The 72089-nt window shown below is 36.1% G+C and overlaps 3 protein-coding genes and 1 non-coding gene across 5 annotated transcripts; 2 read left to right on the top strand and 2 right to left on the bottom strand.

Annotated features, from left to right (window-relative positions):
* The first annotated feature begins 5174 nt into the window (after positions 1-5174).
* LOC136221296 (small nucleolar RNA R71) lies at positions 5175-5281 on the top strand. The gene has a single exon (XR_010685070.1). It is a non-coding gene; the product is annotated as a small nucleolar RNA R71 (small nucleolar RNA).
* An 8901-nt stretch (positions 5282-14182) lies between these two features.
* Positions 14183-23934, top strand: LOC136216558 (protein ARABIDILLO 1-like). 2 transcript variants are annotated; one of them, XM_066003101.1, is made up of 13 exons: positions 14183-14423; positions 14552-16285; positions 16504-16662; positions 16749-16829; positions 16946-17077; positions 18185-18312; positions 18813-18900; positions 19716-19810; positions 21417-21480; positions 21714-21889; positions 22258-22479; positions 23404-23488; positions 23589-23934. In XM_066003101.1, the coding sequence occupies exons 2-13, from the start codon at positions 14930-14932 to the stop codon at positions 23763-23765; spliced, it is 2763 nt and encodes a 920-aa protein (XP_065859173.1). In that variant the 5' UTR covers positions 14183-14423; positions 14552-14929; the 3' UTR covers positions 23766-23934. The 2 variants fall into 2 exon arrangements, with proteins under 2 accessions (XP_065859173.1, XP_065859172.1); XM_066003100.1 differs by having other exon boundaries at positions 14183-14470.
* A 6508-nt stretch (positions 23935-30442) lies between these two features.
* LOC136216557 (uncharacterized) lies at positions 30443-39292 on the bottom strand. The gene is made up of 12 exons (XM_066003099.1): positions 39001-39292; positions 36731-36815; positions 35656-35707; positions 35541-35561; positions 35395-35448; positions 34814-34864; positions 34113-34175; positions 33890-33955; positions 33701-33739; positions 32235-32351; positions 32052-32144; positions 30443-30941 (listed from the first exon to the last, which is right to left on the bottom strand). Exons 1-12 carry the CDS (start codon positions 39095-39097, stop codon positions 30666-30668), a joined length of 1014 nt encoding a protein of 337 aa, XP_065859171.1. The 5' UTR covers positions 39098-39292; the 3' UTR covers positions 30443-30665.
* A 16715-nt stretch (positions 39293-56007) lies between these two features.
* LOC136220219 (plasma membrane ATPase 1-like) lies at positions 56008-65835 on the bottom strand. The gene is made up of 21 exons (XM_066008010.1): positions 65589-65835; positions 65368-65479; positions 65164-65283; positions 64959-65057; positions 64727-64864; positions 64508-64642; positions 63646-63825; positions 63245-63448; positions 62680-62799; positions 62345-62464; positions 61992-62114; positions 61387-61491; positions 61153-61297; positions 60333-60497; positions 59666-59904; positions 59217-59249; positions 59042-59123; positions 58640-58800; positions 58305-58517; positions 57936-58118; positions 56008-56585 (listed from the first exon to the last, which is right to left on the bottom strand). Exons 2-21 carry the CDS (start codon positions 65422-65424, stop codon positions 56310-56312), a joined length of 2898 nt encoding a protein of 965 aa, XP_065864082.1. The 5' UTR covers positions 65425-65479; positions 65589-65835; the 3' UTR covers positions 56008-56309.
* Positions 65836-72089: the final 6254 nt, after the last annotated feature.

Here is a 72089-nt window from a genome sequence, read left to right as displayed (position 1 = left end):
GCCGCGGACAGACGAAAAGACGCTTGGGGGAAGCGAACGATTACTTTTTTATTTTTGAATTTACTATACTCTACCCACTTTGATTTTACTGAGAGAGGTGCATAGGTAGAGTATAATAAGTACCCCAAGAACAGTTTGATTTGATGTTCACTTTATTCGCCCAGATTCGAGTCACATTTTGGACCAATTGATTTTTCCCCCCAAGATCATTTCAATCCCCATTTTCTTAACAAGTAAAAATTAAAACTTTACCCTTAGGGAAGGGAAGAAGTTTATATTTTTGCTTGCTCTAAAAAAATATGACATTAAGCAAAGAGATTTTTATTTTACGGACCCTCATATGAACACAGAGTTAATTTACCACGACCAAGCAATCCTACCTAAAATTTGACAAAAATTAAAATTTAAGGTACTAAATGTAAGATTACTCCCCAACGCGTGCTACAATTGGTGTTTGCAGCGGACACCCTGTTCTTGATTTTATTGGCTCGGGGGATCTTGGAAGTGGATCGTGTCAATTTTTCTTTGGTGATCATTCTCGAGATATGGTTTTAACCGCTGTCCGTTGACCTTGAAAGGTTCATGACCATCCTTGACAATCTATATGGCCCCGTGGTAGAACACCTTGTTCACCTTATACGATCCCGACCATCTGGACTTCAGCTTCCCAGGGAACAGTCTGAGCCTTAAATTGTAAAAAAGGACCCTCTGTCCTTCTTGAAAGACTTTCTCCTGAATTTTCCTGTCGTGCCATTTCTTGGTCTTCTCCTTATAATTGACTGTGTTTTCATATGAAAACAACCTGAATTCCTCCATATCACATAGTTGCAACCTTCTATGTTCGCCCACAGCCTGTTTCTCAAAATTCAGGAAAGTTAACGCCCAAAAGGCTCTATGATCCATCTCTACTGGAAGATGACAAGATTTTCCATACAACAATCTAAATGGGGACATTCCAATGGGTGTCTTATATGCAGTTCTATATGCCCATAAAGCATCGGCAAGCTTGTTTTCCCAGTCTTTCCTAGAATTGCCCACAGTTTTTTCCAAAATTCTTTTGATTTCACGATTGGAAATCTCCACCTGCCCACTAGTTTGTGGGTGGTAAGGTGTGGCAATTCTATGAGAGACTCCAAGCTTGCCCATCAACTTTTCAAATTGAGCGTTGTAGAAATGGGTTCCTTGATCACTAATGATCGCTCGTGGGACACCAAATCGGGCAAATAGCCTTTTTAGGAATTTTACAACCACACGGGCGTCATTGGTGGGACTAGCAATTGCTTCAACCCACTTGCTCACATAGTCTACTGCAACTAATATGTATTTATGCCCAAAAGACGTAGGGAATGGTCCCATGAAGTCTATGCCCCATATATCAAATATCTCACATACAACAATGTTATTGAGGGGCATGTCATTCCTAACTGAAATATTACCTGTTATTTGGCACTCATTACAAGTACTTACGAACATATTGGCATATTTGAAAATGGTTGGCCAGAAAAAACCTGATTGGAGCACTTTTGCTGCTGTTCTGCTTGCGCTATGATGCCCACCAGCTTCTCGATCGTGACAATGGCTCAAAACAGCCTGTCCTTCCTCTTGGGTGATGCATCTACGTATGATCTGATCTGCGCACAACCTGAAAAGATATGGTTCCTCCCAAAAATAATATTTGATTTCCGCATAGAACTTCTTCCTTTGGTTAGTGGATAGGTTATGAGGTTTAATTAAACTAGCAAGGAAATTTGCAATGTCAGCAAACCATGGAGTAAGCTGTAGAGAATACAAACGCTCATCTGGAAAAATCTCTACGATTTCTGGTTGTTCCTGGCTGTTCTTATGAGAGATTATGGACAAATGATCAGCAGCTACGTTTTATGTCCCCTTCTTGTCGATCTCGAGGTCAAATTCTTGGAGCAAGAGTAACCACCGTATCAGCCTCGGCTTTGCATCTTTCTTTGTGAACAGGTAGCGTAAGGCAGCATGGTCTGTGTAGACAACTACTTTTGACAAAACCAAGTATGGATGGAATTTGTCAAAAGCATACACCACTGCAAGAAGCTCCTTTTCTGTCATGGTGTAGTTCTGCTGAGCCTCGTTTAACGTTTTGCTTGCATAATAGATAGGCCGGAACTTCTTCTCAATCCTCTGCCCAAGAACAGCTCCTACACAAGTATCGCTAGCATCACACATCATCTCAAATGGCTATTCCCAGTTTGGTCCTGCTAGTATGGGCGAGTTGATCAGCTTGCCTTTCAATAGTTCGAATGCTTTTACACAGCTTGTGTCAAAGGAGAAGTCTACATCTTTATGTAGCAATGCTGACAATGGTAACTCGATCTTTGAGAAATCCTTTATAAATCTCCGGTAGAACCCCGCGTGTCCAAAGAAACTTTTCACATCTTTGACGTTAGTAGGAACAACTAGTTTCTCTATCACTTCCACCTTGGCTTTGTCCACTTCCATCCCTTTTTCAGAGATTTGATGCCGGAGAACAATGCCGCCAGTAACCATGAAATGGCACTTCTCCCAATTTAGGACTAAATTGGTCTCCCTACATCGCATGAGCATAGCCTCCAGGTAGTTCAGACAGCTTCCAAATGAATTTCCATAGACGGAGAAATCATCCATGAAGATTTCCATAGTCCGCTCCACCATATCGTGAAATATTGACATTATGCATCTCTGAAACGTAGCTGGGGCATTGCATAATCCAAACGGCATGTGTCTGTAAGCATAAGTCCCGTAGGGGCAGGTAAAGGTTGTTTTCTCTTGATCTTCACAATGGATGGCAATCTGATTGTACCCTGAATATCCGTCAAGGAAACAGTAAAATGCATACCCCGCCAATCATTCTAGCATCTGATCAATGAAGGGCAAAGGGAAGTGGTCCTTCTTAGTTGCCTCGTTGAGCTTTCGGTAGTCCACACATACTCGCCATCCTATTATGGTCTGTGTGGGAACCAATTCATTTTTTCCATTGAGAACAACTATGGTACCTCCTTTCTTTGGCACTACATGAACAGGGCTGGTCCAGACACTGTCAGAGATGGGATAAATAATTCCTGCATCCAACAGCTTGATCACTTCTTTCCTCACAACCTCTTTCATGTGGGGGTTCAGTCTGCGCTGTGGTTGGATAGACGGCTTGTGGTCTTTTTCCATCAGAATTCTATGAACACACACTGCTGGACTAATTCCCTTGATATCATCAATTTTCCACGCAATAGCATCCTTGTTTCTTCGCAATACCTCCATGAGTTGAGCTTTCTGATCAGGGGTTAGTTTTGAAGATATAATCACCGGGCTTCCGCTTGGTGGTTCAAGAAAAGCATACTCTAGGTGTGATGGCAAAGGTTTTAGTTCAGGTTTAGACAATGGCACAGTGGGTATTTCAGGTGGTTCTTGATGAGTAGGAACAGTGGGATCTAGAGGAAGTGTTGAAACGTTGGTTTCAATGGAACAACATGTTCCTTCATATAAATTCACTTCTTCTCCCAAGAGTGCCTCCAGAGTGTCCTGTCCCTGTTCCTGCGAAGTAGAAAGACTTTGGAAATCATATAAGAAATAACATGTGTCATCACTAGTGTTAGCTCGTCTCATAGCCTCATTCATCTTGAAAATGATTTCCTCCCCATTAATTCGCAAAAATAATTGTCATTCTCCTACATCAATCAATGTTTTACCCGTTGCTAAGAACGATCTACCTAAGATAATAGGAACATGCAAGTCCTCGTCTATGTCCATTATGATGAAATCAACAGGTAATATGAATTTTCCTACTTTGACTAACACATCTTCCACGACTCCTCTAGGGTAACATACAGACCTATCAGCCAACTGAATGGACATTCTAGTTGGTTGTGGTTCTCCTAGCCCTAGCTTAGCATACACAGAATATGGTATTAGGTTTATACTTGCTCCTAGGTCACACAATGCATTTTCAATATTTAACTTGCCAATTGAGCATGGAATCCTTTAGCTTTTTCGGAAGTTGCTGCTTGTTCTGGAGTATTGAAGAGCAATCCTTGTTCAGTTGGATCATCGAGACATTTTCCAATTTCTTCTTATTGGACAAGATATCTTTTAAGAATTTTGCATATGTGGGCATCTGGGCAAGTGCTTCCACGAAGGGGATGTTGATATGCAACTTCCTCAAGGTGTCTAGCACTTTTGAATTTTGCTCTTTAAGCTTCTTGTTTATCAGCCTCGCCGGATAAGGTACAGGTGGCACATAGGAAGGAGGTGGTTTGTACCTCTTCCCTTGTTCCTCCTGGTCTCGATCAGCGGTCAATTCCACCCCGGCTGGCTCTTCTTGGCTAGGAACAGCTTGTTCCTTCTTTTCTTCAGCATTTTGAGAGGTACCTGCACACTTAGCACTTTTATCAGTCGACAAAGGAGGGTGAGTTTCCTTACCAGATCGCAGGGTGATGGCCATGACATCTCCTTTAGGGTTTGGTTCGGTATTACTCGGCACTATCCCTTTTTCTTTTGATGATGAAGCAGCCAGTTGATGAACTTGTGTCTCTAAATTTTTGATTGAAGCCTGTGTCTGCTTCATAAATTGCATCATCATGGTCTTTATGTCATGTTCAACATCCTCCTTGGGTGGAACAGGCTGTTTGTAGTGCTGTTGAGGCTGCCTCTGGTAATGTCCTCCTTGCTGCTGCTAGTATCTAGGTTGCTCCTGCTGGTTTGGCTGTCCAGTCCATCCGAAGTTCGGATGATTTCTTGTGGCTGGGTTGTATGTATTGGAGTATGGGTTTGGTGGGTTCCTTTGATTATATCCAGCATAATCACATTGTTCCTGCTCACCTTTCCCTTGCTTGACTCCAGGACAGTTGATGTTGAAGTGAGGCCCTCCATAAAAATCACAGACATCATTAAATGGTGGTTCACTATGAATAGATGAGACATTGATCTTACTAAACTTCCTGGCAAGTTGTTCCACTTGGGTTGTTAGCTTTGAAACCATGTCACCATCTGCTGTCCTTTTTCCTTCACTCCTGGCTAAATGCCAATTATAACTTGTGCTTACCACTTTTTCAATCAGGTCGTACAAGGCTTGCGGTTCAAGATCCTCTGGGTTACCATTCGCAATGGATTCAATCTGGATTTTATAAGTGTTGGTGACTCCATTGTAAAAATTATGTACTTGCATCCACATGGGGATGCCATGATTTGGTACCCTCCTTAACAGCTCTTTGTACCTTTCCCATGCCTCGGCCAAGGATTCGTCCTCTTCTTGCACGAAATGGGACACCTCATTTCTGAGTTTGATGACCTGTCTAGGTGGAAAGTATTTCATTAGAAAAGCACTGGCCATTTCTTCCCAAGTGGTAATGGTTCCTGGCTGTAGGTTCTTTAGCCAGTTCTTTGCTTTATCTTTAAGAGAAAAAGGAAACAGCTTCAGCCTTATCACGTCATCGGAGACTCCTCGGTTTGATCGGAAAGTGTTGCACAGTGTAATGAAACTCCTGGATATGCCCGTTTGGATCTTCCGGCTGGTATCCATTGAATTGCACTGCTGCTTGCAACATTTGTATCATAGATGCTTTCACTTCAAACATGTTGTTCCCTTTGTTAGGCAACACAATACACGGTGGATTATTGTTCTCTCCTTCTTCTTCAGGAGGTGGTTGAACTGGTTGTTCTGGTGGTACTCTTCCATCCATCCTTCTTTCTCTTTATCGCTCTCTTTGTCTTGCTCGTCGAGCTTCCGCTTGATTTCATCTACATGTTCTTTCTAACTCAATATCGATAGGAAAAACTGGTGGTCCAGCTCTGCGCATAGATAGTAAGAGAACTACTTCTGGCTGCACTACTTAGCAAACAGATTAAAAACACCTTGTTTCACAGAAATTTTCAGATAAATTTTGTTGCTTTCAATCCCCGGCAACGGCGCCAAAAACTTGTTGTCCTCTGAACAGACTCTAGCAAGTGCACTAGAAACAAGTAATAAAGTGATAAATAGAGTATCGTCTCCACAGGGATTGATGACCAAATTTTACTAGAAAAACCTTGTTGAACAAGGTGTTCGTGGTGTGTGAATTCTTGATCTTGAGATATATTGTGAAATGGTGACAAAGTCAATGATTTAACTTATAAAGACGAGTATTTGATAATGATAAAAGGTAGAACAGGCTAGGCACAGCGGAACATGTTACTTTCAGTCTCTAAACATCATATTTATTCATGAATAAAGTAAAGTGAAGTCAAGGTTTCTATTTTAATGCTCACTTAAGTCAACTCTCGTGTGTTCTTAAGATTCTAAGACTTACTACAACCGTAAGCGTCCCTAAGGTTGGTTCTTTCTTGCATTACGGTCGAAACAACATTTCAATAACGAAAACCCTTGATACAACCTCCTAACATTCCTACTTCGGGGTTGGACATTTGATAAAGAGTTCCGTGAAGATGCAAGCAGTTCCCTATCATGCATCTAACACTAACATACATGCATAAGCAATAGAGTGAAAGCTTTATCAAACACATCATAATGTATCAACATTCATTCATAAATAAGACAATAAAAGACGTACATAACAGGCCCTAACTGGCCGAACTGGTTCAAAATGACTACTCACTCATACTACCGAGTGAGCAGTCTGCATTGTATCTACAAGACTCCATCAATGGAGTCATCTTCTTCTTAGAGAGCTTTTCTCTCTACCAAAAACTTCTATCTTTCGTTCCCAAAAAGGTATCTTGACCTTTCCCCCCACTACGTCTATAAATAGGAGGGAAAGCAAACGGTACCGAAAGTATTTGATAAAATATTACAAAACCAAATAAATTGTTCATTGATCCTAGATTACTAGAAGTGGTTAAGATATTTTTGACCCTTGAACACTAAAGGGTCGAACACTCTTGTCATCTTGTTACTTTTAGCCGCTCTTTTCCTGCCTTTCCTTCCTGCCGCTCCTACCACTCGTCAAGTCGCTATCCGTCATCAAACACGCAGCGTTTGACCGCTGGATCATAGGTTGCTCATCTCCTTATGGTTTGTGCAAAACAGGCTGCTTACAGTCTGTTTGACTTAATCTTTTCCAATCTGCATAAAAACACGTATAAGACCTTCTTTTACGTAACATTACTCCTAAAACACCCTTAATTCATTACAAATAGCATGTTTAATTGTAGTCATTTTCATGCCTAACAATATCTGATGATTATTACAGGTTTGATCAGGAAAAGATAGATTAAGGAACAATAAAACCCTAATGCATCGAATAATAGAGTAAATATGGCTTACCATTTATGTGTTTCAATCTCAGAAACAGAGATTTACATGTAGAAAGCTTCCATGGAGATAACCAAAAGAGAGGGATGGGAGAGCTAAAGCCTATCATCGAGCTCAAGCAAGAAACCTAATTTACTCTGTAGGTTTTGGTTTATATATGAGCTGAAATATTAGTCAAATATTTGAGCGCCTTAAATTTGAGTTACGTTTTGGATGGCCGTGTAACTTAGTTCATTTGCAGCTTTTTTGTTTTCAGACAACCATAGCAGTCATATATAACAAGTGTCATCTGATGATTAGGTACCTTTTCAATTAAAATTGCACTTTTTAGGGATGAAAGACATGTGTCATCGTAACATTACATGTGATTTGAGGTTGTTTGCACTTAAGCTTTCAGATGATATAAATTTATTATAGTGTCACGCAAAACATTCAGACGACATGAAAACAAATGTCTGTCATATATCTTATGTCATGTGAAAGGGAAAATGACATAGTGGCATAATTAATTCTGATTTTTTTATACAATTTAGGGATCTAATTCCTTAATGTAATTTTTGTCATAATCAAAACTTAACCAAAGTTGGGTTTCAATAGGAGGAACATGAGTAAGGGCCTTAATCTAAAGAACATGCTGCTTTGAGGTGGCGAAAGGCGATGGAGAAGTCATCTCAACCCCCGTTAAGTAAAGATATAGGACTTTAAAGGGCATAGAAAGAAGTTGATCCAACATGCGCCTTAATTTCGACTGTGCCTTTTTCATTTGGAAGGCCAACCCCCATCGAAGGAACACCCTTATGAACCAGAATGATCACAATTATTGGGGGATCATTTTGAGATTGAACCTTATAGTTGGAATCCCTTCAGTCATAGTAAGATATCATTTGAATGGAGCCATAAACTTTCATACTTTGGGCAAAGTGGGGGAAGTTTCAAGGTATGATCCTTCGAAGGTGGACAAAGGAACAACTGACGCCCCATCAGCCGATGTCCTAGTGCATTTGAAGCCTCAAGGACTCCAACATTCGGTGTATCAGCTAAGGCAACATCTTATCTTTATCTCGCTAGTATATGAGCATAGACACTCATATTAGAAGCCATTCCTGCACCCGAAAAATGAAAAAAGGAGCAGAGTAAAATTTTTTTATCACCTTCAAGGATTTCTTCATAACGGTCTTCTCCAAGCAAATGGAAGACTACATCTTCTTCTTTCACAAAACAAAGATGTTATTCATTGATCATCTCTATCATATCAGCATAGTCAAAAGCTTCGAAAAGCCAAAATATATTTGAAAGACCTCTCCTCCTCTAGGGTTAAGGCTCGTGGTTTTTGTCAGGTCTCTTTCTTAGCTGGATCTAGATTCTTGAAAGTTTTAAAAGGGAAACCTTCCGGATATGAGCTGCCAGGAGGACCTTTCTTTGGTTCTAGCCAAAACCCTTTTTTCTTAAAATCTTTAATATTGTCTACCTTGCTGGATAGGAAGGTGGGTCTCCGATGCCCCAAGGTCCGACCTCTTATAGTTTAGTAGCAGACATCTTCCCCTTTCTCTTTGTAGGTTTCCAGAATTGATGGACAACTTCCCTATTTAGTACCTAATTTAAATTTATGTAGAACTTGTTCAAAGCAAACAATTCTAGCCAAATGTTAGGTGACATCTAGCGTGGGCACATATGAAATTCCTCTAAAACAACAATAATGGGGCCAAGGAGGGGGAATCTTATACCGTAAAGAAATAATTGAACATAAACACCAATAAAGTTATTCTCGCCATCATTATATCCATCATCAATGCATTGTATGAGACCAGGTAGGTGCATCTCTATTTGGCCAAGTTCTGGATATTTGATGGACAAATATACCAGTTGGGACGTTATCAAGACAGAACCTTGCGCACAAGCTTTAAGGTTATGCTTTTCTCTGTCATCACTTTCTTGCCCTTGTCAGATCTCTTTTGGGGTCTATTTTCTGGGAGACATGATTTTAGAATGCTTGAAAGAAGAGGGATCAATGATGACGAGTGTGTTTGGGTTGGGAGAGTTTTTTTGCCTTGAAACTTTCATAAAACAAAAGAAAAACCAAGAGAAAAGTAAACTTATAAATTTCTGGAGAATTGGAAGAAATGCAGGAGTCAGGAAGAAATGTAGGGGTCGGAAAAAGGAAAGGTTCTTGCTTGATTCTCCTTTTATAAGTTTTACTGAAGGACGGATGGAAAGCCGTCAGTAATAGACCCTTGGTGACATCATTCATTAGAACTCAGAACTCTTTTTTGCCTATTTTATTTAGGTTAAACACCTATGGGAACGTGTCGCACATCTTATATAGTTAAGAAACAGTGGAAATGATGCATATAAGAAAGACTGTATGCCTACTAGGTATGGCATCCTGATGCAAGGCAATACCATGTCTCACCTCCTTAGAAGGTAAAAAAGATCAAGTACGCATAAATGAATTTTGAGCCCTTTCAAAAGGGATGTCCGATGGATTAAAAATCTATGGAATGTCGAACCATTCCCCAAGAATTGGAACAAGGCTCCACAAGACATACGACAACTAAATCCCTGAAGAGGTTAAATAACCAAAGGGGAGGATATCTGATATCATACAAATACTATCAAGATATATGTGTCCTCATCTTAAGCTAACATGGATGTGTGAAACAAGAAAGACCCTTTGATCTGACTGTATTGGAATAAAACACCTCTAAGACGCATGGACCAATAAGATGTACTCTGAATCCTCTCCAAACCAGCACCCATGATTCTCGCATGGGATTAAGGAATCTCAATTTGGGTATAATAGTAACTACTTAAAATATGTTCACCACTCAGGAGCTGAAACCTGTCCTCAAATGGAGTTAGGCCAAACATCTTCATTGATTACCGGATTTTCCCTTGACACCCTATAAATAGAATGCAACTTTATAGTCAAGGTACATACACACATATTGGAATTATTAGTCAAATTTTTAGTGCTCTTATCCTAAACTCTGCTAAATTAGGCATCAAAGTGGGTTTTTGGTCAATGACCTCACTTTGATTTTTTTATGTCTTACTTCAGGCATATAAAGAGTTTTCAATGTCATTAGGGCACTACCACACAAATATACTAGTATCCAATTGGTGCAGTGAGGGTGGATTGAACAAAATCACAACTATGACTCAGCAAAATAACACAAAAGATCCATCATCCTCATGCCTAATCCATGAGTTCAAGACACCCTTAAACACTAATGTCAATCCACTAAGCCTCTTCTAAATCACTTTAGACCATAATAAGCATATCGAGGAATGCATAGGTTCACTGGACCCTTCAAATAGGGAATTCATGGACTGTATAACTAAATAACTCCTCTATAACAAGAGCATTATGCAAGAGGCCACTAACATGAATGTAGCAGCAATGGCAGAGTTTCAAGAAAAGTTGGACGCTTTTGAGGAAGCCATTAGGTTGGAAAAAAAGAAAGACTGTATCATATGCTCTACCAGGCAACACACTGTTTGTAGCTTCCCTCGTAGGAAGAATATTTCACTAGAATCTTTGTGAGAAAATATAAATAAGAGATTAAGAGAGAAATAACGAACTCCTCACAAACGCCGAAACATTCACTCACGATCGCTCTTTTCCTCCTACAATGAGAGCAGTTGAAATGATTCATACGGGGAAGATCACTCCCCCACGACTGCCATAGGAAGATGTGGCTAGATCTAACTCCCCGTCATACCAAACAAAGCCTAGAAAATAATTTGAGTCCTTCGCAGACCATCGTAAATCACACAAACGTTCAGATGTGTAGAAGTCTCCAACACAAAAGTGTAAGGCTTAGAGATGCCCAAATAAATCAGTCTCCACATAGGGTACGAGTAAGGCACTGAAAAGCTCTACAATATATGGATCTCGAGAAAAACACTAGCGAGATAGAATGAAGGCTATACCAATATCTCTTAGAGACTGATGGACAACTCACCAGTGCACATCCTCCCGCTAATGAAGATGACCAGAGCCTTGTGCAAAAGGAATCAACGACGAAGATCTTTTGAAGGAAGCTGGAGATTGATATGACAGATGTAAGTATAGGTGCCTATATGGTAGAGGTGACATATAATAGCTCCCTATTGTGTACCTCCATCTTGCTTGAGCCTATGTCGAGAGGTTTTAAATACCCCTCCTTAGAGAAATATAATGGGGTCGAGGATCCAACAACTCATGTGAAGAACTTTAGAAGGGCTCTTGGAACTACTACGCCCACCAACACCATTATGTGCCGCCTCCTCCTAACTACCGTAAAAGAGGTAGCCTCCTATTGGTACGAGCATCTACCTGTCAGATCAACCACAAGTTTCAACCAGATGACAGACAAGTTTTCTTAACACTTTATTACTTCAAGACTCGAAAGGAAAACAATCTAAGATCTCAACTACTTGGTACATAAACTCAAAAAAGCATGTGAGCCTGGGTAGAACGGTTCCAAAAGACCATTATACAAATCAGGCACCTCAGTCTTGAGGCTGTACCCCTGGCCCGGATAACAACCAGAAACACCACCACAAGGGAGACAGCGACATAGATCATAAAAGGTAGAAGGAACAACCAGAGTGTAGCTTCACACCTCTCAATGCCACGAGGAAGGAGGTGTTATATTGTTAGAAAAGAGCAAGCAACATATTAATTGAATACCTCCTAAAGTTGAAATGATTAGGCGCTGTAGCAATAGAGCATATTGTGACTTCCACAAGAGCGATGGTCATAACATGGAAGATCGCATGCAATTGGAAATCGAGCTGGATAAAATGGTATAAAGGGGAATATTAGAGTACTTCTTTAGGAAGTCATGAAAGGCACTTGCTACTAAACGAACGAAGTCACCAATTGTAGAATGTGCACCTCAGGGTGTTATCAATGTGATTAACGGAGGACCACAAGGAGATCGCTCATCAAAGAGGAAAATGCATATTAAGATATGTAGAGGCTTCAAGAGTCTAACTCTGAGTTTTCGTTCGCTGTTTGGAAAACATGCCTAAGCAAGCTCACGAGGATGCTTTGATCATTGAGATAGTCACTGAAAGCTTTATTGTCTTAAGGATGTTCATGACATGGGTAGCTATGTAAATATCATCACTAAAAATGCCTACAAAGCTCTAAAAATCGATTTGGATAGATTAGTTCTGACCTTATTTCCTGTTTTGGAATTAGTGGCCACACGATCCCTTTATTAAGTAGCATCTCAGGATGGAAAGAAAAAAGAATGTAATGTAATTGCATATTTTTGTTAGTTAGACAAAAATAAAAAATCTAAAAAGTAAAGAAAAATCAATTTTAAGAGGTTAAGATTAATTAATTTTTTTATTAGAGAAATTAGTTAATTAATTTTATTAAATTAAAAATCAACATAATGTAACTTCACACCTCTCCATGCCACTAGGAAGGAGATGCTATACTAGATAGAAAAGAGCAAGCAACACATCAAGTACCTCCAAAATTGAAACAACCAGACGTCGTAGAACAGAGCATAACACCAAAGATGCATGAAATTGGCAATTGAGCTGGATAAAATGGAAGAAAGGGGAATATTAGACTGCATCCTTAAGAAGCCATCAAAGGCACCTGCTACCGAATGAAAGAAGTCACCGGTTGCGGAACACGCTTCTCGGGGTGTTATGAATGTGATTAATGGAGGACCACAAAGAGATCGTTCAACAAAGAGGAAAAGGGCCTAATGAAGACAAGCAGAGGCTTTAAAAGTCTAACTTTGAGTTTTCGTTCGATTGTTTCGAAAAACATGTCCAAACAAGTTCATGAGGATGCTTTGATTATTGAGATAGTTACCGAGAACTTTATTGTCTAAGGGTGTTCATGGCATGAATATCTCTGTAAATATCATCATTAGAAATGCCTACAAAGCTCTAAAAATCGAATCGGATAGGCTGGTTCCGACCTTATCTTCTTGTTGGAATCAGTGGTCGCACGGTCCTTTATTAAGTAGTATCCCAGGATGGAAAGAAAAAAGGATGTAATGTAATTCCATATTTTTGTTAGTTAGACAAAAACAAAAAATCTAGAAAGTAAAGAAAAATCAATTTTAAGAGATTAAGATTAATTAATTTTGTTTATATAGAGAAATTAGTTAATTAATTTTATTAAATTGAAAATTAACATAATGTAACTTCACGTCTCTCCATGCCACGAGGAAGGATGTGCTATACTAGGTAGAGCAAGCGACACATTGAATACCCCCAAAATTAATTGAAACGACCAGGCGTCGTAGAATAGAGCATATTGTGGCTTCCACAAGAGCGAGTGTCATAACACCAAAGACGCAGGAAATTGGCAATCGAGCTAGATAAAATGGAAGAAAGGGGAACATTAGACTGCTTCCTTAAGAAGCCATCAAAGGCACCTGCTACTGAATCAAAGAAGTCACCGGTTGCAGAACGCGCTCCTCGGGGCGTCATGAATGTGATTAATGGAGGACTACAAAGAGATCATTCAACAAAGAGGAAAATGGTCTACGAAGACAATCATAAGATTTAAGAGTCTAACTTTGAGTTCTCGTTCGATTGTTTTGAAAAATAGGTCCAAATGAGGAAACTTTGATCATTGAGATAGTTACAAAGAACTTTATCGTCCTAAGGGTATTCATGACATGGATAGCTCTGCAAATATCATCACTAGAAATACCTACAAAGCTCTAAAAATCGAGTCGGATAGGCTGGTTCTGACTTTATTTCCTAGTTGGAATCAATGGCCGCACGATCCCGCATCTCGGGATGGAAAGAAAAAAAAGAATGTAATGTAATTGCATATTTTTGTTAGTTAGACAAAAACAAAAAATCTAGAAAGTAAAGAAAAATCAATTTTAAGAGATTAAGATTAATTAATTTTGTTTATATAGACAAATTAGTTAATTAATTTTTATTAAATTGAAAATTAGAAATTCTATTGTGCCATGGAGGTGATGGCCGCTGATACTTCCTTATGAGCTGTAGTTTCATACCGTCTTTCTCTTTGAACCCCTCACAGCCTCAATGCAGTAATTCTAACCCCAAAGTTCCTTTCTTTCTCCTTTTCGCAATTACACAGAGAGACACATCTCTTCCCTTCGTCTCTTACATTTGTTGCCCAAACAATAATCAAAAAGAAAGGAAGAAAGAAATTGGAGGAAAGATTAATGTTTTGAGGGTTTGTTTCTCATTACCTGTATTAGCCACGCCTGAATTGTTTCCGAGGTTTTATGAGTTTTCTATTCTATCATTGTTGGTGTTTTCTTATAATCTATTGAAGCTTCATTGACGCTTCTTCTTTTGCAGTTCCTTGGAAGGCAACTGATTTAATCCGGAAGCTTTAAGATTTGAGGGTTTACGCGGAAGCTCAGAAAGCTCGAGTTACCAGGTTTGAGAAGGCTTGATTGCTTTCTCTGCAATGCATTTGTAACTTAACTGCTTGTTCGACTATATAGAGATTAAAAATCCTTGTTGCCGTGTGATTTATATGCGCAATTGTATCACTGGTTGATGGATTGGGGTTTTTGAGGTGAAACAGCATTGATTTCAGGTTTTTAGGTATCAAGGTCAAGGTAGGTGTTGATGGGTATTGCTTTTCCTTTCTTCTCTGTTGATAGGATTTAGGTGTTTGAGGTCTGTCTGTAGGTATAATAAGTACCTGGTTCTTTCTGATTTGATTGAGAGATGAGTCGTAGGGTGCGGCGTAAAGTGGCGAAGAAGGGTGTAGATAAGGTGGTTTTGCCTTGCTTTCCTGAAATTGAAGATGAGGTTTCGTGTTCTGATAGCAATGAGGCTGTAGATTGGACTACTTTGCCTGATGACACTGTAATTCAGCTACTTTCGTGTCTGAATTATCGTGACCGGGCAAGTATGTCGTCCACATGTAAGACATGGAGGGCTCTAGGTGTTTCTCCATGCTTGTGGAATTCGTTGGATCTACGTGCCCATAAATGTGATGCTGGTATGGCAGCTTCACTTGCTTCTAGATGTGTACATCTTAAGAAACTTAGGTTTCGTGGGGCAGAGTCAGCTGATGCGGTAATACATCTTCAAGCGAGGAATTTGCGTGAAATAAGTGGTGATTATTGTAGGAAAATAACAGATGCAACGTTTTCTGTGATCGTGGCTCGACACGAGTTGCTTGAAAGCCTTCAACTTGGGCCTGACTTTTGTGAGAGAATAAGTAGTGATGCTATCAGAGCAATAGCTTTTTGCTGTTCTAATCTGAAGAAACTTCGGCTATCTGGAATTAGGGATGTTTCTGCTGATGCCATCAATGCCTTGGCCAAGCACTGTTCAAATTTGATTGATATTGGGTTTTTGGACTGCCTAAACGTCGATGAGGTTGCATTGGGAAATGTAGTATCTGTTCGCTTCCTATCCGTTGCAGGGACTTCGAATATGAAATGGGGTGTGATTTCACATCTTTGGCACAAGCTACCTAAACTGATTGGCTTGGATGTTTCACGAACCGATATAGGTCCAACTGCTGTTGCTAGGTTGTTATCATCATCTCCTAGCTTGAAGGTTTTGTGCGCATTGAATTGTTCAGTTCTCGAAGAAGATGCCACCTTCAGTGCAAATAGATACAAAGGCAAATTAGTTATTGCCCTTTTCACCGACATTTTCAAAGGACTAAGTTCTTTATTTGCCGATACTACAATCTCAAGGACAACGAAAAATGTGTTTTCGGATTGGAGGAATTCAAAGACTAATGACAAAAACCAAGATGATATAATGATTTGGCTTGAGTGGATCCTATCTCATACACTTTTGCGTACTGCGGAGATCAATCCACAAGGTTTGGACGACTTCTGGCTAAAGCAAGGTGCTTCAGTTTTACTCAGTTTAATGCAGAGTTCACAAGAGGATGTTCAAGAGAGGGCAGCTACAGGTCTTGCAACTTTTGTGGTCATCGATGATGAAAATGCTAGCATCGATTGTGGACGAGCCGAGGCTGTTATGCGAGATGGTGGTGTACGCCTCCTTCTAGACCTCGCCAAATCCTGGAGGGAAGGCCTTCAGTCAGAGGCTGCTAAGGTGCTTTCATATTCTGATGTATATTGACAGTAATTGTAGCTGTATGTCGTATCATGTTAAATGTATTTCCGATTCATCGAGTACCCTATAAGCTCACATGTTTTATGACTGTGTTGTATATACTCTACCATCAGATTTTCAGTCTAATATCGGAACTTAATATTCAGCTGACTTTGCCGATATCACTTGAATATATATTTATTTGTTAAATTGTGTAGGCTATAGCAAATTTGTCTGTGAATGCGAATGTTGCAAAAGCTGTTGCAGAAGAAGGAGGAATTAGTATTCTTGCGGGGTTGGCGAGGTCAATGAACAGGCTGGTGGCCGAAGAGGCTGCTGGAGGACTTTGGAATCTTTCAGTTGGGGAAGAGCACAAGGTCAGATACCTCGTGTTTTATTGCTTCTATCATTACAAATGATCTATTCTATGTTCTGATAGTGTCTGCGCAATTCTTTTTGATAGGGTGCAATTGCTGAGGCTGGTGGAGTAAAAGCTTTAGTTGATCTTATATTCAAATGGTCCTCTGGTGGTGATGGAGTTCTGGTCGAGTCTCTAATAACCTCTGCGACATTTTAAGCGCATTAAATACTTCATTTGTGTGCACTTGTGCATTATGTTATCCTCATTCTTTGGTTGGTTTTGATTTGTGTGTTTTTCAGGAACGTGCCGCTGGTGCTTTGGCAAATTTGGCAGCTGATGACAAGTGTAGCATGGAGGTCGCCCTAGCAGGCGGTGTTCATGCTTTAGTAATGCTTGCTCGTAACTGCAAGTTTGAAGGAGTGCAAGAGCAGGTGTGTTATTTTCCATTTTCTGCTCATCTTTTTTGAGCAAATAAGAAAGGTACATAGTGAGATATGTAAGAAAAACAGTTACAAAATAAACCGTTATCTCCACGAGATTAGGGATTGCATCTTGTTTGGCTATTGTCTCATTGAATAAGTCATAAGAAAACGACATAATTACAAAGATTTTGAGCCATAATAGACTAAGGTTCAAGTTATGCTGGGGTGGCAATTTCTGACACGAAGACACAATTTCTGACACGACACAATTGACATGACAATCATTTTTCTAGCATTTATATCATATATAACCATGTGGAACATATATATGAGATAACACGATTTTGACACGAAACATGAAATTGCCAGCTATCCTATATTAAGCTTTGGTTTTGGATAGCGGTGAGTGGTGACAGCAGTATGAATTGCACGTCTTTCATAAGCTGTAATTGAATTTAATGATACAATTCCAATCTCCAAAATTCACAGTGTCCTGCAATTCTTACTTTCATACATAATTTGTTTCCTTTTGTACTTTGTTCTAACTATAATTTATGTTGTACTGACTGAAATCATTGTGCTCAACGCATATGGGCGGCTCTAATTATATTTGACAGATCGAATGTTCTCTACGAGTATGTGAGTCAAGCTGATCATGAGTTACTTGAAGTTGACTCAGTAGAGATACTCGAGTTCGACTTGATAAGCTTGAACTCTAGTATTTTGAATAGCATGTAACAAGTCGAACCAAGTATGAGTATCTAAGTACTCGAGTTGAGTAGCTTCTTAGCTTAATTTATGATAAAAATATCAATTCAAGGGTGAAGTCTAGCTAATTCAAGTTTTAATTTGACAGTATGTTGCACGGAAACTCTTCTTCATTAGCGTTTCTGCGTTTCGTGTCCGTTTCCCGTTTCTTTTCCGTTCCCATTACCGTTTCCTAGCTAATTTTTGTTTCCGTGCAACGTAGGATAGTAACATATAACCTTTTTTTTGTTTTGTTTTTTAATTTCAAATCTACTGTCATTGTGTGTCTCCCTCTGTGACGAGGCGTGTGTTTTGTGTTTGTGGAATGTGTGATATAGCATATTAATTTGTCAACTATGATTCTGCCAGGCTGCTCGTGCCTTAGCTAATTTGGCTGCTCATGGAGATAGCAATACCAACAATGCTGCTGTTGGACAAGAGGCCGGTGCTCTTGAAGCACTTGTTCAACTTACACGTTCGCTACATGAAGGTGTTAGGTAATTCTTGAGAGTTTCTTACTCCCTCCATCGTAAAAAGGTAGCGCACTTTCAACTTTCACAGTTGAAGAAAGTGTGGTTGTTATAGTTTTAAGATAGACTTTTACACATGATTTCCCTAATTGTTATCGTTATCTATCTTATTATCATGAAGACGTTGTATTAAATCATTATTGCACCTCTGGATGATATTAATGTTGCGTAATTTAGATTTACAGAAAAAAACAATGGAATTGCCTAAATTTGAATTTAGCAACAATAATGTTTCAAATTTTTATTGTTGCTAATTTTAGGCAAATTCATTGTGGATTACTACACGTATCTCATATTTGTTCGTTGATCATAGTAGACATTAAATACGGGTACATTTGGAAGATTGCCTATCTAGCTGCTTTGATTACATTACACATTAGAGATTATCTTTATCCCTGAGAACAAAACATCATACTATTTGTTAGAGAATTTCCTAAGTGATTTTATTTTAATGACTCGTTAAACAGGCAGGAAGCCGCTGGTGCTTTGTGGAACTTATCATTTGATGACAGGAATCGAGAAGCAATTGCAGCCGCTGGTGGCGTTGAGGCCTTGGTATGATGTTGTACTTGCTAAATGATGAATCTTCTTAGCTGTAACCTGTTGCAATAAGAAATGCTTTATAGGATGTGCTAGTGGCAGGTTAGTTGACCAAAAGAGTTTGTGATGTTGTTACGCGAAAACTTTGATTTTAAAGCATTTCACGTTTCCATACCCGTTACGGAAACTGAGCTCTCAGAAACTTATACGAAACATCTTGGGTCATGTTTCCGCAATTTAAAAAAATTGGAAACTCGTTTCCTAGGATGTAATGTGCTGCTTAAGCCAACATTCTCTATATGCGACTTCGTGTGTGATTTCTTAGGAATATGGGAGATGGCCGTGTTAATTATCACCGATTTCACTCTTTGCATTTCCTCAAGGGTAGGATTTTGTATCTAATTGATATTATAGTTTGAGTTTTAACTGAAGTCTGCTTCTTATCTCGTTTAGCTAATTGTTTTTCGTTTAGCTGAATCAATTTGCTTACTAAGAATCAGAATTCGTAAATGTGAATGGTATTTTCTTCAGCTTTGTTAATCAGATATGCTTATTGTTATTCGGTTGATGTCTTAAATCTTATTCGTGACGTTATATATATGAAATCTTGGTCAACCTAGGGCTTCTGAGAAATGTTTTATTCCTTGTCAGAATTTTGAGCTATAGTTACTAGTGGAACTACAATATTCTGAGAAGTAGGAATCTGTTTCTTAGCTTTTCAAATTTTCACCCCGAGGAGTTCATATGATTGCAATTACTTGATTGTAGTATGCTGTATATAGTTGGAAGTGTTGCTGCATATTGAAGGTTTTATCTCGTTGGCTATTCAGGTTGCTCTTGCACAATCGTGTTCGAATGCCTCCCCAGGTCTTCAAGAGAGGGCAGCTGGAGCTCTCTGGGGATTGTCGGTATCAGAAGCCAATAGGTATCGAATTAATTTATTTTGTTAATTTGCTTTTCCTTTGTTTTATGTATTCGAAGTCCTTAGAAAGTTCTGATCTATTAGAAAATGATGCTTTAAGTTTAGCTGTCTCCAGACTCATCGGATACTCGTCCGATATATTTTACCCCTTACCGTAGAGGTACCCATCATCGGATACTCGTCTGATATCTTTTACCCCTTAGGGTAGAGGTACCCATCTATTTTCAGAAAAAAGTTATGTTGCGCAGTAACTTTGATTTAAAAGCATTTCACGCTTCGGAAACCGAAACTCCCAGAAACTTGTACAAAATGTTTCGGGTCATGTTTCTGTAATTTGAACAAATTGGAAGCTCATTTCTTAATCTGGTATCTCGTTTCCTAGGATGTAGTGTGTTTTCAGAAGTGCATCAATGCAAATCACATGTTCATTAAATTCTTAATATTTTCTAGATCATCATCTACAAGCTTTCAAAACGAAAAAAACCTCTTTTTTTTAATCTCTATTATGTGATTTCTATGTATTTTTTATGTATATATGTAAAAAAATTCAAGGCTAAACACATAACTAAGCCCCTGAACCTTCATGGTTTTAAGGATTGAGCCCCTGATCATTTATTTTTCCAGATTAAGCCCTTGAACTTTAGTTTTCACACACATTGAGCCCCTCACCAACCTTTCTGCTAAATAAACTGTTAGTGAAGGGCTAAATGCATGTGCAAATTAAAGATTAGGGGCTTAATCAATAAAATTATAAAGACCAGGGGCTTAATCAATAAAAGTTAAAGATCATGGGGCTTAATATGATTTTTTCATATAATAATAAAAAATGAGCATGAATTGAATATACTAAATTTATTATAAGTTAGCTAATATAATAGGCTTGTATATGACTTTAGTTAGTATAACTTATTTTATCGATTTTTTTAATTAGTCCTTTTTATATATTAGTTTGGAATTCAATTATTAATTCAAATAGTCATTTTCTTGAATCTTTTATTTTTCATGTCAATTTCTTTAGTCTTTGGACTTACATGTATTCAAAATTTAGAAAAAATAAAACTTAAAATTTTATTTATTTATCATCTTGAAAAAGTAATAATAAGATAATTAATTAAATAAATAAATGTCAAAACACATGATTAAGCCTTGAATTTTTAAGGTTTTAAGGATTAAGCCTTGAATTTTTAAGGTTTTAAGGATTAAGCCTCTGATATTTAATTTTTACACAAATTGAGCCTCCACTAACGGCTTAGCTAACGGAACCGTTAGTGAGAGGCTCAATGTGTGTGAAAATTAAAGTCAAGGGGCTTAATTTGGAAAAATAAATGATCAGGGCCCAATCCTTAAAACCATCGAAGTTCAGGGGCTTCATTATTGGTTTTAGTATACATTTTTATAGTTTGACAAATTTGTAGATATATCTATATATTTTATCATTTACACGTTTCTCCCACGTTACAGTTTCCTATAAATTTTAGAAATATCGTTTTGCGGTTTCCTTAGCAATTGTATGTTCTAGTTGCTCTTGGCTCTATGGTGTATGCAATTTCTTTTCGACAAAGATGTTATTTTAGTGCTAACGTTTGATATTTCTTTTGGTATTTATTAGTATTGCCATTGGACGAGAAGGAGGTGTTCCGCCTCTGATTGCTCTGGCACGATCCGACGCTGAGGTTTGTACTTCGATCTCTTTGTAGTGGTTGATAAAATGCTGAACCACTAATGAGTCCGTATTGTCTCCCTTATCTGATATTCTAGTTATGACCTGATAGCTCATTTTTGTCTCTTTTTCTTTTTCGAGGCAACTTCGATATTCATTATACATGTTTTTGCGCCTCTTTCAATTCGTTAATACATGGATAGTTTCTATAAAAATAAAATTAAAACGTTTGTTCTATGCTTCTAGGATGTCCATGAAACTGCTGCAGGAGCTCTTTGGAATCTTGCTTTTAACCCGGGTAATGCCCTTCGGATAGTAGAGGAAGGAGGAGTTCCTGCACTTGTGCATCTATGTTCTTCTTCCGCATCAAAGATGGCACGCTTCATGGCTGCACTGGCATTGGCATATATGTTCGATGGAAGGTACAGATAAAACAATGCTTTGAATCCTCTTGAGATTCCGTAGATTCGTTTGAAAGTACTTTTGTCTTTACCATTTGGATGACTCGAGAACGAATAAGTATTTGACCATAATTTACGGTGACATGGTTAAAAAAGAGTCAATGATGTAGTCAAACTTGTCTAAGTCATCCTTTCTTTAATTTTTTAAACAGATTTTCTTTGATTTGGACTTAAACTTTACAATAAGGTAAAGTTTAAGGACTTTTATGTCACGAAGTGAAGTTTAGGGACCTTATGTTAGTAGTGCTATAGTTCAGGGACCATGGATGTATTTTACCCTCAACCGAAAGCTGATTTATCGAAAATGACACATGTACTGCTCCGTGCAGAATGGATGAATTTGCATTGATAGGAACTTCAACCGAAAGCACCTCAAAGAGTGTGAGTTTAGACGGGGCTAGAAGGATGGCTTTGAAGAACATTGAAGTTTTTGTGCTTACATTTTCTGATCAGCAAACATTTACTGTTGCTGCTGCTTCATCAGCTCCAGCGGCATTGACACAAGTAACGGAGAGGGCTCGTATTCAAGAAGCCGGACATCTGAGATGCAGGTTTTGTTTCCCTTCCTTCCTCATATGAGATTGCACGAAACTTCCATTTGTGTTAGCATCATTCATGAAAATCTAAGTTGCACGGAGACCTTGGTTTCGAAGAGTTTCCATGTTTCAACGAAACTTTACGTTTCGGGTCACACTTCTATAATTTAAGAGAACTGGAAACTCGTTTGTTACTATTTAGAAACCTGTTTCTTAAAATAACAATATGCTTTTAGGAGACGACACATTATCAAATCTTCTAATCTGTTTATGATCACTTGTTAGTCACATTTATCGAATCCGTAATTTTTTATAGATCATTTCCTTCAAATGTTTAAAATGAAAAAACTTTTCTTCTTTCCTATTATATAAATTTACATTTAATTTTCTTATTTTATATGTGCAAAATATTGAGGGCGAGCCTTGGCGCAACGGTAAACGTTGTTGTCATGTGACCGAGAGGTCACGGGTTTGAGTCTTAGGAGCGGTCTCTTGCCAAAAAAAATTGGCAGGGGAAGGCTTGCCCCCAATACACCCTTGTGGTGGGACCCCTCCCCGGACCCTCGCTTAGCACATTTCCGTTTCTTATATCTTTTACAACTATGGTTTCCTGGTGTCGGTTTCCATTCGGTATCAGTTTGCGTTCCCATTTCGGTGCAACACAGATGAAAATCAATAAAATTTGTTGTTGAATGTCTATCAATATGAAATGCTGATTTTCTGACTGAATTCTTGTTGCACTCTCTTTGTTTTGTGTGCAATTCTCGATTTATCTCGAACAACAGTTGATTTTCTCGTGAATTATTTCGATACGACTTGACTATCACTCTATTTTCATGAATTACTTATTTTTATGCAACTTGAATACCTATTATTTTGTTGATATTCTTCGTGACTCGATTTTTCTTTCCTTTAACTGCTCCTTTTGCACGGATATAGTGGAGCTGAAATCGGACGATTCGTTGCAATGTTACGAAACACGTCTTCTATACTCAAGGCTTGTGCTGCATTTGCTCTTCTTCAGGTAGTAGAAGTGAAGTTCTATCACGAACTTCTTCAATTTCATCGTTATTTATGTTTTATCGTTCATCGAGATTAATTGGGTGAAATTTAAATTTATGCAGTTTACGATTCCTGGTGGCCGACACGCAATGCACCACGCAAGTCTGATGCAAAATGCTGGAGCTGCACGAGTTGTCCGAGCTGCAGCAGCAGCAGCAACTGCACCACTGGAAGCCAAAATATTTGCGAGAATCGTACTGCGTAATCTCGAACACCACAAGATAGAAGCTGCAATATAAAGGGAGTTGTGAATCCTAGCCTTAGATTTTACTCTGTTAGTGAAGGAAAGAAGGAAAGAAAGAAGTGTTTTGCTCTGTAATCTTCTCCATATACAATGAAAGCTCAAGCAATGTAAACTTCTTTTATCTTCTCAATTCTCACGTCTCGCTTACTGGCTAATTAGATACAGTTTTTCCGGTTTTGAGAGTGATTTTTTTCCTTACTTTTTGTAACAATTCGTTTGGAGCTGATCGGTTCTAGTCCCGGACAAATATGTTGAAAGTACTTTTGGTGGGGGATTGATCAAGGAACAAGTAAATAATTATTTATAAGTTGTCTTCTCTTTCTCTGTATTTGCTGATAAGTCTTCCATGAATGTTCATCTTGCAAAGTTTCTGCAGATAAAGGGATCAACAAACAGAAATGAACTTTGTACATCAATTTGGTAGCAAGTTCTAAATGGTAAATAAAATAAAATAAAAATGTGCCGGTATGTGATTGGTAGTTTTGTGTGGACCAAAACTAGAATGACGGTGGAAAAAAAAATCGTGTTGGACACGTGGAGCAATGAAATGAGCATGTTTAGTTCAAGAGTAACCTTCACGGCTTGTATTTAGCATATGCTAAATTCATATGGTCCAATCAAATGATACGTTTCGTTATTCATCCCTACGAATGTCTCGAACATTTAATATGGTTAAGACACTACGATTTTTCCAAAATATTCTCAGAATCTTATAAATAAGGAGAAACTTCACTCGGTCAAGGTATTTCTCAATCCTAGAAAGGAGAAAGTCCCTCGATAGTGTTACCAAACAACTCATCTACAACGTGAAATCGGTCCAAGAGATCCTGAACGAGCTAAAAAGGGAGCATGATGCTGGGATGGAGCACGTTCAAGCCCAACGATCGGGCAACAGAGGCACCAATCAACCTTTTAAGCCACTAGAGATATGCAGCGTGCTCGACCAAACACCATATCATATGCGGCTGCCCTAAACGTAAGGAGGCTTTACATGCATCTAAGCTTACGGATCCAAACAGGGTCTAGTTGTCAAGATTAAAGCGGTAAAAGCGGATAGTGGTGTAAAATTTAAGTATCCTTGGAGCTTATGTTCAAAATGCACAATAACTATAAGAGATGACATTAAAGTGATGATTGACTTGCAAAATAAATTGATGTCTTCATATATAAATGCTTTCAAAAGCAGATGTTTCAGACATCTTATGGATTTGGATAATGTTGCCTTCTCTGGTGCCTTTATCCATACGTTGATAACTAGGAAGATTGAGCACGTTGTATCCCTTGCTAAAGAAATGTGGTTTTCTATTGGAGGAGTTCAATTGAGATTTAGTGATTGGGAGTACGGACTAATATCTCGATTGCGATTTGGTGGTTTAGTGGAGCTTATGAAGAGGATAAATCAGCTAAAGAAAAGGGAAATATTGAAGAAGTACTTCAAAGGGGTAGAACCTATAACTCACAAGGACCTATTTCGAGTGATCGCAGAAACTGATTGGAGCAAAGAGGATGACGATGAAGTTGTTAGAATATCGATGTTGTGTTTCATACATCGTTGTTTAATCACCATAGAGAAATCACGGTTGGTGAATACAAATTGGATAATGCTTGCTGATTATCCAATAGTGTTTGATGTGTTTCCGTGGGGAGAGGTGGTTTGGTCTGAGATGCACAAGACGATGATGGGAGTTATCTCCAAACGAAAGGATGCATTTCTGTCTAAAGAAAAGAGGGCTTCTCAACTAATTGGGTTTGCACACATAATCCAGGTATGAATTGTAAATATTGTTTTTAGGAATTATAAAAATATAGTTTAGATACTTGTTTGTATCCTTTGTATATGTTTGGCTATTTGAGCTTTGGAAGGCGTCGAAGACATTCTACATGAAGAAACCAAATTATCTTCTTCCCCACGTGCTTAGATGGAAGAATGGTAAAATCTTAACATTTGAACAAGTAATTGATATTGTCAAGGTGAGCATCTCTAAATTATCATAATCGATTGTATATCATATCATATAGTTTATCATTTTATCATCTATCCATTTGTAGGATTCCACTCCTCTACGACCTGAAATTGTTGTTGAAGATGGTGAGAAGAATACGACTTGGTATAAGTTTCTTATTGATCACATCGGGGGTCGTGAGGTTGATTATGACAATTTATTTGAGGCGTTTATGGATGATAAGGATGAGGATAAGGCTAAGGATCAAGATGATGGTGATTATGAGAGAAATGATCAAGATGATGGGAAAGATGACGATGCTAAGGGCGGGGATAATATCCCCAATGATACTCCTCGACGATCTTGACCATCTTTGGCATCTCCAAATGCAATTTCTGAGATCTGTAGGTTATTTCTCGAACACCAAGAGTGGTGGAAAAAGCAATTAGAGGTGATGGATACAAAAATGTCTAATTGGACACCAAAGTGTCGGAGTTGGTGAAAGATGTGCGTACCTTATAGGATTCTGATATAGGTTCTCACCTAGAGAAATTAGAGGATTCTGATATAGGGCATCATGTTGATGTATTAGAGGATAAGATGCGCACCTTACAAGGTTCAAGATGGGGCGATATTGAAGTAATAATGATAGTGTTATTGATGCTTCTATTTATTATTTTTATAATTGTAATTGTAATATGTTGTGTAATCTTGTTGACAACGAGATGACGAAAACGTAAATCGAGATGAACACCCGTTACTCCTATCAGATAGTCCTCGTATGACTATCATCGATGAATTTTAAAATCTTTATTTAAAATCAGCAAAATTTTAATATTTTATTTAACATTTAAATCATTATCTACTAATTTTAGAATGAATACGTATATATTAAAAATTATTTTTCCATAAAAAAAGTCATTAATGATCACTGATCATAAATAAGTTAACTGATATTACTTCTAACAAATTATTTTTTTCCTGATTTGTCTTGGTACATGTGTTTTTGAACATTCGAAAGCTTATTCTCTAATTATGACATGATAGAATTTTTTTTAGTTAATCAATGTAAATTCATTATATAACTTATATAAGGGAATGAAGGGATTTATATGATTAACTAAATTAAATTAAATTTAATGAACTGATTAATATTTTTTTATTTTAATAGACTACATCGATATCCACTTGGCTTGTCTTGTTCATAGGCTGGACTTGATCATAAACTTAGATCAAACTTTTTTTTTAAACGTGAGTTAGACTTGATCATAAGTACGCTCAAAACAAAGTTCGGGCTTGATATATTAGGAGCCTTCTAAAGTTGGTTTAAAAAGTTACATAAACCCCTAAATTTATAGAGTGTCATGTTAGCTTTCTGAACTTGCTTAAATTAATCTATTGGTCCTTTAATATATTTAAAATAAAGGTAATTAATTTATTAGTCCATATATTTTGATAAAACACACTGGTTAGTCCCTATATTTTAAAAAATACACGGTAAAGTCCTTAACATTTTTCTCGGTGAACTGTTTAGTCCCTGCCGCTAGACTCTCATGAAGATTCTGTTAGTCAATTTGGATTTGCGTTCTTCTTTTACTTTATTTTCCTTTCCTTTAAACTTTAATGCATCTGAAATCAATTTTGAGTGTTCTTCTTCTTGATTTTCTTCTTAATCGTTCAAATTCGTAAGCATTGAGTCTGTTCTTTTTCTTGTTCTCCATACAAATAGCTTCTTCTTCTAAATTGGATTTCCTCTTCTGAAGTTTGAAGGTAAATAGTAAAGGGTAATTTAGTCATTTTCGAAGTCATAAACGGTAAAAAATCTAACAAACAGACGGAATGACTAAACAGTTCACTGAGAAAAAGGTTAGAGACCTTACCATGTGTTTTTAAAAATACACGGACTAAACAGTGTGTTTTGTCAAAATATAGGAACTAATAAATTAATTACCCTTAAAATAATTTATTGACTTCCTGAACTTGTTTAAAGTGATATAAATTTCAGTTCATCCAAGTCTAATCATATTCTACCACGTGTGGATTTAGAGAACTAATCATATCGTTTTAAATAAATTTAAAAGGTTAACAAAATATTTTATAAGTTCATGAGACCAATCAACTTTTCTGAACCAAGTTCAAGAGGCCAATCAACTTTAAGTTCAACGAGACTTCTAATATATTAAGCCTAAAGTTTGAGAACACGTGGGTTGGGATTGAGAATAAAATTTGATATGGGTTGGACCAAATGAGCTAGCTCATAGGCCCAGTTAGTTCAGACCCAATCAATAACTAATTAAAAAATTATAACTAAGTCATATCATCAAATTTAATTCTTAATATGTCATTATTTTCTATATATTATGATTTTACATTATAATTTAAAAGTTCTAGACTCAAATTCATAAATCATAAACCCTAGAAAATATATTATAGACTTCTAATTTATAAATTATAATCCTTAAAATATATTAAAAGTACCGATTTTATTAATTTGACATAATCCAAAATTATGACTTAACATAGTTGTAAATAGTTTTTCAAAAATGAATTTGTGTGTAATTTTCCCATTAAAAAAAGAGTAACATGGTCTTTCCTCAATATCATTAAATTATTATTATTTTTCAATTAATGCATATTTACACCCTTGAACTTGACACGTTTGGCCTATTGGCACCTTGAACTTTTAAAATAACCTATCACACACTTATAGCTGGCTTTAAAAACCTATTGCACACCTATAGTTGGCTTTAAAAATCTATTACACACCTATAGTTGGCTCATTCGGACCTCCTACACACAAAATCATTGATCTTTTGTCTTTAACGAACGAGGTGGTATGTGTATTATAGAAAAAAAGAAAAGCGCGGGAGTTCGTTCGGTATGCCACCTCATCCGTCAAATAGACCTGGCAATTGTCGTGTTTCGTGTCAAAATCGTGTTATCTCATATTTATGTTCCATATGGTTTTATATGTTATAAATGTTAGAAAAATGACTTTCGTGTCAATCGTGTCGTGTCAGTCGGGTTGGCTCTGTTTTCGTGTTTTCGTGTCAGAAATTGCCACCTCTACCGTCAAAGATGAAAAATCAACGATTTTGTATGTAAAAGGTCCGAATGAGCCAACTATAGGTGTGCGATAGGTTTTTAAAGGCAACTATAAGTGTGTCATAGGTTATTTTAAAAGTTCAGGGTGCCATTAGACAAAACTTACCAAGTTTAGGTGTGTATATATGCATTAAGCCTATTTTTTAATTAAAAATATTTATCAAATTAGGGGGTTCTTTAGCTAATCGCTAGAAAACTTTCGTGGTGTTTGTTAGAAGAGATATAGGAGGTGAGATAGGGATAAAAAACACGAGATAAGTTATCCCGTATTTGTTTGGGTGATAGAAGAGTGAGACGGATGAGGGATAAACTTCTTATCCCTCAAATCCTATACCCAGGAAGGGGGTGGTATAAAGAGGTGGGATAAGCTCCCGCGATTTTAATAGGATGAAAAAGTCCAGGGTCGTCTTAAACATTTTTTGGGCCCTGTGTTAAATGAAAAAAATTGGGCATATTCATTAAAAAAAGTTATATTTTCATATAATATTAATGTTTTTATAAAAATGAAATACCAAAATACTTTTAACTTGTTTTTTAATATAATAAAAATAATTAAATTAGATATTGTATAATAATAATAATAATAATTATAATAATAATAATAATAATAATAATAATAATAAATTGGGCCTTTTAATACTTTTAGAACGTTAATTTTCTGGATAAATTAACATTCACTTAGTTTTTCACATAATAATTAATAACAATAATTTATTTAGATTTGTATAATAAAAAAAATTGGACCCCTTTAAATTTGGGCTCTGTGCGGGAGAGCTCCTTGTACACCCTTCTCCTACTCCCTTGGAAAAATTCATCTTATCCCTCAAATTAATGTTATGTAGTTTAAATAGGGTTAAAATAGTAAAATATATTATTTTATCCATGTCCTTATCCCACGTACCAAACATTGAATAATAATTCTCGACTATCATATTTTTATCCTTATCCCAATCATTTATCCATATCCCTATCCCAATAAAATGTCAAACGCCCCGTTTATGGTTAGAATAAGGAGTGATTAGAAAAGCTAAGGTTAACCATTCAATAGATCATGTCACATAGAAAACATATCATCATTATTGGAATACTTAATAAATTCCATTTTATTAGACTATATTAAACTCTACCATCATTCAATCATATGAAAAATACCATCAAATCACATTTATTTATTTATTTCATTCTTTAACACTATATATTTTCTATCGACATAATTAATTTGACTGCACAATTATTTTTTATAATAAAACAATATATAATCTAACAAAACAATCCATTTATATATTTATACCGATAATTTAATAATTAATAAAAATAATTGAATTCTTAAATATTAAAATATTTAATACTATTTTTCTCTTTCAATTTCTCCAAAACGTCCCCAGATTTGTTTGATTTCCGAAATTCAGTTGGGTTTTGTAGTTAACAAAATTCGAAAACTTTGGAGAATTTGATAACTATGAGAAATTTAAAATTTATTGGCATTTTAGAAAATAAAATGAATATTCATCATTTTATTTTAAATATTATTTGAAGTTCGATTTTGAGAAGAGGAAGAATTGTATTTTTTTTTCTCCATAATTGTTAAGAATATAAATTTAAAAATGAATGAACGATATTTTCTAAAAGTTTAGTTTTTATAGATAAATAACAGTTAATTAGTAGATAATCTATAAGTCTCGCCATAAACTCTTATAGAGATCTTTAGTTTGTACCGATAACTCAAACTTACTTACAATTGGACATTCCCAAACGGGATACACGTGGCGGGGGTTCATTTTCTTTTAAGAATTAATAAGAAGAATGAACTCATTTGTCCCAACATTCTTGGGGAAATATGTGAGTACTTAGAGAATTTGCAGCAAATTTTGATCCTCCATGAACCCAAGAAATTCAGAAAACAAGTTAGTAATTGATGAGAGCCATCTATGAGATTTAGAATCTGTTATTCTCTGTAGATGTAGATATGATTGTTCTTCTTCATCTTCCAAATAAGGCACAATGTATTTCTTCATATCATCTCGAGAAATCTGAAGATGATTCCCACTAACATTGAAGAACTTCACTTTTCCTGCTTCATCTAGTGTTTTCAGTCCAATCCAGTCTTCACTGTAGAGTTTGGTCTGCTCATAAATACAAATGAAATAGTGTTAGAAGCTGCATCAAATGAAACATATGAGAAATGCTTAGGATGATTACGGTTCGGTACAATTAGGAGATTTGAAAAATGGAATAATTCTGTTTGGTTCTGAAAAAAAAGTCAATAGTTCAATCTGGTTATGTATCTTCTTCTTTTTTCGGATATTTAGTCTGGTTCCGGAATCTCCAACATATTTACTTAGTGCCCGTTTGTTTCCACTTTTCGGAACTGCTTTTTGCCTTTCCGAAACAATTGTTTTTGCAGAAAAAACAACTAATATCTATTACCTATTAGCAAACAGCAACAGCAAAGAGTAAACCGCTGAAACAAACGGCCCCTTAGTAATATTATGAATTTGAAAATATCCATTCTTGTACCTAATTAAGTCAACGGTATCCTAAAGAAAAAGTCAACAGTTCAATCCGATTTTGGACGGGTATTCGGTCCGGTTCAAGAATTCCAACATGCTCAGCCCTAGATGTACCATGTTAAATATATAAAAGACTTAATACATCAGGGATGGACGGATGCAAGATTCATTGACAAGGGTGCTTGAAGCGTTCTCTAGTGATCTATGAGTGTCTAATTAATATTTTTTTGGTGTTTTTATATAAAAAATTAAAAGCTACAGACACGGTTTCTATGTGCGTCATTTTCCGCCGAGAAGTGGGTGCTCAAGCCCCCATTGCGCCCCTTGGATCTGTTCTTTGTCCTAACAATGTGATTGGCCTTTGAATTTTGGAGATATCTCATTAAACCCCATAACTTGTTTAAAGTGATATAATTTATCCTCTAAGTCTAACATGGCGAAGCAAAGTCGAGATTTGGACAAATTGAAGCGCCGATCACTTTAATTAAATTTAGGAGGCCAATAGATCATTTAAGTAAATTTACGAAGTTATTAAGCCTCTTTAAGCAAGTTTAAAGGGTCAATAGATCACTTCAAGCAAGTTTAGAATTTTTGACACGATAATACGAGTTAACATAATACGATTATGACAAGGTAAAACCAATTTTCACCCCTAAAATAGCACAAAATTCAGATTTAGATTCAGCAACTACCTTGGCTCTGTTATGAGAAATAGGAAATTACCTCTTGAACAGGAAGAACAGTAGTAAAAGCCCCATCTGGATAATAACCAAACCAGGAGGTTTCTCTAGGCACCAAAACTGAATCCTGCTCAAACTGATAAACATGCCTAAGCTTGTCAAAAACAAATAGTAACTGAAAATTATTTGGATTAGATTGAAAAAGAAAAAGTACAAGTGGACTGACCATGATTAAAACCAGATTTTGTAAGCTTGTAAAGCGTTGTTTGTAAGTAGAATTCTGGCTAATCTCATTGTTAAGCACAGGAAGAAACCTGCATCCTTTTAGATAAGCAGACATGTCCTAGAGAGTAAAGAAGAAGAAGAAGAAATTAAGTGAAAGAGGATTAAATGAAATAGAATATAATGTTGAACACAATGTTAACCTATGTTGCACGGAAACGGAAACGGATACGGAAAAGAAAACAGAAATGAATACCGGAAAACGTGTAAATATTAAAAATATAGGGGATATTTATAAATGTTAAAAATATAATAATATGAAAAAAATAAGAACTAAGAACAAGTTAAAGAAACTAGAAGCTCAATCGAGATTCAAGAGATATGTATTATAGGAGAAAGAAATATAGATAAATTCTTTAAATTGAAGGATACAATAGAAAAATTATCAGTCAAATAAAGAGTTTTAATTTTCCTAATCTTAGACTGAATAGAAACTGTAGAATAGAAAGTTTGAATTTCCAGAATTTTAATGGAAATAGACAGAGGAAACCGTTTAAAAGCTGGGAGACATGTTTCATATTTTGGGTAATTACGGAAACGTTTCGTATCCGTTTCCGAGAGTTTCCGCTTCCCACATCTGCCAGCATGTCATGAAGAGTTTCTGTGCATCATAGATGACTCGAATCCTGGTAACCCCATTATTGATATGGTATCAGAATCTCTTCGACAATCGAAAGCCCATTGTACTTCACAGCGGAGTGACAAGATGGTCATAGATGGGGTAGAGATTGTTTCAAAGAACTTTTTTTGAAAGGTAAAAAAAAGTCTTTGGCCTTATAAAAGGTTCGTCAATATAGCATTCGGACAGAGTTACAAATAACTTAGCGAGCTAGAAGGTTAGCCTCCGCCAAAGGGTGTAGTGAAAGGGAAGATCGACTACAAGGTACGAGTGGAATAAAAGAAGAAGGTAAGGAAGAAAAAAAATCTTTTTCAAGTCAAGCTCTTAATAGGGCAGTATCCGTACCTCTTTTCTGCTAGTGATCAAGGGTTCAATTCCTAGCAACCTCCCAATACAAGGAGTAGGGAGTTCCAATCCTAATAACAACGGATAATAGAAAAGTACAAGAGCCAAATTTGATGCCATCGTTTTCGAGAAAATGCAGATTTGATCTTAAAGTACGAAATGGTATAAATTTTTAACCATAATGTTTCTAATCAAGATCAATTTTACCGTTATAAAAAATTTGAAAATGTTGATGTTACATGGTACCTTTCAAATATCAATCATGTCTAAAATATTTATTATATTACTAATATAGTTACAAAAAACTTGCTAAAATGCGCTAAATACTTGTCAAACCATTAAATAGGGGTAAATTTAATTTTGCTTGAAAACGTTAAAGGTTAATTTATATTATTTCATATGTTAAATCAGATCTGTGCTTCCGCGGAAACAAGAAAAAGACTCACAGTTGGGATTTTGATATAACCACCGGGAGCCAAATGTTCCTGCAAAATTAATCACATAAAACAAAACTCAACAAGTAAAATTATAGAATAATCAAGGATTGCCTCAAAAGGAGCGTATATAAATAGCCGTAAAGCTCCTTAATTAAACAATGTGAGATATTTAACACGAACTCCCCAAGGGATTCATACCTGAACGTAGCTGCTGTAGATCTCTAATTTTAATAAAACATCTACAAGAATGCACACCAGGCCAGACTGCAAAATTAGCCAAACTAGAAAGCATTATAAACATGACCATACGAACCCAATAACATCTCGAGCATAGATCATATGACACGATTATGACACCATTCCTCGAACTGTCTGGTTTATATGAAACTAAACTAGGGAGAACAAAGGGTCTAGTACTTACTCCACAAAGTGGAACTGAAGCAATACCAGCATGCATACCACCCAGTGAGATAAAATTCTTAACCTGTCAAGGAAATAACAAAAATGGAAGGAATTAGTGATGATGAAGTATATCAAAACTGTAAGAGATAGTAGTAAAAAGCTATTCTTAGATCTTATTTATCGGGTTAAATGCACTGTTGGTTACTGAAATTTGTATGGTTGTCTCAAAATGGTCACTCAACTTCAATTTGTTTCAATAAAACCATTCAACTTTGAATTTTGTCTCAATAAAGTCAGTCCGACGACTTCAAAAGCAAAAATACACCGAAAAGCCACATGTCGTTTCGGTTAGCGGTGAAAGTTGACTAGTGTTGACGTGGAAGCACGTCATATTTCAGATGTTTTTTTACTCTTGAAGTCGCTGGACTGACTTTATTGAGACAAAATTCAAAGTTGAATGATTTTATTGAGACAAATTGAAGTTCAGTGACCATTTTGAGATAACCATCTTCTAGACTTGGTATTAGAGTCTCTTAAATCAAGTGGTCGAGGGTTCAAATCTCAGTTCGTAAATGGAATTTTAACACACATAGTAAGAAGATGAACATACATGCTTCAAACCTGCGTGTTAAGGTATATCAGATATAATAATAAAACCTATTCATGAAACTTATCTATCAGCAAGAACAGCAGGAAAAAGAAATTAGATATAGTACTTACAGCAGGTCCTCCTTCACAAAACTCAATAAGTCCTCGACCAACCATGTTTCCCTGAAAGTTGCATAAAGTAATATAATTAATTTGCCGAGTCCTATGTGGCGCAGCAAGAAGTGGTTTGGACGAGTTGAAGGGCACATCACTTTAAGCAAATTCAGAAGGTTAATAGGTCATGTTCATCAAGTTCAATAGGTCACTTTAAGCAAGTTTAAAGGACCAATAGCTTCTTTTAAACAAGTTCATGGGACCAATAGACCATTTTAAGCAAGTTCAGGGGCAGTAAGTCAATTTAAGCAAGTTCAGGGGTGAGTAGCTCAATTTAAGCAAGTTGAGTTGATTGGTCATTTTCCAAGTTCAGAGAGGGGGCAATCGGCTTTTATGATCAACTTGAAAATTTTATGACGCTATGTTGCATGAAACTCTGCTTCACTAGCGTTTTCACGTTTAGCGTCCGTTTCTGTTTCTGTTTCCGTTTTCATTACCATTTCCTAGCTATTTTTTTTTAGAAATAATTCGTACCGTGCATATAGGTATTACGCCTATAATAATGGATGACCAAAATAGAATTACAAAGTAAAAATAACCTGAGAAAGCCCAACTATGTTGTAGCCATCAGCAAGTTCACTCATATTCTTGACCTGTCAATTGAAATGGAAATTTTTGTTTGCAGATTAAACATGTAGTAGTGCAACTGCAATCTTAAAACAATTTCCACAATTGCTTTTAGCACCTGCTCACAAGCTATTTCTGTCTGCAACCACAAGTGTAAAAGAGAGAAACACACTGTTAAATAGTGATCCATTACTCTATTGATGAAACTTGCTCAAACTCAATTCATACATCACCTGTTCAAAAAGGGGCATGGTCCAAGAATCCCAGGATCCATCTCCAATTTCTCTGCAGAGATAAGTAAGAACAATGACCATTTCTAACAAGTGCAATTTCAATTCTACATTGAAATGCATCTAAACACATTATCAGAATAAAGCTCCAATACTAATAATCATGCTAAATTTTTACAATCTAAACAGAGTTCAAAGTGCCGAAATTTGGGAGGGTGGTGTATGTTTGGATCCGGTGAGTTTTTGTTATTGGGAAGAAACTCTGAGCATTCTGAAGGAGTATACTTAGGCCAGTTTGTTTGCTGGAAAATATTGTGCAAGAAAATATTTTCCTTATTTTTCGGTGTTTGTTTGCTTAGGCCCACGCCCACCACTTCTTCCCATTTTCTGGTGTTGTAGCCAAACACCGAAAAATACTTTATTTGCCAACAGAAAATTTTCCTTTACGCAATATTTTCCGACAAAAAAATGGGGTCTTAGTAGTGGGATAATAGGTTCTTCTGGATTATATACGCTTTTCAATACAAACCCACGCTGCAGCATCACCAAGAATTAATCATTGACTCCGTAAAACCCATATCTAGATAAGAACGTCTAGACAACAACTTGCGCTTATCCTTGAGTGGACGGAAGTGCCACTGATAAACAGACCCTAACCTCTGAAAATCTAGAATGGTCTGGGACGACACGTCAGTACACTACTAATGTGTCATCATATGAGTGGTCTAAAACCAATTGGTCCCGAACCAAACCACTATAGAACTTCTACCCCTACCTAGCTGTAGCCTCAGGCCCTGCACAATGCTGCCTATAAAAGTCATATGAACTGAGTCCTCAGTCCCAGAAATAGGTAAAAAGTCTAGTTGAAAGTTAGCCCATGGTCCTTAGAAAGGGTAGATCACCATATAGAAACATAACATCTACAATTGTGAATTGTTGTAAACAAAGGCGGGTAAATTACATACGTGGTGTACAATCTTTACCCCATTATCAAACCTTATGTGTACACCAAAGTGTGATATGAGGTTAAAGGTTGTACACCACATATGTAATTTACCCGAATAAAGACAATACGTACAGGCAATATCCTGGAGCTCCAGACCAGTTACTCAAGTACTCAGTGAAGTGTGTGATCCCCTTATTGCTGCATTTATCGCCAATACCTGATACAGAAAGACATCTGTTAGGAACGGGATCGGTTGTTGATTATAATAAGATTGATATGCAGAATAGGAAATTAAACATGCAATTAAGAGGTTCATGTGGTTCAGAGCGAGGAGAGCACTTAATTAATTAGTAATCCGCAATTTGGTACACGAGTAAGGAAAACCCATCCTTTATGTAAGGACCCAGTCCGGAGTGGGTGGCGTCAGAGTAGGAACTACCCTAAGGATGGGAACGAGAGCCGAAATGAATTGAATCCCACATCAGAAATTAAGAGAAAGTGACCGGGGGTATAATAGATAGGTGCCTTTCAATAAATATAGATGTCTTCTAAAGTCGTGGCCCAAGTTGTTGGATTTGGATGAAAGCAGATAATATCTGCATAGTATTGAGTCAGACTATTTCCTAACCCTCAAATCCCACGAGACCCGATTACAACCAAAAGATCATACATATGCATATCCCAAGTTTTAGCTGTCAAATGAGATCTGAAATCATGCTATTTTCTGCCACTTTTTAACATGAATTCAGGAAGAAAAAAAGGAGCATTATTTCTAAGCAATTTAGAACTAAATATATGCTTTCCATGGCCTTCTTATGATCCTAAACCGACACTAACTATAATGCACGGAAACTCTTCATGACAAGCGTTTCTCCGTTTCCGGAAGATTTGGGAAACGGAAACTCTCGGAAACTGATACGAAACGTTTCCGGACATGTTTCCGTAATTACCAAAAATATGAAACGCGTCTCTCAGTTTTAAACGGTTTCCCCACCTATTTCGATTAAAATTCTGGAAATTCAAACTTTCTATTTTGCAGTTCTTAATCTAAGATTAGGAAAATTGAAACTTTGTATTTGAGAGATAATTACTTCCTTTTATACTTCAATTTAAAGAACTTATTCATATTTCTTTCTCCTATAATCCTTGTCTCTTGAATCTTTGATTGAGCTTGGACTTTTTTCATCTTGTTCTTCAATCTTGTTTTTATTTAATGTATTATTATATTTTTAATATTTATAAATATGCCCCTATATTTTTAATATTTACACGTTTCCCCCACGTCTCCGTTTCCTATGTTTTTCAGAAATTACGTTTCCCAATATCGTTTCCGTTTCAGTTTCCGTTTCAGTTTCCGCATCCGTGCAACAGGACACTAAGAATCTCAGATATTTTCCGAAAGAATATGTGAAACACTAAATTAGACGTGTAATCACAAGAACTAAAGATTTACGTGATTCGGCTATTTTTCTACATCTACTGAAGAGTGGAGCACATAATTTATTAGTAATCGGCATGTTTGAGAAAATCACATTCTTTACCCAAGTTTTTAATTCTCAAATCCCATAAAACCCGATTACATCCAAAAGTTCAAACATGCATATTCCTAGAACAAAAGCTCTAAAACTCTCAACGCAAGTAAGTATAATTTTTTTCAGACGTAGCGGAAAGTAATAAGAACACATTATAAATAGTTGATACACGCATATCTATCAATAACCCTCAACATTCAAGAGAACTTTGGAAAACGAATGTTAGATCTAGGCTCATTATAATCCTACAAAGTATCCCAAAGCGTAGATTATAATGAGCCTAGATCTAACGGTGAATCACAGTAATCAGAGTACAGGTAATAGGCAAATAGAATCCTAATTAGAAATGGAAAACTAAAAAGGAAAATGCAAATTAATTCGAAAATAACACTAAACCTCTAAATTTGACCGAAAGAGCACGGATTCATGTCAAAGCCATGAGTTTTGATTGTTGGCTTGTTTCTAATGAAAATAGGGTCGGAAAACGCGAAAATACAAAACCCCAAACTTGGCAGAAATTACAAAATCAGCATTGTATCATTTTCGTTGGAGAGTTAGTTTCAATTCATATTCTAATTATAAAAACTAAACTAAATAGATTCTAGACATACCTTAACACTTAACACTAGACAATAAATTGGGTCAAGTTCAGTTCAAGTGAAGATTTATCCCTTTCTGTTTCCTCAGATCAAAACCACAGAAAAATCTAAACTCTTCCACTCTTTTTCTTTTCTCTCTAACCCCTCAAACTTTATGATGCATAAACTCATATCTACATAGTGAATTAGAGACCAGAAACAAAATTGATAAATGCACAATCTCAAATCACAGCGAAAGAACAAAAAAGGACAGAGATAGAAAGAAAATTACCGTGTAAAACAATGAAGGGAACAGAGTAAGAAACTGGAAGAAGACAGAAAGTGAAGAAGAGTAATAGGGTAAAAAAGGAGGTTGAAGAAGAAGCCATTGCTATTGATGAGGTTGAATCTGGGAAATCGGCGGTAAAAAAAAAAAAACTCAGGTCAGGTCAGGGTTGAAGAAGAAGTGATGATTGTTTGGGTTGTCGGAAGTTGAGAGAGCGCTATACAACTACCATTCCATAAACTGACAGCCCCAACGGAATGTTCGGTAAGAAATTGGAACCATCCGGCTGAGAAGATAAAAAGGCTTGATAAAAACAAAATTTACTTGTTCTTAGTTATCATTACAAAGGTTCTTAGTTATCATTACAAAGGTTGACCTTTATCCAATAACTAAAAAGAGGATAAGTTATGTAAAAAAGTAACAATCTGAGCCTAGGTGCCTCCTATGGTTACTTTGTTTTTGACAAAGTACCATTTACTTGGTGTGTGTTTTTACCATTGGATTATGAATTAGAAAATTAATCTAATGATAAAAACACACAAAGTAAGGCTTACTTTGTTAAAAACAAAGTAAGCATAGTCTTTACCTAAGAAACTCGTAGTGAACTTTCTAAAAATAATATAAAAAATTAACTCTTAGTAATTTAAGAGTGGCTAAGATATATAATCTCCAACAATGCTCTTACATTCACTCCTTATTTATTATTTTATTATTAAGATTATTATTTATTATTACATTACGAATAGTATGAGGAGAGAGACTTATCCATAATAAATTATTATTAAAAAACTAGTCGAAAACCCGTGCAATGCACGGAGTATGAAACTTTTATATAATTTAGATAAATAAATAAATTGACATATTTAATTTTAAATAATTTATACCATGCTATGAAAAAAATTTATATTATGTATATTTGAAATTAATATATATTTTTTAACGATAATTCAAATTAAATTAATTTTAAAAATAATTGACTACTTTTTTTTTATAGAATTTTAACTAAAGATGAATGATTTATTTATTTTTACAAAATTCAATGATTTGTACTTTTTAGGAATTTTAATACATTTTCATATTCCAAATATTATGTGAAACAATAATAATAAAATAACAGATTAATTAAGAAATATATTAAAATATAATAAAAAAACCAAAAATTGAATTAAATTATAATTAAAATTAAATATTATATTTATAATACAAAAGAATTACAATATAGGTTAAACAAAAATTAAATTAAACTACAATTAAAATTAAATATTATATCTACGATACAAAAGAATTATAATCTATGTTAAAATGGAAGCAACATCAATATATTATTCTATAGACTATTACAATCAATACTTTTCTAATGTTGCATATGAAGAAACTTTATCAATTCAATATGTTACATATAAAAAAATAAAATTCGTAAGAATTAGTCACAAATTCATCTTGATGATAATTATTTTGGTTGATGGAATTTCATGATCACCAAGTATTCGAATTCAATTATTCATTCTTCTACAATAACCCAATATATCTAATTGAATCAGTTTAAGATGATGATTTCTCCTATTTTCATCTCGTAATATCTCATCAAGACATTCGATCAATTTGTTCTTCATTCTTTCACTATATAGAATATCAGCCATACTCACAGATATCACTTATTTGACTTCATTAATATTTTCTAATAATTATATATTCTTGAATTTTGTAAGTAAGAAAAACAAACAAAAGAATTGAAAAAAAATGAAGGGACGAAAAAGATAATTAGGAGAGAACCATCTTCCTCTCAGGTTTTTGTTTTTTTTTTAAATAAAAGAGAATGTCGAGACCTAAGTGTATAAAGAGGAGAGTGAAAATATTTTTTGCCCATTAATTAAATATTTTATTTTTTCTTAATGAAGTATTAAGTCCATAAATTAATTTTAGTTAAATAGAATTAATCGCAATTGTAACCACTCAGTACAAAAAAAAACGTTTTATAATTAATATGTGAAATTAATTATATTAATTAGAATCATTATGCTCAACATTTGAGAATTTGAAGAGATTCAAATAATAATATTTTCTTAATTAATATTTTTCAATAATTTGTCCTATGATCATATTTCATTTTCATCTATTAAAAACTCTTGAAATACTAACAATTTTGTACGACCCATAATATAATAGTTAAAAATTATATAAGCCAATGTTGCAAAAACAATTATCTCAATATCCATAATTAATGTACATTTTTAGGATTTTGAGCATCAAAATTTATTTTTATTTACCTTGATTTTGAATTCGTATCTAGCATAATCCACATTCTTCAAGAATAAACATCTTATCAAGCGTATTAGACGCTTACAATCTCCTTGTCTAGAAAATTGGGAAAAAATAACTTCTTGATAATAATAATAATAATATAACATAATTTATATTGAAATAAACTTCATTGTAAGTATAATATTCCAATATCTCTTTAATATTTTATTTAATATGTCTCAAACTTCAATGAACATCAAAATAAACTTTATATCTATTTGTACTTTATAACATAATTTAATATAACATAATTTATATTGAAACTTTATATCTATTTGTATCAAAATGCATAAAAATAAAAAATACAATCCATATCAATTAGCTAAACTCAAACTAAAAAAAAAATGAGCGGATTTCAACATGTTTCGAATTAGAAAAATTAATCTTACTTCAATTAAAACTAAAAATTGAGTTCATATAAAGCCGAAAATCTAAATTTTAGTTAAGAATTAGCAATCGAAACGATAACACCTAGGAACATATACTAAAAAAGAATGCAAATTTACAAAATCTTTATTTTAGTCATTTTGAAAAAAATGACAAATAAAAAAGAAAACATGGATAAGGTAGCGAGAGGTATGGAACCTGGGTAACGACAAAAATGGAATTTCATCTCTGAAAAATGAAACTATAACAACTATTGTTTAATAAAAAGAAAATAACAACACAATTGAGAACAAAAATAACAACAACATATGAAAAAAAATCGAATAATTACCTTGAGAAACATAAGAATTTCTTGTAATTTTTGACACTTTTGTGTTTTCCGGTTTTAGTTGTTCATTGATGGGTGCCTTCTAGTAGTGTTCTTTTTAACGACGAAATGTATATTACGATGATTGCGCTATGACTATGGATGTGGTCTTTCTGAGTGATTTGTATCTACTAGACGTCACTACTTAGGGGCAAGTGTACCCCGTCGTATCAAGTAATAATTCGGTTAAGACCGGGTATCGAATCCACGGGATTTATAACTGCAAGTATTAGACGACTCGGTTTTATACGTTATCTAAGCGGTGAATACTTTGAGGTTGGTGTGAGATACAACTACAAACTACTCCTAACTATAGATGAAACAGATTTATGTAATGGAAAACTCCACGGAATGATATGGGTGACGATAAGTAATAAATATAATAGGCAAAAGCTCCGAATATATTCGGTTGACGATTTACTCTTGCAAAGACGACTACGTGTAGTTCGACCGACCCGTGAGGTACTTAGACTACGTGGTTCCTAGTCAAGGCGTGTCTAATGCTGGGGATCAGAAACTAGGGCCCGTAAGTTCTGTGGTGTGTCAATTCTTACGGTTTCCGGTTTGTCACTTCCGGTAAGGCAACACCTATATGAATCCCTAAAGATAGCCCGAATGGCGCCGGAAATCGCGTTCCCCTACACAACAGTCAATTATGAGTATCAAAACAAGCAATAAACATCAACACGTATATAGAAACTGAAATTGCAAATCATAAATTATAACTATGGAGAATAAAAATATAGAATACAACCAAGCCTAGTACATAGGATGAGATCAAGCTAATTAGCAAGTAAAGAGGGAAGAATCGGCCCTCGGAACTAGCTAACCGGACTCAAGGCCGTCTCTTAGGACTTGGAGGTGGAACTCTCGAGCTTGGTGAACGAAGGTGGAACGGAACTTCGAGAAAATGCCGGAATGAACGAACAAGCTCTCAAGGTGGGAGAGTTTTATTACATAAAAACCGAATCTAAAACTATATATCAAAATCTCTATCTACAAAAGTATATATGAAGAAATATATGATACAAGGTATGTTAAGTGATAGATGGTTGAAGGTGTAAGCTCAAAACTGCTTAAATGAGTGCTAGTCACTCTTATTTATAGATCAAGCTAGGGGCAAGATTGTAATTCCATAAGGTGCAAGCATGGAGGAACATCATTTTGTGCAGAAATCCCATAATACGCCCCGCGTATGGTGGTGTACGCCCTGCGTGTATGCCCATTCCGTCAGAAATCTCATGCATGTGGACCAATTCGGATCTTGTTGTCTCAAACACGCCCCGCGCATAGTGATATACGTCGCGCGTGTTTGGGCTCCTGGCGTTTTATTGCTTGAAATACATCATGTACGCCCTGCGTATCCCAAAACACGCCTCGCGTACCGATAGTTGACCTAGGAGACAATGCAGTCTGACTTTTCAGGATTAGGCAATTATTTTTGACATGTGTTATACGCCTCGCGTAAATTGGCGTACGCCTCACGTATGCTGACTAGATTCCACATGGTGCTCGTGGATAGGATAATTATTTCTGACTCCATGTTTCACGCCTCGCGTGAAGGGAAATACGCCTCGCGTATTGAGTGGATTTTCACTCCTTGCTCGTACCTGAAATACAAATCTTAGGGGCCGAGTTAGCTTGACGTTTTATTTCATAAATTCAACCAAAAACAAAGATAATTAACTAACACTACGAATTTTATTCTTACTACGTTATTTTATTAAAACACTCTTTTTTGTAATCAAACTTATTTATTTAGTCTCAAATTAAACCGTAAATCACGCTAAAAGATAGGGGTAAAATACCCCTATCAAACCTCCTCAGACTTTAAAGTTTTACTTGTTCTCAAGTAAAAGAAATCGAAAGACAAGGGATTGAGATTATTAAGAAACAAACCGTTGGTCGGTTTTACCAAGTGCGTGATTTCAAAGTTAAAGTTTTATGCAAAGTTTTCGGTGAATACCCGCGCAAACAATCGAGTTACCAAAACTTATTTGAAACCTCCATGATCAAAATTAATAGGCAATATTAACGGGGGTTGATTATCTTTTGAGAACCCGATAATACCTCACCAAGGGATTTCACTCTTACGCTCAAACTTTGGTAGGTCGGTGTTTTAGCACTCTTCTTTGCACTTACCCGAGATCACTTTGAGTTTGCATTTTCATCCGGGTTTTTCCTCCTATGTTATGGTTTAGACAATATTAAAAATGAACCCAGAGGGGGGTTGTAATGTGGGTGGCTTTTTAGTGGTTAATTTTTGAGAACTCGAGTTCAAATACCATTTTGATGATTGCACCGCATTTTATTTTGGCCTTAGCAAGTTCGTAAAATATAATTCGAAATTGCTCGGATGGAGTTTGAGAATGCCTTGTGCTCTTTATTGTGTTTTTCTTTTTCTTTTTGTTTTGAGAGCGGCACAAAAACGATCTCGAGAACTTTGTGGTGCTTACTTATCAAGGCCTTGGCTTATTTCGGGTGCGAATTAATTTTGTTGGTATTTAAACAAGAGGAAAAAGGGTTAATTGTTAAAAGGGTATTAACAAGAAAAGTTGGTTAGTAAGCTCAAGGGGGTTTCCTAGAGGTTGATGAAAATAAGAAAAATAAATTAAGAAAAGAATTAGACTAAGTAGGTTTGTTTTATCATCTATTGCCATTTTAACCACAATAGGTGTACTTAACCCGGTATTAAGTGCAAACCCTATGAGTCGAGTGAAGTCAAAGCTCTCGAAAAATTTGCGAAAGAATTAGAGTTCTCGTATGAACTCTTTTAGGCTCAAAACTACCTCACGAAATTTCGGGTTTAAATTGTGTACTATCGAGTCTTCGCTAAACTTTCAAACATCCCGTTTTTATTGCCTTTTTAAATTTCATTATGGAGATGACATGTGGGTTAGGATTCGATGCTTTTGTTTAGTACAAACCTAGACTTTGCATAAATTCTATAACTTCAAAATTAAGACTAAAATTTCTTATTAAAACTGATCCTTTGTGTTCCGTCTTTTTATTTTAAGGACAAATAACGGAACTTTTATTTTATTTCCGAGGGATAAGTAGTGTGTCGGGATAGATTTAAGAGTCAATAAATTTGTTTAATTATTTTGGTGTTTATTTGATTTTTATTTTTGTTTTTGTTAGTGCAAAACAAACGTTAAGTGCGGGGTTGCACGACCCTCCGCGTTATTAAAATGATGCATATTCCAAGGGCGTCGCAAAAGAAACAAAAACAAAAATGAGACATGGAATTTAAAAATTAGGCTCTTCAAAGTTTTGGGTCCTACGCGAGGCGTGCCCTAAGGGGCGCCCCGCATAGGCGTTGCGTTTTGAGCTCATTTTGGGTAGAGACCCAAATACGCGGGGCGCACAAAGTGGGACGCCCCGCGTGTTTGAGTTTCTGGGCATTTTATATACGAAAAATGATGATCACGCGGGGCGTAAAGGCGAGTACGCCCTGCGTGAATGTTATTTATGGCAGAGAAACTGTGAAAAATAAACACGAAGCATGAACGGAAACCATAAAAATACATTACATAGATATTAAAACAGAAAGCAAAGTACATTACAAGAAAACAAAACGAACTAAAACAAAACGAACTAAAATAAAACGAATTAAAATAAACATGAAAACACAAAACAAAGGAAAACATAAAAAAGGAAACTATGGTTGAGGCGGAGGGGGATTGCCGTGGAGGTTGAAGTAGGAGACGAAGGAGTTGGTGAGGGCATCAAAGCGAGCATCGAGATGGCCACGATCCTCACGTTGTTGCGCCTCGATGGAGTTGAAGCGGGTGATGAAGGTGGAGTGGTCCATGAGGCGATTAGCCTCAAGGGTGTCAAAGCGGGTGTTGAGGGTGGCGAAGTGGTTGTCGAAGTGGGCTCGATCGGCACGTTGGTGGCCTTCCAAGGCGTCCAACCGAGCATAGATGGAATTGAAGTCATGGTTAGGCGAAGGACTGAAATTGAGGCCCATATCCGAATCCGAATCACCTTCCGCATTGGAGTGGGCCGCCCTCGAAGTTTCACCGGGGCCGGAGGTCGGACGCTTAAGAGACTTAAAGGAGTTCTTGTCCATGGGCCGAGGTAAAAGGCTTGGTAGGCGAGCAAGGGCATCCTCGCCAAGAGCGGAGGTGGCAAAAAGAGTGACGAGATGTCCCAACCCGATCTTGCCACGTTTTCGGGTGGAAATATGGTGGAGTTGGACGGCCACGAGATAAGAAAGGTCATAGGCGCGGTTGTTGGCACAACAATAGAGCGCCAAAAGTTCGTCCTTATTGACCTTGGTGGACTCCGACTTCCCCGAAAAGTAGAAGGAGATGAAGCGGTGGAGAAGTTGGAGGATGGGATCACGGATGAGAGAGGGGCAGAGGTTGGAGACATCGTAATCCTCGGACCCGATGATGGAGGTCCAAAAATCACGAGCGGAAACACCCTCGGGCCAATGGGAGATGCCACCCTCCGCTTGTTTGGTGAAGTGAATGCGGAGCCATTGGGTGTCAATGGTGAAGGGGTGGTTGTGAAGGCGGAAGGTGAAGAGGGCGGCACCGGGGACGTTGTTAGAGGTGAGGGTGGTGTAGAACTCCAAAACCAAGGAGGGGTAAACATGGGGCCGTGCAAGAAAGTGATCGAGCCAAGAGAGGGCACGGAGGCGCTCCACGAAAGCCCCGCCAAGGTCGAAGCGGTCAAGAGTGCTCCGCTCAATGTATGGGAGCTCCATAAAGTGGGCGGCGGAAAGTGTTTGGTAGTTCTCGGTCTCCCCCTCCGTTAGGAGATGAAAAGGAGCCCGGTGTAGGCGGGTAAGTGGTGGTGTTTGTTCCTGTTCGGGTGATGGTAGTGGTTGTTGATTTTGGACGGAACGGGAAGAACGGGCCCTAGTGGACCGTGGGGGACGCATGTCGGTGGTGTGTTTTCGCCTAACCATGGTGTGAGTGAGGGTTTTAGAGAGTGTGGAGGAAGGTTGTGGGAAGGTTGAGTGAGTTGTGAGGGAGAAGAAGAAGGAAATGAGGGGTTTATATAAGGGGAGAGTGGGGAATCCAAGTAAAACTCGGATTCCCAGAGGGGTACGCGGGGCGTGAAGGGGCCACGCCACGCGTATCCCTCCCCCTGAACTTATTTTTCGCAAAAATGGTGCGGTACGCGGGGCGTGAAAGGGGGAACGCCTCGCGTATCGCACCTCCTGCCCCTTTTTTATGGAAAAAAGGGCGAGGACGAGTGGCGTACATGGGGATATGCCCCGCGTAAGAGGGGGAAGTTGAAGAATTTTTTTCGGTTTTTGATCAGTTTTCTGATTTTTAATTTTATGATTTATGATTTTTTTTAATGAGTTTTTATGATTTTTATGTTTAATTATTAATTGTTTTTAATATTTTTATTTTTAAATTGTAATTAAGGAGGTAGTTAATATAAAATTTATTGTGGAGGGAGTTTTGAATTTGAAAACATGGAGGTTGATTGGATGGAAAAGAAGGTGGAGTGTGGAAGTGGAAAAGGTGTATAGGGAAGAGGAGTGATGAGAAGTTTGAGGGAAGGAGAGTTTCCATGGGGAGTTGTAATTCACAACTCCCTGAGGATACGCGAGGCGTGCCCTGGGGCACGTCCCGCGTGTCCTCCTACATGGCGTTTATTCAAGAGGGGTTTACTCACCGATGGGTACGCGGGGCGTGATAGGAGATACGCCTCGCGTAGTGTGTCTTTTATTGAGTAAAATGGGCAGACACACAACTATGCGGGGCGCATGGGGTTGTACGTCCCGCGTAGCTCAAAATTTTTGGATTAATATGGGATTTGTTTTTCCTTGTGAAAAATAGAAATAAAAATAAAAATAAAAAAATAAAAAAAATAAAAATAAAAATAGAAATGAAGATAAAAAAAGTGATAAGAATAAGACCCTGTTCTTTATCACTTAATTTCAGTAACAATCAGTTCAATTCAGTTCAATTCAGTTCAATTCAATTCAGTTCAATTCAGTTCAGTTCAGTTCAGTTTCAGCATTCAGTTTCAGCATCTAGTTTCAGCATTCAGTTTCAGTATTCAGTAATTTATCATTATTTATTATATTATAATAATTATTATTATTTATCTATAATTTATCATTATTTATTATTATTATTATTATTATTTATACTTTATCATTATCTATAAATTAGATAAAAGTCAAGAAATGATAGTTTATTAAAATATATATCATTTAATAAAAAAATTAAAACTAAAGTATGCATCCATATTTAAAAATTAGGAATTGCATCCATATTATGAATTGTTTCTAAAATTTACCAAATTTATCAATGTTATGGATAAAATTGCACCATTTTAGACGTTAGGGGTAAAATTACTCCTGACCCAAAACGTTATTTTTGCACTTTAACCCTTAATTAGAATAAAAAGTTAAGAGTTTATATTCATATGAAAATTTGTATTTAATTTCATAGGCTTTAAATTATATGTAAATTTATGTTTGTATGTAATTTGTATTTTTAATTTAAATTAGACTCATTTTTATTTAATTTCATAGGTTTTTATCGAGCCAAGATTTTATCAACCCGAGCTTTTATTTGATATTCAATTTAGTTTTATCTTTAATAATATATTTATTTATTATTGATATTATTAAATTTATTAGAACCATTATTATTATTATAAGTTTATTAATGTCCAATATTATCATTAAAATTATTTTAAAGTTTAATATCATCATTATTGTTAAGTTTGGTTAAGTTCGGTAGCATTCAGTTAAGTTCAGTAACATTCAGTTAACTTCAGTAACATTTAGTTAAATTCAGTTCAGTTCAGTTCAATTCAGTTCAGTATTCAGTTCAGTTCAGTTCAATTCAGTTCAGTTAAGTTCAATTCAATTCAGTTCAGTTCAGTTCAATTTAGTTTAGTTCAGTTCAGATCAGTTTTTTTCAGCGATAAAAAACAGAGCCTAACTCAAAGAAATGAAATGAATCGGTCGGAAAACGAAATGTGAAAGTAAGAGTTGGGAACGAAAAACTCCCTTATTCGAGCTTGGGTTGCCTCCCAAGAAGCGCTACTTTATAGTCGGTGAGCTCGACTTAGAATTTCCTCCTAGGTGTATGCTTCCATTCGCGTTAGAAATTCAAATTCTTGAATAAACAACCCGCACCTGTAAAACAGATTGTTATCTTCAAAAGGATTTAACAAAAACCAAAAACTATATTTACAGAAATTATTGAAGAGTTTAGTGTGCTCCCTTTTTTACTCCTTTGGTAGTTCAAAAAGAGCGAAATATTCCGAGGTAGAAAGAACCTCAAACCCTTCTAGTTTTGGATTCATTTCCATGGGTCCGCGCTCAACCGGCTTATCGATGTCCGTTTCCTTATAACTGAAACAACCTTTATTATTTGGGGAATCCTTTTGAGAAAACTCAATTAACTCGAGCTTCCCATTTTGACAAACCGAATTGGAATCTCGAATTGATTCGTCCACAGCGGGATCAAGAGGAGACTTCAATCTGGCCAATAGATTTTCCAAATCCCTGAAATTTGTCTCAGTGATAGATAATCTTTCATGAATGTCTTTAAGCATAGGGATTACCACATCGAATTGCGAGGTTGGGTGTTGGTGCGAACATTCGTCCTCCATGTGGTCATCCCACATATGACGAATATGAGGCATCATACCATGGAAAAAATCATTAGTGACAACAAGAAACAAAACAAATTATTCACAAAAAGAAAGTAATATCTACAAATGCTTAGACTAACAATAAAACGTTTTTGTCTAATATCGCAAGATGTTATAAATCCCCGGCAATGGCGCCAAAAACTTGATGGGTGCCTTCTAGTAGTGTTCTTTTTAACGACGAAATGTATATTACGATGATTGCGCTATGACTATGGATGTGGTCTTTCTGAGTGCTTTGTATCTACTAGACGTCACTACTTAGGGGCAAGTGTACCCCGTCGTATCAAGTAATAATCCGGTTAAGACCGGGTATCGAATCCATGGGATTTATAACTGCAAGTATTAGACGACTCAGTTTTATACGTTATCTAAGCGGTGAATACTTTGAGGTTGGTGTGAGATACAACTACAAACTACTCCTAACTATAGATGAAACAAATTTATGTAATGGAAAACTCCACGGAATGATATGGGTGACGATAAGTTATAAATATAATAGGCAAAAGCTCCGAATATATTCGGTTGACGATTTACTCTTGCAAAGACGACTACGTGTAGTTCGACCGACCCGTGAGGTACTTAGACTACGTGGTTCCTAGTCAAGGCGTGTCTAATGTCGGGGATCAGAAACTAGGGCCCGTAAGTTCCGTGGTGTGTCAATTCCTACGGTTTCCGGTTTGTCGTTTCCGGTAAGGCAACACCTATATGAATCCCTAAAGATAGCCCGAATGGCGCCGAAAATCGCGTTCCCCTACACAACAGTCAATTATGAGTATCAAAACAAGCAATAAACATCAACACGTATATAGAAACGGAAATTGCAAATCATAAATTATAACTATGGAGAATAAAAATATAGAATACAACAAAGCCTAGTACATAGGATGAGATCAAGCTAATTAGCAAGTAAAGATGGAAGAATCGGCCCTCGGAACTAGCTAACCGGACTCAAGGCCGTCTCTTAGGACTTGGAGGTGGAACTCTCGAGCTTGGTGAACGAAGGTGGAACGGAACTTCGAGAAAACGCCGTAATGAACGAACAAGCTCTCAAGGTGGGAGAGTTTTATTACATAAAAACCGAATCTAAAACTATATATCAAAATCTCTATCTACAAAAGTATATATGAAGAAATATATGATACAAGGTATGTTAAGTGATAGATGGTTGAAGGTGTAAGCTCAAAACTGCTTAAATGAGTGCTAGTCACTCTTATTTATAGATCAAGCTAGGGGCAAGATTGTAATTCCACAAGGTGCAAGCATGGAGGAACATCATTTTGTGCAGAAATCCCATAATACGCCCCGCGTATGGTGGTGTACGCCCTGCGTGTATACCCATTCCGTCAGAAATCTCCTGCATGTGGACCAATTCGGATCTTGTTGTCTCAAATACGCCCCGCGCATAGTGATATACGCCGCGCGTGTTTGAGCTCCTGGCGTTTTATTGCTTGAAATACATCATGTACGCCCTGCGTATCCCAAAACACGCCTCGCGTACCGATAGTTGACCTAAGAGACAATGCAGTTTGACTTTTCAGGATTAGGCAATTATTTCTGACATGTGTTATACGCCTCGCGTATGCTGACTAGATTCCACATGGTGCTCGTGGATAGGACAATTATTTCTGACTCCATGTTTCACGCCTCGCGTATTGAGTGGATTTTCACTCCTTGCTCGTACCTGAAATACAAATCTTAGGGGCCGAGTTAGCTTGACGTTTTATTTCATAAATTCAACCAAAAACAAAGATAATTAACTAACACTACGAATTTTATTCTTACTACGTTATTTTATTAAAACACTCTTTTTTTTTTGTAATTAAACTTATTTAGTCTCAAATTAAACCGTAAATCACGCTAAAAGATAGGGGTAAAATACCCCTATCATTCATGCATCTTCTATTTCTGTCGGATTTCTTCAATTGAAGCTATCAATTTGGAAAAAAAAGACAAATAAAAAAGAAAACATGGATAAGATAGCGAGAGGTATAGAACCTGGGTAACAACAGAAATGAATCTGAAAGATAAAACTATAACAACTATTGTTTAATAAAAATAAAACAACAACATAATTGAGAACAAAATAACTACAACATATGAAAAAAAATCGAATATTTACCTTCAGAAATATAATACTATATATTGTGACCAATGAATATAATGGTGGAATACTATCTATCATGCTTTATATAGAAGTTTATTTGTGACTTTTGGATTTCCTTTGCTTTGTGTTTTTTCATCTTCCCGTAACTCTTGCTTTCTTTTATTATTTTAATTAATAGGCTAGTAATTATTTAATATATTATAAATATAAATTTGTTATTTTTAATTAATTAAATATTTATTTTTAATTAATTAAATATTTTTAATCTGATTTTTTACTACGTTGACAACTCATCAAAAAGACCTCTAAAACACTTCTTCTCATTTCTCTCTGCTTCCGTAATTATATATAGTATAGATGAAGTTAGGAGGCACTAAGAGATGGAGAGAGACTCTCTATTAATTAGACCTGTCCACGGGCCCGGGTACCCGCCCGGCCCGCCCAGGCCCGTGTCCTTTGGGCCGGGCTTGGACAATGAAATTTACTCTTAGGCCCAGCCCGGCCCAAGCCCGCTAAAGCCCGCCTATTTTTTGGACGGGCTTGGACCATATGAAAATATCACGGGCCGGCCCAGCCCGGCTCGCCTTATTAATATTAATTAAAAAATTTATATATTTATAATTAAATACTTATTTTAAGTATAAATTTGATTTTTTATAATTAAAAATTAATACTATTTTTTTAGGTGGGCCTATATGGGTTGGGCTTGGGATTTGATTTTTAAGCCCGAGCCCAGCCCGGCCCGAGCCCACCTAAATTAATACTGGGCTGGGCTGGGCTTGGGACGAGCACTTTTACACAAAAGCCCGTCAGGCCCGGCGCAGCCCGACCCATGGACATGTATACTATTAATAGAGAGGATAGAGATGCTTTTAGTGATTTGAGGAGCTACTAAGAGACTGTTGGAGCTGATTTTTTATTCTCCCTCCTTAAATTTTAACTTAAAAGCCAATTTAAGAGGTTGTTGGAGATGCTCTTACTCTTTAACACAAAAATTCTTACAATTAAAAGGTTTAATTTTATTGTAAAAAATGCTTAACATTAGTTCATCCATTTTTTTGTTTGCCATTTTATTGTTTTTACTAGAATTACAGAGTAGTAATTAGTTTTAAATTTATGATAAAATTAAATGATTAAAACTAAACTATCCTTATTTTGAAAAATTTCAGGAATTCTAATTACATTAATAATCATATAATGAAAAGATAAGAGTAAAGTTGTGAAAAGAATAATAAAATGTCATCGGAAATCTAAAAGGAGTAATAAGTTGATTGGCATCATTAAAAAAAAAAAAACATATGTTCACATATTTTGCATTAGTTATATTTTTGGCAAAAAGCATCCTGAGGCCTCTGATCTTTCATTATTTGGTGCATTAAGCCTTCGATCTTTTATTTAGACACATTGAGTCCCTGATCTTTCACTATTTGGTGCATTAAGCCCTCGATCTTTCATTTAGACACATTGAGCCCTTGATCTTTCATATATGGGTGTATTAGGTCCTTTCATAAATCAATTAATATATAGATTTATTAAGGGCATGTTTGGTGTGACAACAAATGATGTTCTAAAAAAAACAAATTCTAAAATAAAAAATATATTATACAAATTAATAAAAATAATTTAAATAAAAAATAAAAAATTTATTGAACACAATAAAACCTTGTTTTTCGATAATTATGTTCTAAAAATAAAAATAATGTTAAAATTGAAGCACATTTTGTGGAAATAAGAATGGTAGTTTTATCAATAACAAGTAACTACAAACAACTGTTCATGAAAAGCTCCAAAATGTTGCAGTGTCCAGAGAAAATGCGAAACGCTGCAATTATATAAACCTAACCAAACATGCCCTTAATAAACCTATATATTAATTGATTTATGGAAGGACCTAATACACTCATATATGAAAGATCAAGGGCTCAATGTGTCTAAATGAAAGATCGAGGGCTTAATGCACCAAATGGTGAAAGATCAGTGGCTCAATGTGTCTAAATAAAAGATCGAGGGCTTAATGCACCAAACAATGAAAGATCAGGGGCCTCATGATGCTTTTTGCCTTATATTTTTAATCAATTCACAAAACTCGGCCTGATGCATCTTTTTCGCAATTTCGGAAGGGTTAGGGTCATCGAAAACCCTCTTAGACTTTTATATGAAATTTTAATTTTTTAAGGTAAAGACAACGAAAAAATTCAATTTAAACTGATATCAAGAGAAAATTTCCGGTTGGGCTGGGGATAGGGATGACAACAGGTAGGGTACCCGCAATGTGAATCACAAATTTTTATCCTTTTATTTTTTAGGGTAATTAATTTATTAGTCCCTATATTTTGACAAAACACACTGTTTAGTTCCTATATTTTCAAAAACACACGGTAAAGTCCCTAACGTTTTTCTCAGTGAACTGTTTAGTCCCTAACGTTTTTCTCGGTGAATTGTTTAGTCCTTGCCATTAGACTCTCATGAAGATTCTGTTAGTCAATTTGGATTTGTGTTCTTCTTTTCCTTTATTTTCCTTTCCTTTAAACTCTAATACATCTGAAATCAACTTTGAGTGTTCTTCTTCTTGATTTTCTTCTTAATCGTTCAAATTCGTAAGCATTGGGTCTGTTCTTTTTCTTGTTTTCCATACAAATAGCTTCTTATTCTAAATTGGATTTCCTCTTCTGAAGTTTGAAGGTAAATAGTAAAGGGTAATTTCGTCATTTCCGAAGTCATAAACGGTAAAAAATCTAACAACCAGATGGAAGGACTAAACAGTTCACTGAGAAAAAGGTTAGGGACATTACCATGTGTTTTTGAAAATACAGTGACTAAACAGTGTGTTTTATCAAAATATAGGGACTAATAAATTAATTACCCTATTTTTTAATTACCCGTATCGATCTCATTACCTTAACGGATATAGTTTTTACATTCCATATTCGTTCCATTTAATTCACGGGTACTCGCGGGTACCCTTATCCATTAAAAATCAATAAATAAAACAAAGAAGGTTACAAATCTAATAAAGTATAAATTTAATAAATCATCTGTCTAAAAATTGAACAAATTGAACCTTAATTAATAATAATAAAGTAGTTTAGTGGTATTACTCAATAGTTGAAAAACAAAAAGGTTGGGCGTCTTACATCTAAAAAACAATGATATTTATTAATATATAAAAATATTATGACGGATAAAAACAATGATATTTATTAATATATAAAAATATTATGACGGATAACAGGTACCAAGTACTCTGGGAGGTATTTCCATACTCGTCCCGTTGCCATCCCTAGTTGGAAAGGATCCCGAGCTTTGATCTAATAAGGTCGATTCCTGCAAAACAATGGAGGTATCAGCTACCCGACGTAAGCACTATGATGCCTAAGTCGGCTTCAAGAGAAAGTAGAAAGAATGGAGGCTAGATTTTTTTGGGATAGAATTAATTTCTCCTTAAGAGTGATCCCAAGATTCCTTTGAACTTCACGACTATTTGGGGCATTCGCCAAAGAAAAACTAAAGATCTTTTGACATCCTGTTGAACAGTCTTTTGTTGCTTTGCTACTGAAGTTGTCATCGGACTTTTGGTCTTGCTCTGAGATTCTGAAGGCATACTTCTTTGGGCAACATGTAATCTCTTGGGATGATGGGCCAGACCATCCATGCTTTGTTTCTTTCTCTAAACCGGCTCTCTGTAGGGGAGGTGGCCAATGCCTCCCTTAACATTGCCCGAGTTGCTGCTGGGTCTTCTGCTCAGGCCGACTCTCGACCCCCAGTGGCCAACTGCTTCCCCATTGAAGAGTGTTAAGAAAGTGGGAGATATTCGATTTGTTCTTTCATTGTCATCTTGTCATCTGTCTTTTGCCTGCTCGATTTGTTCTTTTAAGTTGTGTCTTCCAGATTATATTTTATATTCTAAAATATTTTGAGTTTTTGAATTGTACTTAAAACATTATGTTACCTATTATGTAACAAGCTTGTTGCTTCAGTTCGAGGGTGATAAAATGTGTAAGACTGCTATGGATCAAGACCCATATATTACAATTGTGTTTCCTTATTTTGTATAACTTAGATTAAAGTGTATTGTAACAAATTAATAAATATCAATATAAGCTTTTACCCTACATGATATCCCATGTATTTATAATGTAGTACATGATTTATAACCAAAAAAAAAATAATAATAAAAAAATAAACTCAATTAAAAATTACACTTGCACCATTCAATTTGTAAATTACATATATCTTTCAAAAAAAGTATAAAAGAATCTATATAAAGGGATTAGGTTTAAATTTGTCTCTAAAATCATTGGGAAATACTTTTATTGTATAAATAGTATAATTTTGTCCTCATAGTAAAAAGCTTAGCTCAATTTTACCCTTCGAATAAATGTCGAAAAATATTAGCAACAAAATCCACGTAGAAAGGGTTAAAATTGAGCTGTTTTCTACAATGATGAACAAAATTAAACTTTCGTGATAACTTTAGGAGCAAAATTGACCCGTATCCCGGAATGAATATAACTAGACAGTGTAGTGCTGGTTCATGGCATCAATGTCCAACCCTCTTAGCTTGGCGAAAGATTCAACCTTTCCTTTGAGTGTGTGAAGTTCTCTCATTCTTGTGATCTCTGCTCGCCTTTTAGCTTCTTCTGCCATGACACTCATCTCTCTTATATTGTTTCTCTCCGCAAACAGCTTAGTCTCCGAAGATTGAAGGCCGTGTAGTGTCCGTTGCTCTGTTGCCCAGGCGGCTTCACGAGCTTCCCGGCCGAAATCCTTTCTGCTGGTGAATGCAGTCTGCTCAAATGCAGATTAGTTAGTTGGTTATTCAAGCATCATTTTGGCATAAAAATTATCCAAAAGGTCTTCGGATTTTAACATATAGCGTTGATGTGACGTTAATTTGTTACTTTAGTAAACGAATTTTGTAGTTTTTATCGTGATGATAGGGTAAAATGAACTAACAGATATTGAAGTTTGGGTCCTGTTTTATAAAAGTCATTGAAGATTTCAATAAAGTCGTTCAGTCAAATTTGTGTGCAAAAGCACTCGGGAATATTGACTTGACACAGAAGACACTGACTATATGTCAACTAAATTTTATGTTTGTGTGTCACATGACAAATCCTGAGGCACATGTCGGTTGTGATTTTAGTCGGCATAGTTAACTGTCTTCTGTGTCACGTCAATATTCCAGTGAGTTTTTATATATAAACTGGTTGGAATGACTTTATTAAAATTAAATGTGAAGTTCAGTAATTTTATTGAAAGAAAATAAAGTTTAGTAACATTTATGAAATAGATCATATTTCAGTAGCCTCGATGCAAGTAGCGAAATATGTAGTTTTGTCATGATGATAGGGTAAAATGCACAGACAAACATTGAAGTTTGGAATCTGTCTTATAAAGGTCATTGAAGTGATTTTTCTTTTCAAGAAATCAATTGAATTTCACATTTGATTTCAATAAAGTCATTGAGTCAAATTTATGTACAAAAGCTCACAAGAATATATTGACTTGATTCAGAAGACAATTGACTATATGTCAACTAAATGTCATGCACATGGCAGCCATGTGTGTGTCACATGACACGTGTCTGTCATGATGTCTAGTAGAGATATAGTTACTCATCTTCTGTGTCACGACAACCTTCCCGTGAGTTTTTGACTTTATTGAAATTGAATGTAAATTCCAGTGATTTTGTTGAAAGAGAGCAAAGTTTAGTAACCTTTACGAGATATACTCTACTTCAGTAGCTATCAGTGCAAGTACCGAAATTTGTAGTTTTGTGATGATTTGAATAAAATGCACTCACATGCATGGAAGTTTGGGGTTTGTTTTATAACGATTATTGAACTTCATTGCGTTCAATAAATCGTTTCACTTCACATTTGATTTCAATATAATCATTCAATCAAATTTCACACGATAGCGCATAGGAAAATATTGACCTGACACAGAAGACAGTTGACTATATGTCAACTAAACGTCATGCACGTAGAAATTAGTCAACTATCTTCTATATCACGTCAACTTTCCGGCGAGTTTTTGTATGCAAACAGGTCAGAATGATTCTATTGAAATTAAACTTAACAGTAGTTCCAGTTCCAATTTATTTTTTACGCGATGATAATATGATTTACTCACCCTTTGCTCCACCATCATACCCCAGGCTTGTCCACTCAATGCATAGTGAACAGAAAATTTGATAGGATCAAGAGCCAGGTAAGTAACTAAATTGAACAGCCAAATCACACCAGTCCAGCCCCACCCAATGCTTCTGATTCCAGCAAACTTCCAGTTTGCAAGTGCAGAAATCACAGTTGCAACCTGAAATCAATAATGATTCAACGGTTAATAATTTTCGGAATCTCCATGAAGTCCCGGATGGGGATCCTTGCAGGACAGGGAGGGAATTCCCCATCCTGTCCCATCCCAACTTCGGGGATAAAGAACTACCCATTCCCGTCTTATGGGGAATCTCTGCCCCGTTAACAACCCTACTGAATTGATTACCAGTTGAGCAATTATGAAGGCAGCAACAAGCAGAAGGCCTGGACGTTCTTGGAATGACCAGCCCCTGGAACGTGTAACAAATATCAACGCCTGGCTAATGGTGCTAACTTGAAGATACACTGCTGATGCTAATTGTTGGTTAAGTTTATCAGCAGTATCTTTATCTTTCATGTCAAAATGATGCTGGTTGAAGTCCCTGACATGAAAATGTTTCTGCAAAAAAGGGAAGAAAATTAGACCGAATCGGTCTCTAAGTTCAGTCTTTTTAAGTCGCGTTTTTCTTGTAGTGAACAATGTGATATCAAAGAGGTTTGAGGAATCAGAAAGAAGATTACTGGAAAGAAGTTGGTTTCATATGCTGCCCAGAAGAATATGACTGTCATTAGAGCCAGGTAACTACCAAGGACAACACCAGTTGCAAAAATTTCACTCAGCTTCCAACTGTCTGGAAGGGGAGAAGGCTTGACTCTGTCTTTAGATATGGTCATAATAGTACCTGGGACAGATAATTATGGATGAGCATGTGTTCGATTCGGTTACCGAACCGAATTCTTTCTAATTATTAAAATCAAACTGAACAAGTGTGATTACCGAATATAACCAAATTGAAATTTATCGGTTCAATTCATTTAAAAAATTTAGCATGTGAAACAAAGAGGAAAAATGTGCAGATGAACACAAGGCATTTAAAACATTAGAAAGAAACAACAAGAGGAAGGGAAATTAGAAAGGCTAACCGTCATTAAGAATGGCGATGACCAGAACCATGAAAGGTGGAAAGTCAAATTTCCAGAAGACAGTCAGCAACATAAAACCAAGCTGTCACAGAAAATCAACCGTACATGAGAAAGACATCATCGAATGATACATTTTAAACCTTTCATTCATAAATTTTTGGCAACCAAACCTTACCACAATACGGATGGTGATAGACACTGCATATATCTGGCAAAATGAACATTTCACATTAAATTTCTATTCATGCAGTTCAAGCCTTTGTAATATAATGAGAATATTGACATATTTGGGGTAAAAATCCAAATTATTTCCCATTTTGTGTTTCTATTTGGAAATATTTTAGGGGCTGGCATTTTTTTTTTGTCCAAACGTCTGTCAAACAAGCGGAGTGCCTCTGCCAATAATCGCGGATTTACTGTCTTGTCTAATTTTGATTTATGGCATTTGCTATCGTGAAGTATGTTTTCTTCTCCGCCAGTTCCCCAAGTAGTTTGGACAAAACATGTCACAATTCCGAAAATATTTTCAAACAAAACACAAACTGAGAAATAGTTTAGATTTTGACCACAAATATATCCATATCCCAATGTGATGATAATATCTTAAATATTATAGCTGATTACCGTGTAATTTTTCATTCTTTGGAAGATTGCACGACTTGTTAAGACAGCGCTAATGATTACACTTAGCCCAGGTTCTGTTAGAACTATATCAGAGGCACTTCTGGCAGCATCTGTGGAATCTGCTACAGCAATTCCTATGTCCGCTTTCTTCAAGGCCGGGGCATCGTTCACTCCATCACCAGTCATTCCACATATATGTTTCCTGGCTTGTAATCTACTTACAATCTCGTACTTGTGTTCTAAAGATGAAAAAATGGATCAGGATCAGATAGCTAATAGAGATAATGGAGCTTTCTGGGAAAATTGAACTGATGGTCACGATCTATTTTACCAAAATCATTGAATTTCATGATCTTGTGACAAAATCACTCAACTTCACATTTGATTTTAATAAAATCATTCTGACCAATTTATGTTCAAAAACTCACTGGAATGTGGAAGTGGCACAAAAGACAGTTGATTATATGCCACATGTGTGACGTGGTGATTAGTTAGTGTATAGTTAATTGTCTTTTGTGCCGGGTCAACATTCAGGTGAGCTTTCTTATATACAAATTGTCCGGAAATGGCTTTACTAAAACCAAATGTGAAAACATACCCTAAACTTGAGTGACCATCAGTGTTTTTTACCCAAGCTTTCTGTGTGCATAAGAACTAACAAATTTACCAGGGAAAACTCCAGCAAAACCATCAGCTTTCTCAATGAGCTCATCAATTGGAATTGATGCAGATGCCTCATTCTTGCCTTCTCCAATCAGAGATGAAGATGGATACATATTTGTACCCATTCCAAGCCTCCTTCCAGTTTCCTTTCCTATTGCAAGTTGGTCACCTGTAGAGTTTTTCATTTATTGAGATCAAACTGCTAATGCATCATAGAGCATGATACAGTGAGAGTCGAAAAAGTAGCCGAAGAGTTTAGACTTAGAGATGAAACTAAAGTTAAACGGTAATATCTTTCTTGTTAAGAATTTAAAATTTATGGCATTTCTGTACCATTTCTCATAGTTGGACGACCATGGATATAATGAACCCCTGTTTTATGATATGGCAACGTAAATTGTTTTTGTTCCCTATATACAGTCTCCAAACAACTCCGCCTCTGAGGGTCACTTTGGTGGCATTTACAGCCGGTCCCAAGCCCGGACAAAGGAGGAGGGTTGCGGTAGGTTTGTGGCGGCCAGCGTAAAACTTAGCCACATCTTATGACATGAACCAAAATATATGGTTCATGTTAGCCGACCCCGAATCATTTCGAGACTAAGGCTTTGTTGTTGTTGTATACAGTCTCCAAACATTTATTAGAAGCAGCTTTGACATGTTTTTTAAGATTCAATGACAATTCATAGATCTTGTGGAATGAACAGGTTTATATAGTTCTAGAGTTCAGGCATCCATCCGAATCAACAGGCTGCTAGTAAAACCGTTTCATACGCTATGTTAGAGCTGTTAAAACCAGAATAAAACAATGTAACAATGACACAAACCTGTGATCATTTTGACACTAACACCAAGGTCCAGAGCTCTTCTAATTGTTTCAGCGCTATCATGTCGAGGAGGGTCAAATAAAGGAAGAAGCCCAACGAATTCCCAAGGGGCGCCTGGGCTGTCTTTGTCGCAAGCAGGGACTTCCTAAAGAAGATGAACTGCATTGTTTCAGAAAATGCATACAGAAGAACTTGTCCATACTACACAATGAAGAGTATGTGTATGTTAGTCACCTGGCGGGCAATTCCGAGGGATCTAAGTCCACGCTCTGCAAATTTGTCTATTATCGCATGTACTCTATTTGCTATTTCTGTTCTGTTATATGCCAGATTGAGAATCTGAATGGAAAGCATTCAGAAAAGCTCAGCGATTATAGTATAACAAAAAACCGGGGATAAAATACATAAATGACCCCTGACATATAGCACTACTAACATTATGGTCTTTCAACTTTATTTTGTGATATAAAAGTTCTCGAACTTTACATTGTTATAACATTATAATCCAAAGCGAAGAAAAATATTAACAAAATGATGACCAGGACAAAAAAGAGAGTCAATGATGTAGTTAAACTTGTTCAGGTCATCAACAACAACAACAACATCAAAGCCTTAGTCCCGAAATGATTCGGGGTCGGCTAACATGAACCATCATATACATTTCATTAATTTTTTTTTTTTTGCAATTTTTGTTGATTTGAACTTTAATGTTACAGAATGTAAAGTTCAAGGATTTTTATGTCAATAGATAAAGTTTAGGGATCATAATATTAGTAATTATAGTTCAGGAGCCATGATGTATTTTACCCCTTCTGTAATCTTAATGCTTGATGGTTTACCTGTTCTGGTGCACCTTTGCTAACTCTATGCATTTTACCAGCAGCATCTATGTATGTAAGGGCTGTCCTTTTGTCAGTTGGATTAAATGGAAGGAAGTGAACTTCTCTAATTCCAGCTCGAGCCTTTAGGAAGAGTGTAGACTCAAAATTAATGTCACTTAAAGTTAAGGGGAGAAAGAGCAATGAACCAATAAAAAATTGCAAATGTGAATCTTCTGGAAACTGCTTCTATTGGATCTCCAAGCACATTGAAGGTGAATAGAATCTTTCCATGATGTGAATATTTCCAAAGTTCTTAGGAAATTTGAAGACACTAAAAGGTTTTCAAACTTTGAAGACCTTTAATTAATTACCTCCTTAGGGTCTGCCAACATTGCAACAATTGCAGCATCAATAGCATCTTGATTTTCCAACCTTGAGGCTCTTGCAGCCATAAGAACAACCAGATCTTTGTCAACGCCTTTGGCAAAAACCTGCAAAACCGAGGGAATTCTTCCAAGTCTGTAAATTGCATATGGGATTAGATTTTGAGATATATAATAATTTGTTTGGAAATACTGTTTGGAGGTTGGATAATATATAAGGCCGTTTAAATAGTTCCTCTGTTTCTTTTACAATCACCATTCTAATTCATCTCAAACATGAAACTTCTTTAGATGAAAGAACCAATTTTGCAAAGAAAAAGAACCTCAATCATATTTTTGTCCACTGTAAGCTTGTTAAGTGTCAATGTGCCTGTTTTGTCACTGCAAAGAACATCCATTCCAGCCATTTCCTCGATGGCAGTCATTCTCTTCGTAATTGCACCCTGGAACAGACATAGATGGTCTCTTATTGGAATACTTCTTCCTTACATTCAAAATTTCATATTTCAAGGCTATCTTTCTTAGGGTTAATTGCACCCATAATCCTCCAACAATGAGAAATGGAACAAAAATTGCTTTAAATCATTAAATTCTTAGTGAGAAAGCTATTGTCCTCTAACTTTGATTTAACCCATGGCCCTTTTGTCTCGAAACAAGCAGATACATGGAGATGTCACGTGGAAGACAGGTCATCAAACCTTTCATCCCTGTGGCATTGTATCTGCTAGTTTCCAGAAGAAAAAAGGACAATAGATGAAACCAAGTTAAACGATAGTAGCTTTCTCGTTAAAGATATACGATTTGCAGTATTTTTGTTTGGAGTACTATCGATGTAATTATCTCATCTTTCTTTTGAAGAATCATTCATACTATTGAGGGTCCACAAACCTGCTGAGATAAGCGATGTGCACCAATTGCCATTGTAACAGAGAGAACTGTTGGCATTGCAATTGGGATTCCACCAATCAAAAGGACAAGTAAGTTATCAATGGTAGTTCGGTATCCCCTCTCTTGAATACTTATGGCAATGATTTCAATAACCATTCCAATTGCAATTGAGCATATGCAGAAGTTTCCAATTGCTGTGAGAACCTGAAACCATCAAACAAACTCAATAATTAACACTGAAATGACATCATCACCATTCTCATTTCTCTCATAGGAGAAGTGTAACGGTCTGGTTTTGAGGGGCAGCTCTAGAGTGGAAGGCCCGAGTAAGGAGCATTGAAATTGGGCCAAAAAGGACACTATCACCAGAAGGAAAAAGCACAAAGATCACTCAAACGAACCTGTTGAAAATGCCCAACATGTGTAGTGTTTTCAACAAGATGAGCTGCCTTCCCAAAAAATGTATGAACACCAGTTGCAATGACAACTGCTTCAATTTCACCTTGCTTGCACGTTGAACCTGAGTATACTCCATCCCCGGGATTCTTGGTCACTGGAAGAGATTCTCCAGTGAGAGCAGACTGCAAGTGACAAACATCCGAAAATCCGTAAGGGTATGTTGTTTTTCAGAGGCAGGTGCAGAAACATATTGAAGTATAAAATCACATTGAAAAAAGTCGACTTTCATCAAAGTTTTTCGTCTTCAAACAAATCAACTAGAAATTAAAACCGTGTTGTGTACACGACCCGCAACATAGCACAAACTCAATATGAATTTAGTTTTTTGAATTGACTTGACAACTCGAAAAGTACACTATTTAAATTATTATTATATTTTTACATGTCAAGATAATAAAATTACAATTATGACTTGTGAACGCATTCAAACCTTCATCCTTAGTAAAGATACTAAAATAACACGTGGTGGCATGTGAAACATATTACACATACCAAACATGATATTAACAGTTTAAGAGTATTAAATAGAATTTGGGTCAAACTTTTAGATAGTTAGAATTAATTTGTTATTTCAAAAATTATGTAAATATATATTTCTATATTTTAATGTTTGTAAAGTTACATGTGACTCGCAAAAAAAAAAAACAGGGATAAGATAAGAAACCGATTAATTTGACAGATTATGATGCAGAACTTTTTGGGTTCTGTTAGGGTTAACTCCTGGAACACTAACTCCATAATTCATAAGGCACAAAAACTATCCATTTACAAGAATTGTCACCCCTAGCAATAATAGATTATTACCTGATCAATCTTTAATGGATCGCCTTCCATAAGACGTGCATCAGCAGGAATAATATCACCAAGTTTGATGCTAATAATGTCACCAGGCACCAACACGCAAGCATCTTCCTCGCTCCACTTTCCATCACGTAGCACCTAACAATAACAGCAGAGGAAATTCAAGAGCAAGTAGCCAATGAGGAACAATTCAAAGAGGTGCAGAAAGTATCTTCAACAAACCTTGGCTTTCGGAGCCAATCGAGCCATAAGAGCAGCAGCTGCATTCCCAGCATTGTTTTCTTCTACAAAACTAATGGTGGAGTTGATTACCAGTAAAACTACTATACCAACAAAATCATGATAATCTGGAGGCTTTCCCTGCACATATAATTAAGTTCACAGCGGAATTTCATCAAACACTAGTTGAGTAATTCCAAAATTTTGTCAAATCATTTCATTTTCATCCACATACCCCTCCATGTGCTAGAGCAATAGCCATAATAGCTGCTGCTTCCATGACCCATGACAGAGGATTCCACATAAAGCCTAGAAACTTCAATACTTTGCTTTCCTGAAGAACCAAGCATTCATGAACCATTGAAGCATAAGTATATGAAAAAAATCAATAACACAAGAAAGTAGACAATGAATTAGAATTTAAAAACCATTTGTTTAACCTTTTTCTCTTCAAGTTTGTTGTACCCAAACAGATCCAACCGCTCTTTAGCTCCATCAGAGCTCAAACCCTCTCTTGTACATTTAAGATTTTCAAAAACTTCTTCCAGGGGTATATTTTCCTACATGAACCAAACACATTTTTTCAATTTCCAAGAGGAATTCTTACAAGACGATGCATAAATGAAATTTAAAATTTCACATACCAGATCAACAGCTTCCTTGGTAACAGCAACAAGCGCAATCGATTTATCATCATCCATTTTGGAGAATCTTCAAATGTCTGCAGTATATGCTGTTACTCCAAAGAGATTGATTCTGCAATGCATAGAACAATGCTCAATTTCTCATTTCATCAAGCAAAAAACTAAATAATCAAACAGAAACTAGATATCTGAATTCAAATTATGATCTAATTAGCAATTACCCGGCCCCGGAACCCCAAGATTTGTGAAATCCAACAAAGAAGATTACATCCTAACATGACACCGAACAGAGTATATATATATGTACGGGAAGAATAAATCAACGTCAGTTTGAAGTGGACAAAGTCGAAATAGTACGAAAAAGAAACAAAAATAATCAAGATACAGCCAAGCAAGAGACAGATGTGGGCGTAGAAATGGAGGGAATATATTATAGCCGATGAATTTCAGAGTTTCCATTTGCAACGAGACGACGTAATCTCTTGTGGAAGTCCGCCGGCCGGCTGGCCAAAGACGGCTTCTTCTGGTCGTACTACGGTACTGGGAGTCGCTTCTTTTTGTCATTAGCATAAAAATCTAATAACGACAATTTGAAAAATTCCGAGTTTAACTGTCGCTTTGCTTTCCCGCCAAATCATATAGAATAGTATCTGATCGTTTAGGCCGTACCGTACTTTCTTTTTTAACAAAAGGCATATTTCTCTGGAAATATTGGCATAATGGTCGCAGTAATCTATATATAATATAAAACAGTAACGATGGAACTGATGTGTCACTTCCTCCTTTTTTAGTGATAAAAAATTTAATATATGAATTTTAATTTTATTATGTATATTTATTTATAAAAAGATTATTTTATCCCATATATCTAAGAGTACTACAGAATTTAAATTAATCCCTAAAATCTCTCTAATTCTCTACACATCTATATCTATATATAATATAAAACAGTAACGATGGAACTGAGGTGTCACTTCCTCTTTTTTTAGTGATAAAAAATTTAATATATTAATTGTAATTTTATTATATATATTTATCTATAAAAAGATTATTTTATCCGTACTATATCTAAGAGTTCTACAGAATTTAAATTAATCCCTAAAATCTCTCTAATTCTCTACACATCTATATATCTATATATAATATAAAACAGTAACGATGGAACTGAGGTGTCATTTCCTCCTTTTTTAGTGATAAAAAATTTAATATATTAATTTTAATTTTATTATGTATATTTATCTATAAAAAGATTATTTTATCTCATATATCTAAGAGTACTATAGAATTTAAATTAATCCCTAAAATCTCTCTAATTCTCTACATATCTATATATAATATAAAACAGTAATGATGGAACTGAGGTGTCACTTCCTCCTTTTTTACTGATAAAAAATATAATATAATATATAATATATTAGTTTTTATTTTATTATTATATTTATCTATAAAAATATTATTTAAAGTAAATGTGAAAATCAAATAATAATATTTAATTTATATAACACATTTATGTCATTAATTGTAATTATTAGATTGTATTTTTATTAATATTTATATATTAAGATGAATCTGTGCATCGCACGGGCCAAAAACTAGTTATGTATAAATTTGTAAAGAGCAAAAGTGTATGTAGAGGCAAATTATTAGAAGCATCCGGTTTTCCATGTTAAACCATATATATTTTGACATGTGTAACACAACCTACATATATTATAAGAGATTCCACTATTTTAATTATTATGTGGGGTCACACTATACGTGTCCAAATATGAATTGAGGTCTTCCGAGTGACATGAAAGACTGTGTGCTTAATATAAGAACTCGTCTGTAGGGTCTAAGGGAACGGGGGATCTAAAAATATTTTTTTTTCTTTAAAAATAATATTAAAAATTAATTTTTAAAAGATACAAGAGATTATAGAAATAATCTTAGATCAAAACAAATCATAATACATATTTTTATAAAAAAACATAAAAATTAAAATTTCAACAAATATAAAAACAATAATTATAATCAGGTTTAAACAATTACAACACATAATTTTATTATATGATTTATTTTCTTATAATTAGGATAAATAATTTATTAGTTTTATACTTTTAGAAAACACATTGTAAAGTCTTTATCTTTTGTCATAGTTAACCTTTTAGTAATTATGTCTTTTCTTTTAAGATTTTTAACCGTTATATTCGACATAAACGGACAGACAGAAATAAAAGAATAATATGATCATTTTGTATAGCACTATAATAGTCCCGAAAGATAAGATATGTTTAGTTAAAAATCTAAAAAAAATAGACAAAAAAACCCAAATGGTTAACAATAACAAAAGATAGACACCACATAATATGATCATTTTGTATCGCACTATTGGAGGATGCCCTTCGGGGTTTTCGTGTTGATATTTATGAGCTCTAGGAGTTGACATTTTCTTTTTTCAATTAGGCTACTCGTTGAAATCATATCTTTTGGTTGTTTTTCTATGACAGTGGGGACATTCAGAATCATTTGAGGTCCTTCAGTTCTAGCATTTACGCTTCGATCCAATATGAGAAGGAGAAATTTCCTCGCACTTCTTCCATCAGACGAGGTTTTGTTTGTTCCCTGCTTTTTCAATGCAAGCGATGGGGGAGTAGTCATGAAAATGAGAATGACAAAGATTGATTGCTTCGGCTCTTTGAGGGTGGGAGGATGCATATTGCGGGGTCTCCCTCTCACACCACCTGTAATATATTCTTGAGATATATTCCTTTTTATCAGACGATTGTGGTTCGTGTTACACCTAGTAGAGAAAAGCAGCAAAACTTTAGTTTTTTTTGCTAGTTTGATGGCCTCTTCGGCTATAGCCAACTTATCCTATAACTCAACTATCGTTGCAGCCTGCTTATTGGTGATCTGCTATATAATGCCAATGGTATAAAAGAGCTGTTTTGTGATTTAGTCCATAAATTTCGTGTTAGCAGGCTCAAGGGAACCTAGGATAGTATCAATTCATCGATCGATATCTAGTGTGATCTGAATGAAAAGAGGAGGCTAGGTTCTTAGGAGAAAGCATGGATGACATTGTTTTCTTATTATTGAGACATATTCGTTTTCTAATTTGGTCCACACTCACCGCACCAATTTGATAATTGTGAGTCTGTAAACTAATACTCCAGTGGCCCAAGGGATTTCTCGATGCCTGAGATAAGATTGAAAGATGGTTAGGGCGAGGTGATGCACGTAAAATATATAGCAATAAATAGGACAAGTGTATCCTATCGCAACAAGTAATATAGTGCTTAAGTGTTGGTCCCTTGTAAGGTTGCAAGTATAGTTCCAAGGGGGGGGGGGGGGGTTAGGAACTATTCTACCTTTTAAAACGATTAGGGCAGATTTCTTTTCTTTTAGAAAAGATTATATGACAGCGGCGCTGATCAATCGACAAGACACTGGCTTAGTCAACTAGTGACTAGGTCAGATTCGTTGCTTAGATCAGGAAATAGCACTTAGAGTCTATTCCTGACTTAATTCGTTGGCAGCGCACAACTCAGCTTGACCTCTTTTACTTGGTCAGTTTTAGTTTGTTTTAAGCAAGCAATATAAATAAGGAGTTAAGGTTTAGAAATACTTCACTCAGCAGATTTATCCAGGTTCGGCTTCTTTTAAGCCTACGTCCTGTCCCCGGAACACTTCCGAGATTTCAAATCCTCTACTGAGCTCTTTAAAGGTAGAGCCTCAAACCTTTTACAATATCAGCAATTGAGTATGACAAGAGTACCTTCCTCTATACTTCTACTTAATCCTAATCTCTCCGCTGAGTACTTAAAACCGAGTACTCAGCCTCTCCTTTCTATTCCTAGAAATGATTAAGATTTGTCCTAAACAACAATTGCTAGAACACCTTAGATGATTGAGAATCAATCACTCTAGACTTTTACACAAATGAATAAGCTTGTAGTGTAAGAATTTGCTTTGCTTTTGATGGAGAACTTTTGTACACGTTTGATCAGCGTAACGGCTTTTGCTCAAAGTTCTCTATCGAATGTGGATTCTGAATGCTCTATTTATAGAGAGCTGTGAGAGCTTCTGGTTATTTCGAATTTCGAAATAACCGTTGGAGGGAAACGGCTATAGGTCGTTTTCACTCAGTCTGTCAGCAGTTCTCTTAGCCAATCAAATTCCAGCATCTTCTGTTCTTCGGTCAGTGTGACAGTATGTTCCTCCATTTTGGGTAACGTCAACCAGACAGCTTGCTGTGTCTTCTGATCTTTACTCAAAGAGGAAATACTTTGTCTAGAAGCTGTCTTGTGGTCAGCGACTGTCTTGTACGTTTTGTCGAGACAGCTCAGCAGCTTCATACCGAAGTTGTCTACGTGGATCTTCTCGATCCTTCTTTGCTCAGCATGTGTTTCATTACTTCAACGGCAGCGTTTTGGAGATACGCGGGCTGAGTAATCTTGGGCTTGTTTGACTTGGGCCTTGACTTCCATATAGGGCTTGGGCCTCATGATCTTTATGTCTTATAACAATTATAAACTCAACATTGAACAAACACATTAGTAACAATAAATCAAAGCATTTAAACTTAATGTGTTATAGAATATTTAATTTCACTTAATTAATTTTGTCAAATCAAAATCCTGTGGAAAGGTGTTTCAACATTAAGCACAAGATCGAACCACAAGGACTATCTTTCACAACTAGTCGACCTGAGGTAGGAAACACAATTGTTCGGAAGGTTGAATATGATGTGGAGTGATTAAAGAGGTAAATTTCTAAAATAAAAGATAAAAGCGATTGAAGGGTAGGATTCGAATTAATTGATGAAACAATCTAAGATGGGGATTCTCTTAATTGGATTCCATGTATGATTTACTGGGATTCAGGGGTATATCCTAATGATACTTGACGGTAATCACGTAATTAACCACATGAAGATGGTCAATTTCATGTGGCCTATTCACATGCATTCGGTTGACGGCTTGATTAGGCATATAACCTAGGTCATGCAAAGCATTAGGTTCTGTGGTGATTAAGGCTAAAGCCGTAGCCCAGCCATAGTCCGCACTCCTAGTGGTCTCTAGCGAGGTCAGATTATGCTAATTCGGATTAGGTAGTTCCTTGGTCAGGTAACTACCTATCTGCAATCTTATATTTGTCAGACTCAAGGCATTAGGTTCAGCAATGTCAGGCTAGTTGATCATCATCGAATCTCATTCTAGCAATGATCCTATTTCTGATAAACCTAGGACATTAAGCATGCATAATCTAATCAATTGGAAACAATTCCGTACATCTAAATCCCTAATCATACATGGTTACGCAATCAATCTCATCCCCATCCCAGATTGGATGGGGATTAGTTCATAATTAAACTAACCAAATAATTAAAGCACAAATTATCAACAACAATCATAATTAATTTGAATAAGCAAAGAGTAAGAGACAATTTAAGGAATTAGAAATCTAAAACCCGAATTTGTCTGATTCTGATTACAAAATGGGGAGAGAAATCTCCTCTACCAATCTTAATAACTCAAAAGCAATTACAATCAAAGAAAACTAAATTATCTCAATCTGATGCAGAGAAAAGGGGAGAAGGAAGGAAAGGAATAAGGAGAAAAAAAGAAGGTAACCCTAACAAATGAGAAGATGGCTCCTATTTATAGTGTAAACAAGGTTAGGGATATTTTAGGCATTTTTCAAAGCCAAATTCGCGTTTAAAAGGTAAGAGGACGCTGGGGAATTGCTCCCCAGCGTCTCGTCTCGTCGAGACCAAAGGGGTCTCAACGAGACACCACGCGATGGTTCCTTTTTGGAACCATCGATATCGCCTTGTCTCGTCGAGACAAGCTGTGTCTCGACGAGATGAGGGCCTGTCTCGTCGAGACAGGCTCCAAATGGGGCAGCATTCCCCGGCTTCTCTCCTTGTAGGTCCCTAGACTTCCGAAATTTACTCCAATGGTCCCTGATGAATCCTAAAAGTGCTCCAAATGTCCTTTATAGTTCGGAAGTATTCCACTTGGCTCGGGTTTGACTCGAAAACGCTAAAATAGCCCCAAAAATCCCTAAAAACACCAAAAATGCAATAAATAACGGAAATTACTAATATCAACCAAAAACCAACAAAACGATAATATAATTGAACAGAAACATAGCAAAAACGATCTAAAATGATCCTAAAAGGCTATACAAATGGGAGCTATCAACCTCCCCACACTTGAATCTTGCTTGTCCTCAAGCAAGACAGAATCACAAGCAGCTAAGAATCAACAAATAGCTCCCGTACACATACAAGGATCCACTGCACTTTTATAATCCATATGGTTTTGGATTACTCAAGTTGCACTTAAAGACAAAGTGAACCTCAGAAGAATCTCCAAAACTGATTAAGTAGTTTTATCAACCAACACTTTGCGAACACGAAAGGCGAGGACTAAGGTTGCTAGCTCACAGGTGGTCGCTCTTGCACTCAAGTGTTTGGGTGAAATATGAATTTGGTAAACGCTCTACAGTTTATTGCACAAAATGGTCACGTTGGAATTGCATCATCCATCCGGTCGAAATTATGCATGACAGTTAAACAAGATTATAGGTCTTTAAAGGGTTGTAACATAGGCTAAAGGTTTGGGGGTAGGACAAAGGAATTTAGGCAAAAAATTAATGACTCAACAAGCTAGAATTTTTGCAATGTGAGAGATAAAAGCTCAAGGTTGCTTAATTTTTCAGTTCGGGAAGTA

The sequence above is a fragment of the Euphorbia lathyris genome, chromosome 2, assembly GCF_963576675.1.
Source record: "Euphorbia lathyris chromosome 2, ddEupLath1.1, whole genome shotgun sequence".
Lineage (NCBI taxonomy): Eukaryota > Viridiplantae > Streptophyta > Magnoliopsida > Malpighiales > Euphorbiaceae > Euphorbia > Euphorbia lathyris.
This window is presented reverse-complemented; position numbering and strand designations above follow the sequence as displayed.

Coding starts and splice junctions, on each gene's coding strand:
- LOC136216558 (XM_066003101.1), top strand. CDS start 14,930: ATGAGTCGTAGGGTGCGGCGTAAAGTGGCGAAGAAGGGTGTAGATAAG. Junction 16,663..16,748: donor CAGTTGGGGAAGAGCACAAG/GTCAGATACCTC, acceptor TCTTTTTGATAG/GGTGCAATTGCTGAGGCTGG. Junction 17,078..18,184: donor TTGAAGGAGTGCAAGAGCAG/GTGTGTTATTTT, acceptor TGATTCTGCCAG/GCTGCTCGTGCCTTAGCTAA.
- LOC136216557 (XM_066003099.1), bottom strand. CDS start 39,097: ATGGCTTCTTCTTCAACCTCCTTTTTTACCCTATTACTCTTCTTCACT. Junction 36,816..39,000: donor TCCCTTCATTGTTTTACACG/GTAATTTTCTTT, acceptor TTTCTGTATCAG/GTATTGGCGATAAATGCAGC. Junction 34,865..35,394: donor ACATAGTTGGGCTTTCTCAG/GTTATTTTTACT, acceptor TGCAACTTTCAG/GGAAACATGGTTGGTCGAGG.
- LOC136220219 (XM_066008010.1), bottom strand. CDS start 65,424: ATGGATGATGATAAATCGATTGCGCTTGTTGCTGTTACCAAGGAAGCT. Junction 62,465..62,679: donor TGGACAAAAATATGATTGAG/GTTCTTTTTCTT, acceptor TCGGTTTTGCAG/GTTTTTGCCAAAGGCGTTGA. Junction 59,905..60,332: donor TTTTGCTGGAGTTTTCCCTG/GTAAATTTGTTA, acceptor TTTCATCTTTAG/AACACAAGTACGAGATTGTA.